Raw genomic sequence first — 54,945 nt, forward strand, 5'->3', positions numbered from 1 at the left:
ATGATCGTAAAGTTCACTTTATTCAATAACAATTTTTACTGAATAAACATCAATAATAACTTTATTGAAAATAGAATATATCTTTGTTTACAAACTATGAGTTTTAGGACATAAAACCCAACACATACTACGGTTTCTCTTGGCAACAATTCAACTATCCAAGTGATGGGGGAAAGGAACCGTAGATATCAAGACTAGAAATGGCTTTGTAGAGTCTATTTCTAATGTATTTTACATTTTTGATCGGAAGGCCAACTTACTTCGTATCGGTCAGTTACAAGAAAAGGGGTATGTGATCACATTCTAAAATGATAAATGTGAGATTTATGACTCCAAAAGAGGATCGATTGCTAAGATGAAGATGACCACCAACCGTCTATATCCGTTGACGTTAAATATCATTGCCAAAAGTTTGATGGTGAAGAACGAAGATACCACCTAGCTTTGGCATTTTAGGTATGGTCATCTACACTTCAAAGGATTCAAGACGTTGTCTTCAAAGAAGATGGTAACTGGGTTGCCAGATATTACTCCTCCAATAGAAATTTGCGAGAGCTGTGTAGTAGCAAAACATGAAAGAAATTCTTTTCCATCCGGAAAATCAAGAAGAGCTCAAGCAATTTTGGAGTTGATTCATTCAGACATATGTGGTCCCATCTCTCCAACATCAAATGGTGACAAGAAATATTTCATGACCCTCATCGATGATTTTAGTCGAAAAATATGGATTTATTTCTTGCACGCCAAATCAGAAGCCTTTGATTGTTTCAAAAAATTTTGTGCTCCTATGAAGACGGAAACTGGAAGAAGAGTCAAAGCTTTAAGAACTGACAGAGGTGGAGAGTTCTGCTCGAACGAGTTTATTAAATTTTGTGAAGAGAAGGGCATAAGGAGGCAGTTAACAACAACATATACACCACAACAAAATGGTGTGACCGAAAGAAAAAACAGGATCATTCTCAACATGGTTCGAAGTTTACTAAATAAGGAAGAAGTCCCAAAGGAATTTTGGCCAAAAGCTGTCGTGTGGTCTGTTCACATTCTCAATCGGAGCCTTACTTTTTCTGTTAGAGATATGACTCCACAAGAAGCATTGAGCGGAAGAAAACCTGCAGCAGACCACTTTAGAATCTTTGGGTGCATAGCATATGCACACATTCCTGATAAGAAAATGAAGAAACTTGAGGACAAGAGTTTAAAGTGTGTGTTCCTTGGAGTAAGCGAGACTTCTAAGACGTACAAGCTCTATGATCCTTTGACAAAGAAGGTGGTGGTAAGTTGTGATGTAATCTTTGACGAAAAGAAGACTTGGACATGGGAAGAAAAAATCACTGTGAATCAGCATATTCCTGTAGATCTTGAAGAAGAACAAACTGAAGCCCCCATTCAGCCTCACTATGAGCATGGAGAGAGTTCATCACAAGCTCAACAAGAAGAACCAGTAGAAGAAGATCATGATCATAATCAAAGAAATCCAAGAACAAGAAAGAGACCAAATTGGATGGTTGATTATGAGATGGACTATGAATCAAGTGATAGTACTTATTTTGCATTCTTTATGGATAGTGATCCAATTGTCTATGAAGAAGCGGTAAAGGAGAAGAAATGGAAGGAAGCTATGGACAGTGAAATCAAATCCATAGAGAAGAACAAGACTTAGGATCTCACTGATCTTCCTAGAGGGCAGAAAACAATCAGAGTAAAATGAATTTTCAAAACCAAGTTGAATGAAAACGGTGAGGTGGATAAGTACAAGGCGTGACTCGTTGCAAAAGGATACAAGCAGTAGTATGGAGTTGATTATAAGGAGGTATTTGCACCAGTGGCACGTCAAGACACTATCAGGCTTATAATTTCTATTGCTGCACAGAAATCTTGCCCTATTTATCAACTTGATGTGAAATCGACCTTCCTACATGGAGAGCTTCAAGAAGAGGTATATGTGGAGAAACCAGAAGGTTTTGTTCAAAAAGGTAAAGAGGAAAAAGTATATAAGTTGAAGAAAGCTTTGTACGGTTTGAAGCATCCGAAGGCATGGTACAGTCGCATTGATTCTCATTTTGAAAAGATGGGATTCACTAAATGCCCGTATGAACATACGTTGTATGTGAAAACTAAAAAGAGAGGTAACATTCTCATTATTTGCTTATATGTTGATGATTTAATATTTACTGGCAATAACGAAGAAATGTTTGAATTTTTTAAGAAGAGCATGATGAAGGAATTTGAAATGACAGATTTTGGTTTGATGAGATATTTTCTTGGAGTAGAAGTTACTCAAACTCCCGCATGTAACTTTATCTGTCAGAAGAAATATGCTCAAGAATTACTTGAAAGATTTAAATTGGATGAGTGCACATTTGGAACTCTATCAGAATTGGGTTTGAAGTTGCACAAGGATATTGAAGGGTGAGAGGTTGATAATAGGTACTTCAAACAAATTGTGGGAAGTTTGATGTACTTAACTTCAACAAGACCAAACATCATGTACGCGGTTAGTATGATAAGTCGTTACATGGAGTATCCAACGAAAAAACATCTCAATGCAGCAAGAAGGATACTTCGTTATGTGAGAGGAACTTTTGATTTGGGGGTATTCGACAAGAAAGGAGATGATCCAAAGATGGTTGGCTATACAGATAGCGACTATGCAGGTGATATAGATGATCGTAAAAGTACTTCAGGAAGTATTTTCATGATGAGTTCATGAGCTATTTGCTGGTCTTCAAAGAAGCAATCTATTGTAACACTCTCAACTATAGAAGCAGAACTTGTGGCAGCAGCAGGATGCTTGTGCCAAGCAATTTGGTTAAGAAAAATGCTTGAAATTCTTAATTAGAAGCAATCAGGTACAACGGTTATATATTGTGATAATATGTCAACTATTAAGTTGTCTAAAAATCCTGTGTTGCATGGAAGGAGTAAGCACATTGATGTTCGGTTTCATTTCTTGCATGATTTGTATAAATAAGGCATTATTGAACTCAATTTTTGCCGAAGTGATGAACAAATCGCAGACCTATTCACAAAACCCTTGAAACAATCATTGTTCGAGAAGCTTAGAAGAAAGATGGGGATGTGCAGAATCCAAGATGTATATTAAGAAGATGGAGTGAAGTCTTAAACTGATTTCTGCAAAATTTAGTTTAAGGGAAGGTGTTGAAGGGACACTAGTAGATACATTTCTAAAGATAGAAAAAGTAGTAATTTGTTTAACAAATTTAGTTACTCCGGAGAAGGAGGAAGTGAAAGCAATTTCATCTACAAAAATCCCAACCAATTCCGGGAAGCAATGAAATCCCGTCCTATAAATTGACCTCCCTTTCCAATCATTCAAATCACTCCTCCTCCCAATTTCACTTCAATTTTTGTTGTCACCAACATGATTATGGAGTTATTATCAGCCTTAACCACAAACTTGGACCTATTTCTCTTTCGTGGAGGTGACATATCTCCTCTCTACGTCATTGAAGTTTTGCTCGCATACACGAGGGGATGACCATCTATAAGAAGAACGTTTCTCGAAGGCATAATAAAATGCATCAATCTTTACTCCAAATGGTCAAGTCACGTCGGCAATTTTGAGCACCAAGCCCTCCATCTTTGCCCTCTTCAACTCGTCATAGGCATTTTGATACTAATCTAACTCATGCTATTATTTTTCTGTAACATGTACGTCAATGGTTCTGTCCTTTTTTAGAATCCTTCGATGAGTGCATGGTGTTTTAAATGCTTTTCGCTATACTAGGAAAGAGGACTGGAGGGTGTAATTTGTGCTCTGGGTGATGGATGGATGTCTCCCTATTGAGCTTGCATGAATGTTTAAATTATGGATTATGCGCTTAGATGATTGATAGAGTTATCTCCCAAATAAAACAGGTGAGCGAACTAGGTTAAGGTTATGATGTTAGAGCATGAGTTGTATCATGTTGACCTTTGTCGGTATATTTTTAGTAGACCGAGTACACTAGGATTATGAGCGACAATCAACAATCAAGATTGTAAAACCCGTAGCTTGCAAGACTGTAATCACCATCTATATTCCTTGTGTACCTTAGTAGCACTATCCAATGACCTAGGTTGCACTCAATAGTGCCTCTGCCAAGCAGTAGGTATCTCGAAATTTTTACCATTAAGCTTCACTAAAGTCAAAGAGGATGGTGAATCGTGGTTACTTGAGTTGTTATTATTATGTGTAGAAAATGGGTTGAGAACGATTCCATAAACTTGTCCTCGGAGGGGACAAGGGACTATATAAGTAGTTTAACTTATAATGAGTCACTATTGTGTCTGAAACTGAGTAGCTGACTAGCATGTGAGATCGCTCCCCCCAAATATTAACATTACATATAAGTGTTCAGTTAGAGATACCATATTGCCCTATGAAATAGGATGAGGTTGTGCCTCAACCTAGGATACCGGTTGTTCACTGTTGTGGCAGTGCAAGCTTACAAAGTATGAGTAGAAAAGTTAGTTCACTCTGGAGATGAGATATGTTGTCTAGTAAACATCTACCTCTAGAACCCGGTGAACAACTTTCAACACTGATTGTGTCAGTGATAAGTAAGAAAACCGCCTTGGAACTCTAAGGTCTTCTCACAAGCTCAGATAACTATAAAACTCAGGCTCAAACTTTTTAGAGCCTAAAGAAAATCTTTTGGTAACCTACAGGGAGTAGGATGTGACGAGAGCCTACAAGTAGGCTACTTACTAATTATTTTTATACTTTGAGTCATGGTGGAAGAGCATTCGAGAGCTGCATGTTCACTAAGGGTCGTTCTAGGGTGTCAATCATGTTTTTGTATTTTGGACCTTTTACGTGTTTGTGTATTTTGTCGAGTGGCTTATCCCAAGTATCAATCTCATGATAAATTCTCCTACGTGGAGTATGTTATTCCGTAAGCTTTCAGGCATAATCTCGTCATATTCCTCTGGGACATTTTTAATCTTTCAAAGGAACTATTTCTTTGTTATCTTTATCTTCTAGAATGAAGACGACCATAAATGTTGGTTTTTCATAATCAAGACCTTTTTACTTGGAGGGTCGATAACATCCGTATTCTATTTAGTTGCTTGATGTTTGCCAAAATAACCGAAGGAATTTCATCCTCAGTACCACATCAAAATTGTTCATCTTAACAATTACAAAACCAATGTGTCCACTCAAGTCCCTTAATTTTGATACGTTTCTCTATGTTATTCCTATAATGAGTACGGTTGTCAAGTTGCAGACTTTCATCTTTTTTGTGTCACTGTCTAAGTAGGTCCAGTTGTTTCACTGTGGTTTTGTTACGAAGTTGTGGATGACTTCAGAGTCGACCATAGTGAACTTTCAGAGAGATGGATTGATTATTTTTGTTACCTTCACTTGAGAAAGCTTGATTTTACCTCATATATTAAGAATGATCGTTAAGGAACTCAAACAAACGTCCTGCAGTTGCATAGGTAATAGAAATATCTAAACTAATTGCTCCTACAGTTTTGAGTTAGCCTACAATTACGAGACTTAAAAAACCTGATTAACTCAACCCAACCGAATTCATACCATTTGAGTTGAGTTTATCAGATTGGATTAAAAAACTTACGATATAATTATTGTTAAGTATATATAATTATTTTATTTTATAATTATTTTTTGATTATTTATTTTTCAATAATTAAAATAATTTTTAACTCTTTTCCGGTAACCTAAAATTAGATTGATTAAATCAAACGAACTCAAATTTATTGATATTATATTATATATTATTTTATAATTATTTATTTTCTAATAACTCTTTAAAATAATTTAAAACTATTTATAAGATAATTTTTTAAAATATATATGGAAGCTGATTTATAAATTTTATTAAATATTTGAAAATAAATAAATAGAGAATTACGTATCGACATTTTATTTTATTAAAAATAATACTTTGAATAAATGATCCAAACAACTCGAACCATTCCATCCCAAAAATTTTATGTTTGAGTACGGTCAAGTTTATTATTTAATAAGATTTGGGTAGATTGAGTTCGGATTATATCTAAAAGATATCTCAACCCGACCCAACCTGATTGACAGACATCTCTACCCAACCCTTCAAAAAAAAAAAAAAAAAAAAAAATCTTTAAATCTTAAAAATTGAAGTAAGTTTTTGTGAGAGGCCCAGAGTAAAACCAAGGCCCGTCGTATAGTCGTACACAGAAGAAGCCTTCTTCGGCAACAAGAAATCCCAGCTTTATAGAACCAGGGCTTGTCTCCGGCATTCTCCAAGAACTCCCATTTCAGAACCTCTTCTCGATTCCCCACTTCCTCTTTCCAAGACGACATGGGAGATAGCCAGTACTCCTTTTCTCTCACCACTTTCAGGTCTCTCACTCAACTCCCCATTTCTTCCTCTCTTTCTCGATTCCGCCTTCCTCTAATGCTGTGTTTTTGTCCTGTTTCTCAGTCCTTCGGGAAAGCTTGTGCAGATCGAGCACGCCTTGACAGCGGTTGGATCTGGTCAGACATCACTCGGTATCAAAGGTATCTTCACGCCGAATGATGTTTTGTTTTATTGATAATTGCCGCGCCATCGGACCTCAGTTCTCGACGCGGAATGATGTATAGTTTAATTCATCTCAACTTTGCATTTGCGTTTCTTTATCTTGTTTATCTGAATTTATCACATCATTGTTTTCCTATTGCATTCATAGTAACAGGACGATTCGAACTCTTCAGGTTTTGATTAAAAAAAGTTTTTCCTTCTCCATGTATAGTTTAATTGATCTCAACTTTGCGTTTGAGTTTCTTTATCTTGTTTACTGAATTTATCATAACATTGTTTTCCTATTGCATTCATAGTAACAGGACGATTCGAACTTTTCAGGCTTTGATTAAAAAAAGTTTTTCCTTCTCCATTTATGATCTTAGCACTAAGGTCTTAGGTTAATTGTAGAATCATTTGTCTTGGTATTTTTGGTATCGCTTGTTAATGTTTTTTATCACATCTTTGCGCCTTAGCTGCTCATGCTTAATTACACTCGGAGAGTTGCTTTTTTGGTTGGTGACTATAACTTTGGATGTTCGTGGTAAGGGTTTCGATTAATGCATTTTCTTCCTTGCAGCTGCCAATGGTGTTGTCATCGCAACTGAAAAGAAACTGCCTTCTATCTTGGTTGATGAAACGTCTGTACGTAACTCAATTGAATAATTATAACTTCTGACTTCTTTGAACCCTTTCTCATAGTTAGTATTATAATTGTTGACTCTTTATTTGTCTCAGGTTCAAAAGATCCAGTCTCTGACACCAAATATTGGAGTTGTTTACAGGTTTGATTTTCTCCACCTCATGGCAGAAGGGGACATTACTTCTGCCATGTTTCTCTCTCACTGCTAAATTTCTTTTGGAGTGGCCTCATGCTTTTGCTATTATGCGTTATGAATGTGTTTCCACATCCCACTTCAAACTTTTCAATTCCTCGAGGAACTCCTCTATTCCATTTCAATATCTTTGTGATTTACTCTGCTTTTTTTGATAACTTGTAAGTTTTCTAAACATTGTGTCTGAGTCCGTAAGTAAACTTCCTTATTGGCTAACATTTTGGAACAAGACTATAGAGTAGCCTTTGGGGAGATCTTCTTTCATTTAATCGAAGGAGCTAATTTACCTTGTGTCAATAAGAATTAGGATTTTACTTTTTTATTTGGTGCTGTTAATAAATCATGTATTCTTTGAGCTGTCTTGTTTTGCTTTCAAATATGCATTTCTATGGTCTTTAATATTAGAAGTTGGATAGGGCATGCATGTGAGTCATTCTATTGTAGCATTCATTCTTCCCCATGTAAAGCTTACCTTCAAATTCTATTATGATATTTTTTCCTACAGTGGCATGGGTCCCGATTTTAGAGTTCTGGTCAGAAAAAGTAGGAAGCAGGCAGAGCAATACCATAGACTGTACAAGGTACAATGAGGTTTCAACTCTTATGTCTATTTTCTTTATAACTACAACTCTCTTTAGTTTGTATAATCAGTTTACTGTAAGACAATTTGGTTCACTAGGTACCATGAGGCTTTCAATCTTATGTAATTTTCATTGTAACTGAAGTACTCTTTAGTTTGTGCAATCAGTTCAGTTTACTCCTTGGTACACTTTTTGCGCATTCAGCTTGAATATGGAAGAAGCTGTTGACTGATTGTCGAATTACGTACTTCTTATTTGTGCCCTTTTTTGTCTGTCTTTCATACTAGAAATTCATTAACTTCTAAAAAGAATGTGAATAATCTTAGTTTCATGTTGGGTTTCTTCAATATAGCTGTGCTTTCCAAATTCTTTCAATCTTTTGAAATGTGAACTAATTTTCCTTTTTGAAAGTGTGCCTGTAATTTTCATTTATGATAGAGTATGTTCATGAAAAAAAAAAAAAAAAAATTATAATTGAGTATGTGATTCCAGTGCTGATTGTTTGGCATTGTACCTATGGTTTTATTCTCATGGTTGTAACCTGTGTAAAATGTTTCATAGGAACCAATTCCAGTCACTCAACTTGTGAGGGAAACAGCAGCTGTAATGCAGGAGTTCACCCAATCTGGGTAAACACAATTCTTGCCCTGAAAGTTGTTTAAACTCTAGAATTTTAAATGAAAGATTGATACTTGACACCAACTGGTGTAGCCTAACGTGCAGAAAACTATTTTTAAAGTCTCTGAATGGACATAATGTGGATGTTATATTTTTTTTTTTACTTCTATTCTCTTTTTCCAACCCCATATCCCTATTTTTGCATATTCATCTTTTGTTTCAATGAAAATGGTTGCAGTGCTATGTAGCCCTTTCCAGTATATTTATTTTCACATTGCAACTTGGGTGCTGTTTGCCTGAATATATGTGTTTATGTGTACGTGTTTTATAAGGCATGGATATATTTTTTTCCACTTTCATCTATGAATTCTTATTTTTGGTTTTTTTCTTGTCTGTAGAGGTGTAAGGCCCTTTGGAGTATCTCTTTTGGTTGCAGGGTTTGATGACAATGGTCCTCAATTATACCAGGTAGAGTATTTCTCATGTCTCGTTAAATTAGTGATACAATGAATGCTGGTTTAAGTGGCTTTTAGCGTTATAATTCACAGCATTTTACATTCGTATCCAACTTATAGCTTCATGTAAGTTGGAAATGAAAATTTCAGGAATCCACTTTTTGAATATTATATAAGGTTTTTGAGACACTTGAATCTGTTTATATGCTCAGTGAATGCCTAAGAGCAGTCTAACCTTGGGGCTGCTTTCCTCCCTTTTGTATATTTCATCGCACCCAATAAAATAAGGAAAAACAGGAATGCCAATGAACATTGTGTACACGTGTTTGATTAGAGTAGTCTAAGAAATTCTGAGTGTACATACTGTTTTTCCGATCTAGTGTCTGAGCTACAAGATGGCTCCATTATATATATAGAAATTATTAATTTTTGTTAACATCATTGAAAAGTTATTTCTTAATTCACTTTACTTTTTGTATGGAATACTTTTCTCTAGGTGGACCCATCCGGTTCATATTTCTCTTGGAAGGCCTCTGCAATGGGGAAGAATGTTTCTAACGCCAAAACCTTTCTAGAAAAAAGGTATCCATTCTAGTTGTCTGTTGCCTGAGTTCTTTAGTCGAAGTACGTAGTTTCTGCATCAAGATCTTCTGTTAAGTTTTTCCTATTAAATAGAACCCAAAGCTGGCTTTGTGAACTCAAATTTGAGGATTCGAAACCTATCGATAGAATCTGATTTAAATGCTGCCAAGTATCATACCACAGATATTTTTGCTGGTTGCTTTGCTTCCTGGGGCCATTCATCCATTTTTCTTGACAATTTTGGTGGTCTTACCTTTCAATGTAGGTATACTGATGATATGGAGCTTGATGATGCTGTGCACACTGCTATCTTAACCTTGAAAGAGGGGTATGTATATTTTAACTAATCTTCTTCAATGTATGGACTTGGCTTCTGAGTCTCTCGCTCTCTCTCTCTACCTTAAAGAATTAAATTGAGAATTAGTTTATGTGAAGGAGATGCTACGAAGCAGCAGCATGTTGGGATGGAGATAAAAATAATACAGGAACAGAAGAGTTTCTGACGTTCTTTTATTCTCCATTATCCACATAAATCTAAGCATTTAATGGGAGCTTATTCAACTTGGGGATCAATTTCCTTAGGCAGCTTGGAAGTTCCCAAGAAATTGGAACTAATCTTATTTTCAGATACTCTAGAATGAGCTATATTGATAAGAAACCATTTCATTGTTGTATAAAATCTAAGGGGGAAAAAAGGAAAAGAAATAGGGCCCCAATCCAAGGGATTTACAAAAATCTTGTCCTATCAAAAGACCAAAAGTGACCTAAAAGCTTCTTAGGTTAGGCCTTAGTTTACATAGAAGACCATGTATATTAACAATATGTCAACTTTAAAACCATTTTGTGTTCCACAGGGCCGCTTGGTGATTGGCGAAAAGCTGATTATTATTCATTTTCTCTCACAAGTTCTAATCGATCTAAAATTAAAATCCACATTTTGTAAATCATTTATAATGCACAGCCGCATACTGCAGTACAATCTGCGTCCCAATATTGTTGTTTCTAATATTATGTGCTAGTCATCGGTAATGTTTTGGGTACTTTTGTAGATTTGAAGGACAGATCTCAGGCAAAAACATTGAAATTGGAATAATTGGCACGGATAAGAAATTCAGGTTGGTCACTCCTATTCTGTTTTCTTGGATTCTTTTTTTTTTTTTTTTTTTTTTTTTTGATAAGAAACAATTTCGTTGATAGTATGATGTTTTGTCGGAAATAAAAAACCCTATCCTTTGGGTTGAGCTTCAAAACCTTATGCATAGTTGAATTGTATGGCATGCCGTAGGTGTCAATGTGCTTCATTGTGAGTGTATTGTTCGAATTTTGTGGAGTTTTGTATTGAAACTTAGAAAGTTGCGTTTGAATGCTAAACACTTGAAACTGGAAAATTTTGATCTTACGCATATTTGCAAGTTTTTTTGGTGGTTCAACAATGTTATGTATATACGTAGAGTTGTTTGTTAACGAAGCTTGTGTGGGCAGTATTAGCATAATGTTTAGAACACACAGGCACAAATGTTGTTAGATAGAGAAGTAAAATGCACATTTTGTATCTCTCTGTCGTGTGTTTCTTCTTTGTTATCAGTTCGATAATAGAAATTGAAAAACTCAAACTTGAAGCTACATACTTACTTTCCGTTTACGCGTATGATTGTTTTGCAGAGTACTAACCCCTGCTGAGATTGATGATTATTTGGCTGAAGTAGAGTAAGCAATATGATGCTTGTGTGCAAAGTGAAGTTATTTTAAAGACAAATGTGAGTGTTTAATTTTGAAGTGAAGTGGCTGCCTGTAAAACTTGATGATAATGCCTGGAACTGCCATTCCATTCCCAAAATTATGAACAAAAACTGTTGGCTCCTTCTATGAACATGTTAGGTTACCCAATTCCCACACCATTATATGTTGGTTAAGGAATTATGTATTATTGGATATTTTAGATGCCGTGGGTTTTAAGTCAATTGTTGGAATTTCTGCAGTGATTTGTGTTTCTCCCTACTTCCTTTGGTCTCCTTTTGCCCGCTTGGATATATATATATATGTTTTCGATTAAGGTTTTTTAACACATCAAATGTTACATCAATTTATGTAAATGATGTTATATATGCTTTTTAGTTTTTATACATAAGTTTGTTTGCGTATTTATGAAACAAATGTTAAAGTTCAAAGATAAAGGTGAAGCCTTTAGAAGTTTAGTCTCTCGTGCTCGGATTATTCTTCTCCCTTTTGTTTAAATTAAGGTGTTTTCTCAATTCTTTATCTCTAAGTTTATACAATTTTATTCAGAGTTCAATACTATGCTCTCGAATAATTGGTTTATTGTTGTTCATTTCAAGATCATCCTCTTTATTGTTAAGAATTTGTTTTTGATTTTGACTTAACTAGCTCTTATAATAATGGATGCAGCTGCTGCTTCCTTATTTACTTATTTATTTATTTTCCTTTTACATGATATTGGTTTATGATAAATATATTACAACTATTATTTTGCTAAGTAATCTTTGTTTCTTTATTTAAAATTAATTAATTATTAATTTAAAGAAGCCACTAACTTGAGTTAAATAGTGTCATTTTGTTGGTAATTTATAATGATTAGGAATCGTCATTTTACCTTCCATAAATTTTAAAATTATTTTTTATTATACGTTTATGATCACGTTTTCTTGAAGGTTGAAAATAAGTATTTGGTGTAACTTTATTTAATAGATTTTTTTTTTTTATGAATTTGCCAATTTTTAAAAAATGAGGATTAAATTTAAGATTTATCGAATATTTGCTAGTAAAGTATTACAAAGTAGATGGTTAAATGATATATTATTATTAGCATTACTATTCAGTTTAACATGGTAGTGTAACGACTCAAGATTTTTACTTAGCTAAGGTCGCTATAATCATCCTAACATAATCATAAAACATTGTTATGGACTTATGTGATCGAAAACATTTTTAAAATGACACAATGAAATACAAAATTAAATAAACAAGCGTTAAAAAATAAAAACACCCTATTCTAATCTAAGTCTAAAAAAATAGGTACAACTACTTTATACATGTGTCATGGTCTCAAATTGCAATGTGGTCATGAGCTGGGATGTCTTGCCTTTACCTAAAAAATAAGAGTAGCACGTGCCTTGAGTATTTTAAGAAATACTCACTAAGCCTCCTATTGGAGTTAAATGCAAGCACATACAAATCATGATTGAAATCTATCCTATCAATCTAATGAATCAGACCTATCCTATCAATCTATTTTCCTTAGGTGACTATCCTAAATGGGCTAATTGGATGTGTATTTACTATTCTACACACGGTCAGCACGTGGGAGTGTAGATCCACCGGTTGGTTCGCACATCTCTTGACCTCCTCTCATCATGTTTTATTTAAAAGGATGAAGATTTATCCTAATACAAGCTACATTATCCAATCTCCCCATTTACTACATGTCTCTATTTGAAATGCCACAAAAGGTAGTTTCAGATATAGAAAATTGTTGAGAAAGTACCTGGGGAAAGATTGCCTACACCTTGTTCGGTGGAATATTATAAACCTCCCAATAGAAAAGGGAGGCATTCGTCTTCTCTTGATAAAGAAGAACAAAACTCTCATCACCAAATGGACATGGAGATATCTTCACGAAAAAAAAAAGGCCTTGTGGAGAAATCTTATAAAGGCTAAATGTACTCTTACATCAAACAAAAATCAACCTCCTCCGTCTTCTTCAAAAGGGCCTTGGAAGTACATAAAAAAATATCAAAACCTCATCACATGTTGAACTTTTTATAGGGTGGGTGATGGAGGAAGCACATCATTTTTTTACCGACCCATGGATTGAAAACATCATGCTCGCTCTGCGGTATCCACTATTGTACAAGCTCTCTCATAGTAAAAAAAGCCACGATATAAGAAACATTAAATGTTGTCAACAAATTCTAGGACCTGAAACTTGGAAAAAATTTAAAGGATAACGAAGCAACATAATGGACAAAATTAAGCCTTGACCTTACTCCAGTAGTATTGTCAAATGAAGCAGACTCACTGGCTTGGCTCCCTAGCGTTGACGGGTCTTCTCTATAAAATCCTTGATGGTGGACATGGAGAAAAAAAGTAGAAGCAATAAATCTTATGCTAGCATAGACAGTATGAAAAGGACATCACCCTAAAAAAAGGTGAAGTTCTTCCTTCGGGAAATAGCGAAATCTTAGAAAAAAAAAAAAAAAAAAGTCTTACATCACTCTCTCCAAATTGGTGTCCATTATGCCAGAAAGAAAATAAATCATAAAGCCATTTATTTATGCAATGCGTGTACTTAGATTTTCTAGACAACGATTCTCAATATATTTAGATGACATCTCACATTTCCTAGGAGGTAAAGGATCTATTGGACATGACTTTAACGTACCACCCTTTCAAGAATACAAAAACCCTACTATGGAAGAACCTTATCATGTCTTTCTTTTTGAATTCGTGGAAAGAAAGAAATCAAAGAATATACGCAGAAAAGACACAGATTTATACAAAACTCTTCGGCAATGTTGTTTACCAAGCTATGTCTTGGTGCAAACTGACTAATATTTTTACTTTCTATAGTTGTACCTCCTTCGTTGTAAACTGGGAAGGTTTTTCTGTAAACGCTATGGATATTACATTTTTTTGTAAATTTCAATTATCAATGAAATTGTCTCTTATATTAAAAAAAAAAAAAAAACATAACCCTCGTGTAATAGATCGGAATTCTGATTCGATAAACGATCTTGCCACCATATTTTGCTTTTTACTTTATGTTACCAAATTACCTTCAAGAAAAGTACAATACCTCATGGTAGATCTTTTTACCTCTATTAATCTAACATAGTCAACATCGGTGTAAGCACCCAAGGCACGATAATTGTTTCATTTGAACCAAATTTGTTTTCTTAATGTTTTTTTTAGGTAACATACACTTTTCTATGTTGCCTGATGTGGATCATGCATGAGTTGTGGCTAATTACACTCCTTGAGAATCCTATGTGAGCTAGATATAAGCCCACCACTAGCCTCGGGTAAATTTCTTTGTTCATCGCAAGTTCTTTTGACTCTCCCAATTTTTGATGTGGATCTATTGGCATTGGTGTATATTTACGTTCGGTTTTCCAGTTCCATCATTAAATCCATTACAAATTTATGTTGTGATATGAAAATGTCTTGAGCTGAGTATGCTACTTTAACGTCGATGAAGTACTTTAGCCTTCCAAGTTTTCTGATATCAAATTCTTTCAGTTTTGCTTCTTCATTATCTCCTATGACTATAACGTTATCTACATACACTAAAAACATTCTAACTCACCCCTTGATTGTAAATGAAAAAGAGTGTAATCTCCTTGATTTCACCCCTTGATTGTAAATGAAAAAGAGAGTGTAATCTCCTTGATTTTACTTGTACCTATCGTCTTTCGTTAAATTTATGAATCTTTCAAACCACGCCTTCGTGATTATTTAGTCTATACACGGCCCTTCTCAATTTGCATACTTTATCTCTTGAACTTTCAAATCTTACTGTGTTCATCTTCATACAGAGACAAATATCTCCTAGTAATATATACCGTAAGTTTGAGTGTATCCCTTAGCTACTAACCGTGCATCATACCTTTCTAACGTTCCATCATCCTTGTACTTTCTTGTGAATAGCCACCTACCCCCAATTATATTTTAGAGCATCCCAGTACATCTCATCACGTCACTATCGCATGCATCCCCTACACCACACCAGCCTCAAAGGCAATGCTATTGCTCAGTATAAAGTAGTGATTTGAGTTACTTTTTAAGGACGAATAATGCATAATCAGAGTTCTATCTATGATCATGATAGCGGAAGTTTAAGAAGCATTGAAACTAAACACGAGAATGCTCGTCTTTTGGGCGGCAAAGTGAAATTTGTTGAATGCTCATCTTCCAAGTAGATAAATAAGTTATATCTTTTAACTAGTTGAGCTATACTCAAAATATAACCTGAAAGCTTGAATATAGTTATGAAACAAAACTCAACATCAGTGACATCATTACTCTCGGTTTCAAGACAGCAACGCTTACATTATTCTCGAGTTAGGACAAATAATGATTTATTTACACGTAAACTTCGACATTAAATACTTGCAATGTGATGTACACATGCTTGTTTCAGGTATTCAGTAAAAGCTTTGGTAGGCATTTAAAGTAATAAATAGTTTAAATGGCATTTGCAACTTTTACTACCAACGGGCAACCTACTGAAACTTCAACGTAGGTGGTGCCTGCAAGATGATAAAAGACAAAGAAAGAAAAGCATTGCAATATGAGATTAAGTAACACTGAGGGAAATCAATCACTAGAAATAGATATCATGTATGAGATTGAGTGAAACAAACCTCAGAGTTTCTTTGGTTCCACGGCGAACTTTGCAGCGTATTGTAGGAAGTCTGAGGCATTGATGAGCCTCGTAACGATGACAACCAGAGAAACCTAGAAATCCATGGGAAGAAAATCTAGTTATCCAAAATGATAAACTGGACGAGCGTTGTGATATTAATATACCAATGTAGGCAATATTTACTTTCAATTGGAATCCGAATGAAAATCTTCTTTTTATGTTAAGAACCACGGGCCTCTACAATAATATGATATTTTCTACTTTCACCATAAGCTCTTATGACTTTGCTTTTGGTTTTTCCGGAAGACCTCAAACCAATGGAGAAGTATTTCTTACTTATAAATCTATGATCATCTTTCTTAATTAACGTGGGACTACTTCCAACAATCGCCCCCTCGAACAAACTACACCATAGAGCCTTCCCAGAAACCTATGGAGCCCTTGAATAGCCCTCCACAATGATATGATATTGTCCACTTTGAGCATAAGCTCTCGTGCCCTTACTTTTAGTTTCTCCAAAAGACTTCAAACCAATGGAGATGTATTTCTTACTTATAGACCTATGATCATCTTCCTTAATTAACCATAGTGGGACTCAATCCAACAATCCCTGACAATCTTCCATTCGAACAAACTACACCATAGAGCTTCTCTAGAAACCTATAGAGCCCTCGAATAACCTTCCACAATGATATAATATTGTCCACTTTCAGTATAAGTTCTCGTGGCTTTACTTTTAGTTTCTCCAAAAGACCTCATATCAATAGAGTTGTATTCCTTACTTATAAACACATGATTATCCCCTAAATTAACCAATATGGGACTCCTCCTAACAATGCTTGAACACTCAAAATGCTTTGAAAATAATCTTCGGTTGCTCAAACAGACATCAGTAAAGTAATGGCATATTTGGAAACAAAATCAGAATTGAATCTCCAATTACTACTGCACCAAAGCAAGCATGATCAAAAACAACAAAAAAAAAAAGAAGACAGAGTTACATCTCTTATTGGGGAATGAAACAATATCAGAAATGATATAAATATTAAGGATAAGCATACCGTAATAAACTCCATCAACTTCAAGTACATCAATCTGCATCCACAACAAGAGAGAATGAGTAACATGCTTATGCCATTCTGTAAAACCTTTAGGGCAAGTGCTGCCTACTGCAAGAAAACATCACCTACTTTCATCCCATAAATGTTTATTTGATATGACTACTAGTATCTTGATGACTAAAACAGGTATATTATCATATCATTCACAGGATCCTCCCGGGCATCCGATGCATTTAACATGGTGATATGAACCAAGACATCAATCCTACAATATAGACTTCAAGGAAGATGTGAAGAAAATGTTGTCAAAATTATCAAAAAAATGTGCCACATTGAAAAAGAATTAAGTTTCATTGTTATAAATTTTGGGTGGATCATAATTTTGAGTTATGGAGTTTATTTAACGTATTTTAAGACTTATTTAGATAGTAATTAATTATAGGCATAAAATATACCTAGTGGCTAATTATGGTCATGAAATATAGTTACCACTCTTGGAATGCCTTGGGAAGGTTAAGAGTTTTTATTTTGAGACTATATAAAGTCATGTATCTTATCCTCGTAAAACAGACTTGAAAAATATACTAAAAGAGCATTTGTGCTTTCCTTTAGCCAATGACTAAGTTTCTTTGTTCTTGCCTTGAAATATTCGATTAACAAGGTAACCTGAATCTTACACCTCTTATAGTGATTCCATATCACATGCGGCAAGGATCAAATTCTTGGGCAGCACAATCCTATTCACTCATCCAATAATTAAAATATCTATCAATATGTCGATGCGTTCGTAAATCAGAGGGTTAAACATTGAGATTAAGGATTAATCAACATCAATCTTTTATATAAATACTCATCCAACATAAAAGATATCATCAGTTAGTCAATCAATACGACTATAAAAACTAAAAATAAGATCTGTAACTCTTAAAATCATTCATCAACCAGTTCCTGACCCCACAATGGAAGTCTTAATGAATCTGAAACATGACATATCTTTCAATGACTTAAAAGTTGAAGAGTTTTGAACATAAACTCATCAAATGGTACATAATAACGTTTATTATCATTCTTCCAGTCAGATCACTCCAATAATTCCAACGCATTAACAGAATTCCAAGAACTTCAGCTATATTAATATCAATTGCTCGGCCTCAAATTCAGAACAGTAGAACACAGCAAGAGAAATCATGAACACCGAATAAAATAATCATTTCAAGCCATGAATCTTCTAGGGCACAGATTAGGAAGGTGTAAAATAAATACGAATTGAGGAGGAGAGAAATCTCACGGGTACTTGTAGCCCGATTTCTTGTATACTGTCCATTAGGTCTTTGACTTTATCGGGATCGTTAGCTCTGGTCCTCATTAATGGCCTCCGTATCTTCTCCAGAGGAAGCTCCAGGATCACTGGTCCACTGCCTGCCGATAACGGATGAGCGCCTATGATTGCATCGTAGAAATACCCAATTCATCGACTGTTTCGAGCGAGTAAGAGAGAAATTAATCGACGAAAACGAGGAAGAGAGAGTAACCATTGGATGAAGGTAAAGCAGAGACACGCCTCAAGCTGGAACTGCACGTTGGGAAATTGAGAACGAAAAGATTAGCCATCGTCGGCACTCCTTTGTCTCTGTAAATGGATATTGACAGATCCAATCTATAGGGGTACAGTAAATGAGCCCATTTCAGCACTCCATTTTCATCCCTATCATGCCAGTCTATTTTTCTACTAGGCTACCCTAACGGACAACTTAGATGTCTACTTAATTTCTCTACACACCGTCTACACGTGCGAGTATAAACCTGCTAGTCGATTCGCACACCTCTTGGGCCATTTTCTTTTCGGGCGAGCATTCTTTGGTAGTTGTTGATGTCGGACACCCGTTAGGAGTAGCAATCGTCACAGCAGCATTATGACAAACATAATGAACATTCCTCTGTCTAGTAGCGTACGTGTCTGAACTATCGTGAAGGAATAGGAGTATTCCCCATGCATGAGCACACAATAATGTATGAGATTCCAACATTTTTCCATTTTCGTTATCGTTTAATACAACCTCGCTAGCGTCTTCATCATATCATACCATTTTCATATTATTTCTCATAACGTTTATCATATCGTTTATCAATTCTTTCATGTGTATGTCGGGGTTGTATTTCATGTTAGTTTGTTGTTTTACATGTGAATCATAGCATATCATCCATGTCACATATCAGTCATACCATATCATTTTCATGCTTTCAAACATAACAGTCCATATCGTGATCATATCATATCATATGTCATAACAATCATATAATAATCTTGAGCATGTTGTCTAACACATTATATCATAACATAACATATCATAAGGCATATTGGTTCATCAAATAAAGCATAGAAATCGCATCTCATAACATTTACATATTATTTCACAGCAGTCTACCTACACGACTTATGACACGTGCGAAGCCATGGGCATGTGTCATCGTACAAAACACATTTATAACCAACGACAGTAGGACCATTTACTTAGTTGGCCTTAGCCGGCATTCTCCTTGATTCGACTACGTTAGCTCTCGTTCCTTAAAAGTGCTCCAAACTATCGCCCATTGTCGTTTCTTGTTGGGTCGTTCATTGCTTTTCGTTAGTAATTCACTATTCTAATATAAATTCAACTTAAATTTGCGAAATAAGGCAATATAACAACCTCAATTACTTTATTTAGGGCCAAAACCAAGTTCGGGAGGGTCAGAATGGAAAACAATTAGGTTGAAATTTGTTTACCGAGCCGAGGTGATTCCAGTTGGTGAAGTTGAGGGCTACTGACTGCAAGTGGTGACACGTGGCGCAATACGAGGCCAACGAGTGTGCAGGCGGCTTTGGGTCGAGGTGCGGGTCGAGCACGAGTGTACGGGCCGCGGATTGCGGGTCACAAGTCGCGATTGCAACAGACGTGATGTTGGGGCGAAGCGTGATGTTGAGTCTTTTTTAAATTAGTTTTTTCTCGATTCAAGATAATTTGAAAGGACTTCATTATTGGAGTGTTAAAATTTCTTATATTTACGATAAGATCTTACTAACGCGATATAATGACATCTACTTCGGTTACAAAAGTTTGGGTTTTTGCTACTCATTCTCTTCGGAACGCTCCCCAAATTTTGGAAGTAGAGTTATTCCTTTTTGCAGAAGAAGAATGTGTTGACAGCTTGATGATGCATCATAGTAGGTTTCTCCATATACCTACTCACCATTCTGACAACGTATGAAAGATTTTAATGATTGAGTCAAGTACCTTAGGTTTCTGATGATGCGCCTATGCTCGATGGGATTCACCAAGATTCTTTCAACGTCTTTTTCGAGTTGTAACTTTGTTTCTATGGGATACTTAGTTGGGTTGTACTCCGTCATCTTAAGTTGCTGCAATAGCTTATTAGCATAGGTCGACTACCTTAGTATGACGCAATCTTTCTCTGATCCACCACAATACCGAGGTAGTACGTGAGTAACTCAAGATCAATCATCTCAAACTCTTTCATCATTTGTTGTGTGAATCCTTTGATGTCTTCCACACTTGTATCGGTGACGATCAAGTTGTCAATGTAGATGCTAACGATGAATGCTTCAACTCCATGATTTCTTGTATATAATGCTTGCTCTTGCGAGTATTTTATCCAGTTTTAAGTTCAAGGATACATGTACTCGAATTACCTCAAAAGTAGTCTCAATGAGAAGGTCTAGAGACTCGTCCAACAAGGAGGTTGGACCATATTAGCAAGTGTCATGGATGCAAGAGGAAAAGAAAAGACTTTAGACATGGTACCTATAGTACATGAATTTTTAGATGTCTTTCTGGAAGACCTACCAGGAATACCTCCTTCCCGAGCTGTAGATTTTGCTATAGAACTCAAGCTAGGAACCGAACCTATCTCTAAAGCTCCTATCGCATGGCATCAGCAAAGTTGAAAGAATTTAAGGTGTAATTACAAGATCTACTGGATAAATGTTTAATCCACCCTAGCGTATTTTCTTGGGGTGCGCTAGTGTTATTTGTTAAGATGAGATAGCTCGATGCATCTGTGCATCGATTAAAGAGAACTGAATAAGAGAACAGTAAAGAATAAATGCACTCCCTTGTATAGAAGACTTGTTTGACCAACTCAAGGAATCGACAATATTTTTCAAGATCGATCTTCAGTCAGGGTATCACCAAATTAAGATCAAAGAAGGGGATGTGCCGAAGACAACATCCGGAATGAGGTTCGGCCACTATGAGTTTGTAGTGATGTCGTTTGGCCTCACCAATACCCCAACGGAATTCATGGAGTTAATGAACCGGGTATTCAAGGAATGTCTCGACACGTTAGTTATTGTGTTCATAGACGACATCCTAGTGTACTCAAAGATGGATCAAGAACACCAGGAACACCTTCGAAAAGTCTTAACCATCTTGAGATAGAACAAGTTGTACGCCAAGTTCTCCAAGTGCAAATTTTTTGCTACGATAAATCCCATTCCTGGGACATGCGGTATCGAAGGATGGAATCTCAATAGACCCCACCAAGATCGAAGCTATCACAAAGTGGGAATCCCTGACCACAGTTACGGAGGTGCGAAGTTTTCTAGGGTTAGCAGCGTACTATCGAAGATTTGTGCAAGACTTCACTCGAATAGCCTCACCCCTCACACAATTAACCAGGAAAGGCGTGCCATATGGAATGAGAATGACACATGTGAGACAAGTTTTCAAGACCTAAACAGAGATTAGTGTCAGCCCCAGTACTTAAAGTATCAGAAAGTTCAGTGGCGTGTGTAATATATAGTGATGCCTCTAATATGGGACTAGAATGTGTTTCGATGCAACACGATAAAGTTGTTGCGTATGCGTCCCATCAATTGAAGGACTATGAGAAGAACTATCCTACACATGACTAAGAGTTGGCCGCGGTAGTGTTCACACTCAAAATTTGACGATACTATTTGTATGGAGAAAAGACTCAAATTTATACCACCACAAGAGTTTAAAATATTTCTTCACCCAAAATGAACTTTAACATGACACAACAAAGGTGGTTAAAATTGGTGAAGATTACAACCTAAACAATTGTTGGACATACCTGCATCCAATTTCTTAGATAAACTAAGATTTGTAATGACCCTAAATTTATACTTACTTAAAGTCGCTACCATCATCATTATTTATGCTCATATGTGGAATTAAACATTTAAAATCTCATCATAAAACATAAATTTCATCTTAAGAACACGGTCATGGATTTACGTGTTCGAAAATATCTTTTATATGACACAACAAAAAACTATATAAAATAATATGATTAAAAATTAAAAAGACCTTATTCTAACCTAAGTCTAAGAAAACAAGTACAGCTACCCTATGCATGTTTCATGGTCTCGAATTGCAATGTCGTTGTCTACCCGTATAGGAACGTCTTGCCTTCATCTAAAAAAAGAAGTAGCACATGACTTGAGTATTTTAAGTAAGCGGCCCTATTATTGAGGTCAAGGAATGCAAACACATGCAACTCATGATTTAGGGACCTATCATTTAAAAATCATTATGGGGTGGCCTCCATCTCAGGGAAAAAAAAAATTAGATGTATAATACTTCCCTACACACGCCCCACACATGCGAATGTGGATCCCCAGACAGTTCGCACCCCCCTAAGCCTATCATAGTCGAGCTTGTTGTCCGTAGCGACACCTAAAGATCAGCAGGCCCTTGAATGTCATGCGAGACATGATGATGATCATCATCATTATAGTGTATGCGTCCGTACTCATCATCATAAATGAGAAAGTATCTTGATGTATATGTAGACAAAAAATGCATGAGATCCCTATAGTTTTCATCATTAAATCATTTTCGTGACAACCCTATACACTGTTCATATATTACTCTAAGCAACACGTAGGTGTTGGTCTTCATACACTCATCATCATTAACTTCAATTAGGGTTGTCTTTAGAAAAATGAATCATCGTCATAATGCATCACGACATTCAATACATGCACGTCATCTTGATATGGAATAACGTCATGCTAATTCATCTCATCATCATACAATCTTACATTATCATATTATCATACATCATCATTATTATGTCGTCATCATCATATCAACATCATATACATTATCGTAATATCATACATCATCCTTATTATGCCAGATCATCATTTCATCATCAAATAACGTCATTATAATATCATACATCATTATTATTATGTCGTCATCATCATATCATCATCATGTACGTCATCATAACATCATACATCATCCTTATTATGACATCGTCATCATGTCATCATCAAATAACGTCATTATAAAATCATACATCATCATTATTATGCGTCATCATCATAACATCATACACATCCTTATTATGACATCGTCATCATGTCATCATCAAGTAACGACATTATAATGTCATACATCATCATCATTATGTCATCGTCATCATATCATCATCAAATAACTCCATCTTAGTATCATACGTCATTATTATAATTTAGCCAATACATCACAACATATAAAGTATAAATGACATGTGTTAGCATCACTAGGCACATGTTGTCATACATAAGACAAGTCGTCCGACCGAGTCTATAGTAAGACCACTTACTTGCTTAGGTCATTGTCATCAATTTATCCTTCATCAAAGTTCGAGTTTTTCCTTTGTATCTAAGTCAACCCATAACATCAATTTCAAGTTCAATTAATGTATTTTAAAATTTTCAATTCTTCTTCCATGTTTATCCTATTGCCAATATTACTGGACGGCGTATATGACAAACAATGAAAAAACAATTTAATCATTTTCATATCTCCCATTTTTTTTCAATCTAATTTCCTCTAATTTTCTTTTAATTAGGTTTTCTTTTTTTTTTTTTTTTTTTTTTTTTTTTTTTTTTTTTTTTTTTTTTTTTGGTTTTAAATTTTTTTAAATACTATTCAATGATAATTAAAATCTAAATAATTGAAACGTATAAAAGAATAGGGAGATCTAAGTTACCAATAATCTATTTATGATAACTAGAAATAAAATAAAAGAAAAGGAAGATCTAACTTACATCTCCTAAGTAAATTTATTTCTTTCTTGGCAAGGATCTTGACATCTCTACTGAGTGAAATCTAAGAGAGATATTTGGAAAAAGGAGTTGGTTGAGATAGGTAGAGATGGAACAGTTGCCATTTGTTTATTTATTATACTGTTGTTACAAGATTGATCCAAATGCTCAATTTTTGGGAACCAGGAGCAACCATATCAATCTTCTCAGCAACCAAAAGAATCAAATCAAACCAAAATGACCAACCATCGTTGGTTTCACATGATTTTGTCTTGCGCCTCAATTGGCACCATGTTTTGCTTCAATAACTCAAAGTGGCCACCAAACTAGGCTAGCATGCATCCATTGAATGAGCGAACGAGTACGGCCTATGCAGTTTGGAATATGCAAAACAGCCTTCACCCGTTCACCCAAGAATCTCCTTTTAGCTACCAATATCACCACGCAAAAACATTGAGCAATAGAGAGTAAAAGTACTTTTAATCATAATCTATGGTACTTGTCAATAAACGAACAAGAACGAGAAGAAAGAGACCGATACCGATAGGGAAAGGACCGAAGTCTATTGAGCTTGTGAAAGAATAGTGATACTCGAGTTCGAAGTGAAATTTACCTAGCAAAAAAAACAACTTCCTCATTGGACATTTTTCTAACGCTCCACTGTCTATCTCAAGCCTAGAACTAAGGAAAATGAAGATTAACTAACAACTTGAGTCAAATCTGGAAGGATCAAACAGACCCTTATTCTGTACAATGCTCAAAAAATGTACAAAAATAATTACAAATACTACCAGATTTTGTATGCCTATGGTGAGTTCTACATGACCAACTCAACAGTAGAGTGTAGAGAAGTAATTGAATGGGCGTATAAATATGGCAACCTCCACTTACCTGGTTAGCAGAAGAGCCAGCTTAGCCAAGGAATGCGGGCATCTCAAATGTTGGAACTAGCAAGACATCGCAGCAGCTGGCGCGCCACTCATAGAACATCCTGGATTCTCCCAGAAATTCATAAATAACGAATTATAGTCTGGCCCTGATGCCAGTTTGGTTTGCACAGAGACAAGAACAGTCTGGTTTATCAACTTCTCTATGAATCACCCTCTTTTCACGATTAATCATTAGCTTAATGAGAGGTAACTTCTGTGAGACTTGACGCCATATTTCGTTCACTGTGCCATTTGAGTCTGTGTACTCGAAGTATCTCTTTACCTGAGTAACATACATCAAGTACAAAAAACTTTATTCATATGTTAGGAATCACGAATCTTCACAATAGTATGATATTGTCTACTTTAAGCATAAGCTCTCATGATTTTGCATTGGGCTTTCCCAGGGAGCCTCGTACGAATGCATGATCATTCCCTAAATTAGCCAACGTGGCAATCCTCACAATCCTCCCTCCCCTCGAACAAAGTACACTATAGAGCCTCTCCAGAGGCCTATAGAGCCCTCGAACAACCTCCCCTTAAGCGAGACTCGACTCCTTCTCTGGAGTCCTCAAACAAAGTACACCCTTTGTTCGACACTTGAGTCACTTTTGACTAAACTTTCGAAGCTCACAACTTCTTTGTTCGACATTTGAGGATTTTATTGACATGACTCTAATATTATGTTAGGAATCACATGTCTCTACAATGGTATGATATTGTCCAATTTGATCATAAGCTCTCATGGTTTTGCTTTGGGCTTCTCCAAAAGACCTCATATCAATGGAGATGTATTCCTCACTTATAAACCCATGATCATTCCCCAAATTAGGCAATGTAAGACTCCCTCCCAACAATCCTCAACATTACTTAACTATTTACTCGAACTAACAAATTCATTCGAACTTCTTCAGAGTGCTTAGATTAAAAAGAAAAGTTTATAAAACTTTATAATGAATTGAACCACAAAAGTTCATAAAAAGAAAAGGATTATTCACAATAATACTAACCTCTTTCATTTCTCTCTGATAGTCCAGAATCCTCTGTTTAGATATTTTCCTCAGCTTTGAAACTAAAAATCCAGGTTTCACTGCAGAAACCGAATCGAAAAACACCGCAATCTTGGAGTAATCTATAACATCTTCAAAAGGCAACTCAATTCTATCACTGACAATCACTGGTACACACAAGCTTACTACAGAGTCAAAGAGTCGACAAGCAGAGGGAGTGTCACCAGCAGGATTCAAGCAGAACTTAGATGTATGCATACCATGTGTAGCAGCACGCCTATTCTCTCTTGATTGTGTTCCATGTTTGATTATGACATTCCGTTCTTTCTCAAGTATATTGAAAAGCATATCACGAATTTTTCCTCCCTACACACACAATAGAATCACCAGCAACAAAATTCAGCTTGATCTCAACTTTTGCTCTTCTTTTAACGCTAAATTATTCACAGTAAATTGCAAAGACGTTTTGAAAGGGAATTCCAAAGAGAGGATTGCAACTATAATATCTAAAAACAACCATTTCTACATCAATACAATAACCATTATTAATTTCTAGGCATTTCATAAATTTACCTCTTTACGGTATCGATTGCCCATGAAGAACAGCAAAGTCTTGCGATTCTCAATTCCAATATCACCATTATATGTACTGATCCTATGGGAGTATGGTATGATCACGTCCTTCACTAGTGAAGCTTGGTCTGATCTCAACCGGCCGAAATCCGAAATGAGTAATATGCTGCTTTTAACCGTATCAATCACCTTGTACAATGCATTTGGGTCCTGCGCTATAATGACATGATCCCGCCCATTGTTCCGCTTCCAGTACTCCTGCTTCTCCAACCACTCCATCAAAGCCTTCTGCGTCTCCTCGTCACTGTAGGCAAGCTTCCGCTGCTGCTGATTCGACCCTGCCGCAGGTCGAATAGGGTTGACGATCAAGCTTAAGGACGAGAAGAACGGAACATAGAACAAATCCGCTTCCTCAGGATCCATCACCCTAACCACAGCAGACTCAACACGCTCCGACTCCGGTCGAAGCAGATCCGAGAACAAAAACCATTCCGCCATGTGCTGATGGCCTGGATACTTGAGCTCCGTGATTTTACCAATGGTCTTTCCTCCGCGCGCTATGCCGTGGTGCTCAATTACACCAAACGTAAACCTGGTCGGCACATCGTAGTGATAAATCTTCACAGGAAAAACCGATTTCCCTGAAGTATTGGGGAAATCAATTTCTTGAGAATCAAGCTCATCCGAAACCATGACGGAATTGGCAATGTCGAAGGGGAAGGAGCGGTCGAGTTTCAGAGTGGCGGTGGAGCTGATTAAAGTGTTGATGATGGCGTATAGGGCGAGAATAAAGCAGAGAGAAGCTAGGGTTTGCTTGAGAAGAGAATACTTTCGCGCCATTGTCGGAGAAAACAGAGCTGGGATTGAGAATTTGCAGAACAGCAGGGAAGGAGGAAACCGAGGAAGACGATACCTGGTTTTAATGGCGCGCGTGGAAAGCGCATTGAAAAGTCTCCGTGTGGGAAGGGAAACAATTAAGGAGTTCGTGATTCTTTCAGCTCCCTTAAAACGACGCCGTTTCGAAGTACCATATGTGAGAGAATATTTTGGTATTAATTCTTTTTGTTCAATTTGACGTCTCTATTGGAACCGTGATTGTATAGCACTTGTTCTATTACTCTAATCTAGTGAATCAATCAGCCACGTGAAAATCAAATTTTGTGATCAATCTAAATGTAAGGAGGAATCTCGAGTCACATTTTGAACATAAAATGTGAGAGAAAAAATAAGTTGAATACAGTTTGAAAAACAACACGGTAGACAAGAGAAATTGTATTGAAAAACATATAGACAAGAAAAATTACACTTTGTTAGGAAGGTGTGATGATTTCTTTGTCTCTCTGTTCGTAATCTAAATATGATGTTCCCATAGACACAAAAATTATAATGTTTGGGAGTAATTTTAAAATTATTAAAATCATATTTTTCTTATATTTAAAATCACTTCCATTAATACATTTTAATTTTCTAACAATCAAATTTTAAAAGAAAAAAGAAAAGAAAAAGTAAACGGGCTTTATTTGGTATGTAATAATATGCTTTTGTTTTTATATTCCTTGAATTAAATAATTTTAAAACTGATTTTGGATTTATCAACCTTGGTAGAATTTGAAATTGTAAAATACATATTGTTTTTTTTTTTTTTTTTTTTTTTTATATTATTATAACACATGCATGGGCCACGGGTATGTGTCATCATACATCATACAATTCTTCCAACATCAACCGTAAAGTCACTTATTTGTATAGCCTTGGCTTGGAGTCCATAACTATTTTATAGCTACTTCGAGATTGTTGTTTAACGTTCAATTTAACCTATACATACGTGTATCACATTCTTATGACATATTATTAAACATAGTTTAGCTAAACATATTGATTGACTTCTAATTTTAGCTCAAAAATATTTAGTTTAGGTGGATAAGAGCCTTACTGACCTCAAATGCCCTCCCTAATATCAAAAATAGCTTTGGGAGGGGAAAAAATGTAGGAAATGGTACCATAATTGAATATGGAGCCAAATAACCCATTCCGAAGCCGTCACAGACGAGCGAGTCTAGGAGTGCACCAACGAACAAGCTGAGACGAGTCGTGGCTAAGGTAGGAGCATACATCTGACATGTGCGTGGATAGGAGAACGATGCATTGGATCGGGCAAATATTTATGGAGCATAGACACATGAAATACGTTGTGCATTGCTGAGAGGGACGATGGTAGGGTTAATCTATATGTCACAAGTTCGATCCGATCTAAGATCTCAAAAGGTCCAATGAAGCATGAGCTCAACTTGCCTTTACGCCCAAACCTCAGGCCACATTTCATCGGGGCCATCTTCAAGAACATCATGTCGCCCACCTCAAATTCAAAGCTCCTACGCCTTATATCCGCATAACTCTTATGTTTATTCTAAGCAATGCACATTCTCGCCCTGATCTTTTGCACTACCTCATTGATAACGTGATTTTTTGAATTTCCTCATCATGTCTATAAGTTGAAAAAGACTCTTTATGTCTTAAAACAAGCTTCAAGAACTTGGTACGATCGACTTAGTAATTTTCTTATCGGGAATGATTTTAAAATGGGTAAACTCGACACTACACTCATTATTAAGATTAAAGAAAACGATATGCTATTAGTGCAAATATATGTGGATGATATCATATTTGGTTCTACTAATCCTTCTTTATGTGAAAATTTTCTAAATGTATGCGTAGTGAGTTTGAAATGAGTATGATGGGAGAACTTAGTTTCTTTCTTGGACTTCAAATCAAACAACTCAAGGATGGTATCTTCATCAATCAAGAGAAATACACTAAAGATTTGCTCAAAAGGTTCAAGTTCAATGGAGGTAAGATTGCAAAAACTCCCATGAGCACATCCACTAAGTTTGACAAGGATGAAAAAGGTAAAAGTGTAGATATTAAAGCTTATCGAGGTATGATTGGATTTTACTTTACTTGACCGCTAGTAGACCCGATATTATGTTTAGTGTATGTCTTTGTGCTAGGTTTCAATCTTGTCCTAAGGAATCTCATTTACATGCGGTTAAGAGAATATTTAAATATTTGCCTGGAACTATTGATTTAGGATTGTGGTATCCTATAAAGGTTGAATTGGTAGGATATTCTAATGCAGATTTTGCCGGAAGCTTTCTTGATCGTAAAAATACTAGTGGAACTTGTCAATTTCTTGGTAATTCCTTAGTTTCTTGGTTTAGTAAAAAGCAAAATTCAGTTGCCTTATCTACTACCGAAACGGAATATATTGCGGTTGCTAGTTGTTGTGCTCAAATTCTTTGGATGAAACAAACTCTTTGTGATTTTGGATTAAAGTTTGATAGTGTACCTATATTTTGTGATAATACAAGTGCTATTAATTTAACCAAAAATTCTATTCATCGTTCTAGAACTAAACATATTGACATTAGACATCATTTTATAAGAGAACATGTGCAAAATGGACATGTTATTCTTGATTTTGTAAACTCTAATAATCAACCGGCCGATATTTTCATCAAGCCATTGAATGAAGAAATTTTTTTGCAAAAATAGGCTTGAGCTTGGTATTATTCGTTGTGATATATCTTGAATTTTATAATCTTGTTTGTAACTTTTGAATGCATGTTCTCAGGGGGAGCCATTATGTCATTCTTAAATGTATTCCTTCTCCATTGTTCTTTTTTATGATTACAAAGGGGAGAAAATTAAGAAAAATATACTCTAAGTTTGTTGTTTTATAATTTATGAATCATTTACTTGTTGTGATGTTGCATAATTTCTTGAGGCATTAATATAGGAGGAGGATATGGTCCTGAGTGAAATTCATGATAATATATTAGCATGTATTGATATTATTACATGGATGGTGTATTAACTTGGTTTTTATGAATTTTTCTTGAAATTGTTTGTCATCATAAAAAAGGGGGAGATTGATGACTTTTTGGCCTTTTTGATGATAACAAACCTACTCTTAATTATTAACTATCAGTATTTTGAATTGTCCACAGTATAAGGTCGGAAATAACGATTTCAACGACTTTTCAATTATTCAAATCGAAGCTAAAACGAAGAAATTACAGTCGAGACAACATACGAGACGTGATGATGTGACAACAAAATCAAAATATATCAAACTATGACATTTATGGTGGAATTTTTCTTATTATTATATTTTTAAATAAAATTATTTTTACAAAATATAAATTTGAATTTAATGTACATTGATTTTTATTATTACTATATTATATTATTATATTTTAAAATTTTGATAGTCATATAGTTTTTATTATTATTGTATTATTATATTTATAATAAATTTTGAATTTTTCATTTGACACATAACTTTTTATTATTATTATATTATATTAAAAAAAATTAAATAAATAAATTTATAAACTTTTCTTATTTATTTACTTTTAATATCCACCTTCCATTATTCCTAACACAATCTAATGGTCAATATCAATTCCTACCTCTGACACACTCTTCTCCTCTGTATAAACTCATCTTCCCCACATTTTAAAATACTCAACTACTTGTATCGGCTTGATCCTGCGTCGTGGAAATGATTGAGTTTGCTCTTGAACTCGTAAAAAGAGTGGTGTAGTGGTTTGACTCTGATTCGTGGAAAGAGTCGAGAAAGTTCTTTATTCAAATTCCCAAGAGGCGCTTGGTGAGTGAAGTAGATCGAGTTTGACCGAACCACTGTAAAACTACGGTGTCATTTTCTCTCACTCTTTCCTATTTAATTTCAAAATTATTATTATGATTTATTGCATGTTCTACTTGATTATTGTTTTGATTTGAATTATTTTGTTATAGTAATTATCCTCCTCTATTTATTTGTTAAAAATTCCATCATTAGAAAAATTAATCATTGTTTAACACTTTTATCGTTAAAACCCTATTCACCCCCCTCTAGGATTGCCATACCGATCCAACACCTGCTCTGTCTTAGATTATACCAGAATATCGTTTATGAACACTATGACAAAAGTCATGCATGTGGTGACGCCCCTGATCTAGGTTAGAAAATTATGGGTGTTACAAGAATAATCATCTAATATGAGCTTAGAAGCATCAAGTTGAGCCTGAAACAATAAGTGAATGAAATGTCAAGAATATGCACATATGTCTCATATGAAGTTTATGTCACGATAAATATGGGAGTATGATGTCCATCATCTCGTTGTACCATAATTTTTAATGTATGACCTCATGCATATTATGTCATATGATCATGGATTACATTTTCAACATGTTATATACGAGTGTGTACACCACAATCTATTCGTGTTCCTTTTCTTTCCGTTAGTTTTAGGCAGTGTTATATTATATTATTATATACACCATAATATTATGCGCACTCCCTTTCCTATGTGGTATACCAGCAACGTGAGTGTATGTTAATTAAAGGCTAGGTTTAGAAAATACGTAAATGAACTCGTTAGGGGTCCTTTCCGGCGACCGAGTTTTTTTTTTTTTTTTTTGACCGGTCGTTACACATGACAAAAACTCTTAGAAATAATAAAATCATATGTTTAATATATCTAAAGTTAAAATTAATCATAAATATATTTAGTAAAATAAATAAATTTCTTAATAAATGCACCGTATATAGAAATAGGAAATTACAGAAAAAGGTATAATTCTTCATCATCCTTTCCTTAAGAAACCAAATAGACTATAAAACAAACATAATCACAATCCCAACCTTCGTTAATTCAATTCACTCTAGATTCTACAGCTTTTCTCATTCAATTTACAAACATCATTTCCCCACAACACAACATTTTATTTAACAGTAAAATGTACAGAGAGATATGAATCCTATGTACCTTGGAGATTTAGCTTTCAAGGTTGGTGATTGTCTCTCCGAACCTCGGGCAACGATGGAGAGGAAGGAGCACTGGCTTTGCTCGGCAACGGAGTGTTCCTTCTTGACTGCCGTTTTGTTGCTACCAACACACTCTCTGTTTCAAATTCTTCAATCGACGACGCTGCTTCATCATCTTCTTCTTCGCTTTCCTTGAAAACTGGATGGGCATATGCATTTTGCAAGTACCCTTTCAAGTTCAGGTTTGGTTCCCTTGCACGTTCCAGAGTGTCCTTCATCATTGCTTCCTATATTCACAAAACATTGTACAACTTTTACCTTTTTTCTTTTTTATGGTAAGAAACAGTAAACAAATTACAACCTAAGTATGATGGATATATCTACTAAATTTGAAGATCAAAATCGTTAGGAACTGTTCTAAAGAGCTAGGACTAAGGGTTAGGATCGCATAACAACGCACACACTCGATCTAGATGAACAAAAAAAAAAAAAAAAAAAAAAAAAAACTCAATCTAGATGAACACAAAAAAACAGGAGAGAGCACTTAATCTAGATGAACACAAAAAACAGGAGAGAGCACTCAATCTAGATCAACACAAAAAACAGGAGAGAACACTCTATCTTCAACACAAAAGACAGGAGAGAACACTCCATCTTCAACACAAAAGACAGGAAGAGAAAATGCAAAAGGAATATTGACTAATTCAGTAATGCAAAACTAATATTGGTTAAAGGTTTATTATGGATGACTTCAACTATGTACATAAAAGAATAGTTGTACGTAAAAGAATACAGAGGAGAGTACATGTTCTAATAACTAAACTAAGGGTTATCTACGGTTTCAGTTTACTATATAGCTTTAACAGATATAGCACCTATTATATATATATATATATATATATAATAACAATTGAATAAGCTATAAATAGATACCGGCTACATATGACACTATTCAAAGTAGAACATATATTTGTCTAGTAGAACATATATTTGTCTAGTGACTATTCTTATCTTACATTGGGGATTCTATTTTATCTAAATTTAGGTAACTTAAACCTCTTTCACCAAGTTAGATATCAGATAATAATATTATTATGTGTAACATGATAGCCTACTCTTGCAAAATGAGAATTTGCTTTCATCAATCTGAAGATAAAAGAGAAAATTCCACTTCCCCTGTTGCTATTTCTAAGCCAGAAACTATATTATATCGATAAATTTCAACAAACCTGTATGGGATATCGGACAAATGCCGATTCATAACGACCTTTGCAGTAGAGATGGAACGATATGGTGATTACTGGAAGTGCAATTAGAAATGGGGTTGATTGGGCAGCTTTCTTTGTACTTAGTAGTCCCATTAGAATCACCTGTGAGAAAATCAAAGCATAAATGATGCGCCCATGGACATCAGGCCAGAATGCTGCAGCGCTCTCATATTCCTGGTTGTAAACATTTATGATCTGCAATTTTTTACAAGGGTATTTATGAGTACACAAAATATAAAGAAAGAAACATTAAAAACTCATATTCAGCTTCTTAAGCTCATAAGAATTCATAACTTACCTGATGACGGAATACAACAAAGCCCAGGGCAAAGAAGACTATTATGAAAGGAAGCAGAAGAGGCGTCACTGTTGCATAGACGAGACCTAATAGAAAATATAGCTGTATTCGAGGTTCTCCTGTGTTGAAACCAAGACTTCCTGGATCCATTGCCTCTTCCCTATCCTTTTCAGTCTTCACTAAGAAAAAGTTCTTTAAGTGGAACATTATTAGAGGCTTCAACATCAAAATCTCCCCAGCAATGCCGGCCCATCCATCCACCATGATATAAGTAATGAAGAAAGTTGCTTTCATAGGTATCGCCACACCAATTGTCTTGGGAATTCTACAGAAAAGAATATAAGGGAAGGTTTTAAAGGAAGAACATTAATTCAGAAATTTATGCTCATGGAAATAGTTTTAGCTGAAAAATTAGAGATGATGCAACATGTCACAACCTAACTAAACCCTAAACCCTTAAGACTGGTCGTGAGCGTGTCAAGATCAAGATGCCACACGGTTGAAAAAGTAGAACTGTGACATGACACAACATATGAAGTTTGAAATAGAAAACATGATGATGCCAGGGTGCTAGGAAGCTTGAGATAAATACTTGTAACATAATAGGATACAGAAAAAACACAATTAAGCACACAAAACAACATAAATAGACAAAAGAGCTGAGCTGTTCTGCACACGACACAACGGCTAGAGTGTGATCACTATGAGAGTAACTTACTGATCTGCAGACTGCTTAATAAAAGAGCCTAGCTGTTCAAAAGCAGCTCCTGCAATTACACTGCCAAGGAATACATTCACAAAATTGAAAATGTAGTAACGAGCAGCTGCTCTCCTTTCTAGAGATGACAGAGATGTAAATCCCTCAAACTTAGCCATTATCATTAATATTGTAGGCAGAAAAATGAGAAAAATTTTCAACACAATTCCCGGAAGAAAACCTTGGACGAACGACTTAACAAAGTCCCTGCAAAAAAAGGGTAAATTAATTAAATTGAATATAATTTTTAATTTACATTAATTAAAAAACAAATGCAGGACTTGAACATACCTTTCAATAATGGGTTTTAGGAATGGTGCTATCTTCTCGATTCCCTCAATGCTCGCAAGAGATTGTACAAATGATATAGGAATCATGAAGAAGAAAGTAAGAAAGAAGAATGCAACGCCCATTAGTAGCTTTCTAACAGTAAGTGAAACATATGGAATCGCAAGATTTTCCCAGTATACATCACGTGGTTCTGGAGCCCATTCTGTCAACCAAATAGTTGGATTTCTAGATTGCTGAGTTTGTGCACAAACAGCTGCACCCCAACGGGACTTAAATGAAACAAATGCTGCTGGCATTATAGATTTGGGATCATTGGCAATCCTTTTTCTCTCTGCGGCAATCTGCACAGTACACAAAGTATCGGTTATCACAATAGTATATATTAAATATGCAAAAATTTCAAGGTATAATCTGGATGAGAATTGCATACTTCTGTGCGCAGCTTCGCAATCTCTGCTGTCTGAAATTCAATTGCGTCCACTTTTTCTCCCCAGAGTCCAAGAAAACCAGTCTAGTAGGCAATACAAATTTCAGTATATTCTTTTATAGAAAGAAAATCAACATAGGATGGGAAAGATGCTTCTTCAAGTAGTATGCCACTTAAATAGTTACCTTCATGAGAGGCTTGGCTGTAGAATCTCTTGTGTATTTGAGTTGGTAAAAGTCAAGCCAGTTTTGCGCTTTCTTCTTCTTCTTGACAAGTTTGGATAGCTTGTTTGCATCATATACCACCTGCATATATTTTCTTCCAATCAGAAGACGATTTAAACGAGTTCATTTTTAAAAATTTGGGCCTTTAGGTAATTCCAGAACAGTATCAATACATTTTTAAACGTTATCATTTTAAACTAAAAGAAAAAGATGTTTGGATGTTGGATTCGTCTGCCCCAATAATTCAAAATATTTCCATTTTCTTTGTCTTCTTTTAGATTGAGTGTCTTTAAGAGAGAGAGAGAGAGAGAGAGAGAGAGAGAGAGAGAAGAAAAAGAAAGACACCACTAGTCTGAGTAAAACTCAATAACCTGATGAGTGAGATAGTTATCTGGATGATTCACCAAGAAAAAGTGCTCAACAAGCTCACTAACTGATTCATCCGGATCTGGTGGGACGTTTCTTACAAGGACCTGCCAAAAATAAGATAAACGAGTCAAGTTCACATACGAGCATGACATTAGTGATTAAAGGCACACAAGTCACTTATCAAAAGTACACGTCACTATTATCTCACCGTAAACTGATCTGGACGGCGTTTTTCAGATGCAAGAAATTGTAGTCTCAGAAAAGCAACCTTTGCATACTCCTTCATCAGTACGTAGCATGTCCAGAAGGTAAATGCATAAGCCATCACTAGATGACTCCAAAACCTACATTTTAGAACAACAAATAAAAATGAAATAATGCTCAACATTAGAGAAAGAACAGGATCAAAATTGACAACCATTATTGGAAAGAGTCAAATAACAATGCAGTATTCTTTTCTTTTCTTTTCTTTTCTTTTTTTCTGTTTTTTTTTTTTTATAGGAAACCACACTTCTATTGAGAAAATTCAAAGGATTTTTAATTTCCTATAGATATATACTATGAGAAAAAACAAGCTTTCACTCAGAAACATAAAAGATTATATAAGGACATTAAAGAATGTATAACCAACATGATGAGCATATACTATCAAATGTCAAATGAATTCATATGGGTGTCCAAAACCACAGAACAAGCACCTATGGTCCACATAAGCTAATTAAGAAAAAGTTCAATTATAGCTCATGAAAGAAAGAAGCCAAAACCTTTGTGATCTAGCAGGGATGTTCGATACTGAAAGCTTATCAATATCACTAGCAGTCACATTTGCCGTCACTTGAGCAATAGACACATTATTATCAGTATAGTTAACTGGCACCAGTACAGCCCATGCAAGGAATGCTATAGGGACAAAGATCTTAAGCCTGTAATGAAAGATATGATAAATATTACAATCAACATTTCTAAGGAACTTATGACTAATAAATTTTAAAAAATGTAAGCGTAGATATTGAACAAAATTAACATTTGAGATTACAATCTTGAAAATCTAACAAAAGACCATGGTAGCCTAACCCAAAGGAAGTTTAAAAGCAATGCAGCTATCAACTTTAAGAGAAAGCAATAAAAGATGAGGAAGAAGTAGACAACATTTATGCTTTTAAGAGTGTAATAAGAAAAAGAAAATAACAAAAAAAGATAATAAGTTGACTATGTTGTGCCATAATGCCACAACCTTCAATGCTCTAATACCCAATTGTTGTAGCAGAAGCGGAAGCAAGATCGATCATACTCACATAAAGTATATGATAATTAAAAACTTTAAACAAGGGAAATTTACGGTTCAGAACAAAATATCTCTTAATTCACCCAATTCAACATGTAATCGGGGTCGCTATACAAATTTATGATTAACAAAGTGTATATGATAATTAAAATAAAAGGGATAACATAAAGTTCATGGCATACCCTATCAAGTATATCCTCAAGTAAACAGCAGAATCCAATCCTGCATGGTCAATGAGCTCAGGTTCAGGCATTCTGATGGCTTCGGGCATCCAATTCAAGAACTTTAAATATGACCTGAAGTCCAAGTTGACAAACCTACGAACAAAGGCACCTGCGTGTGTTGGACTGCTCCTTAAACCCTTCAAATACCACTTTGAAAAGTACACCCTATCATTGAAAGGCTGGAGCCTTAAAACGGCAAAAACCAAAAGGAATATGACTGCGCTGAGAATATTGATAGCTGCAGAAACCCCAATATCTTGCAAAGTAGCCATTTCTTATAGCTCCTCCGCAAGCGAATTTATCTTCCTGAAATAGAAATTGAAGCAGATTCCATCACCCAACTCATGGAAATAAATCGTCTGCCAAGTTTCATCTACACTAAAAGCAAACCGAACATCCAGCTTTTTCACCTAACCCATTAGCTAAATGAAATCGTCATCTAAAGTAAAAATTAAACAAGAAGTTAAAAATCTCGAAAATTGGAAAAGAGACCATCAATGATTTGAATAAACGACACGGAAATTCGACTAAATGAGTTCACATTAACTACGGATGCAGTAATTAAACGCTCCTGGGGGCCCCAATTCCATAATCAGTAAATTACAAGGTGGAATGAAAGGAAACAAAAGTAGGATGCAATTTCACCCTATGATTACACAGAAATAACAACAAATTTGACTGCCGTGGACTAATTCCATCTCACCAAACTCACTCAAAAGAGTACATAAAACAGAAACAAAAACGAGAAAAATAGAACTCCTTACTCGTAATTTTTCCCCAATCCCGACCTCCACAGTCTCCAGAACGCCAAAATCCAGTAGAATCAGAATTATGGAAGAAGAAGATGAAGAAGATCGCCTTCGGATTGCGTCAAAGATCAACCAACTTGCTATCCAACGTACAAGGAATTGCGTCTTGAAGTAACAAATTAGCACGTGAAACCTCCCACCAAAACAGCTGAATATCTCACTCTGTAAAGAAACAGAAACAGAAACGAAAACGAAAACCAAAAAGCGAAGCCATAGTCAGATTCAAGGAAAGCAAAACAAACGCAGAGAGAGCTAGAGAGAGAGAGAGAGAGAGAGAGAGAGAGAGGAAACCTTGTGGAGAGAGTGAAAATGAGATCCATGGAGGAGCGAGTGTGAGGCAGATATTATGGTGGGGGGGGATTTTGTGAAAGTGATTATCAACTGTTGAAGTCTAATTAGTGTTGTTAATTATTTTCTTAATTTTAATTAACCGGAAACTGGAAGAATCGGGAAACGGACTTTTCGTTGTCGGCAAATTTATAACGGCTATTTTTCCGTCTTTAATTCTTCTGTCTATTTCACTTTTAGAATGTAAAATTATTTATTTACTGTTTTTTTTCAAATCATTATTAAAATAATGCATAAATTAATACATAAAAAAACACTTAAATATCTGAATTTGTCTAAAAAAAAATATCCCTATATTTAAAAAGAAAAAAAAAATCTCAAAAATATTTTTAAACTTTAAAAAAATTCAAAAATATATTTATCATTAATTTTAAATGAAAATAATTCATGAGATATCGATAAACAATAAATAAAAATTTTAAATTTTCTTTTTATAAATGTAAAATGTATTTTATAAATGTAAAATGTATTAATATTTTTTTTTTCAATTTTAATATTTTTTAAACATTTTAGTAATGTGAAAGGATATTAATGAAATTTTTTAAAATTTAAAAATATTTTAAAAATAATATTAAAAGTTCAACCGTATTTATCTTACCTTTTATTATTTCAATTATTTTTATATTGTTATTAGATTTATAATTTATATTTAAATATTTATATCTAATTTTGTTTAATCTAAATTATTTGATTAAAAAATTCATTAATTTCAGGGTAAAATAAATTTTTAAAAAAATTGAGATTGAATTTAATAAGTTAAAATTGAGGAATAAGAAAAATATTAATTAAACACCCATCTTAGATTCCAATTAAAAAAATAAATAAATTAGATTTGTTTTTCTAATTATTTATTTATTTTGTTTTTTCATAATCAAATGAAATAAACTTTAATCTCACGCGATAGATACGCGCATGAGTACACGGACTAATCATTTCAAAGGAGAGAGAAAATCTTAATCTGTCGTAGAATAAACAATAGTAGATGGGCGGTGTGCAACACGCTCCTCTGTGCGACCCGCGTGGCAAGCGCGTTGGATAAGTTTGGATAGTTGTGGGCCAGTTGGACCCACGCGCCCGAACCTTGTAGCTTATCAACGACAAAAAACTATAATAAATAAAACTAATAAAAAAATCATTAGATAATGCCACCTTTACATCCTTGTTGACCGTTATGAAATAACAGCCCAATTATTATCCGCCACGTCACACGCCTTCCTGCTTAAAACTTAAGGTATCTAAGAATCGAAACAATTTAATCTTTATAATAATAATAATAAAATTATGGTAATTTTTTTATTATTTAAAGAATTAGTTTATTGATTAATTTTTTTAAAAAATTTTAATCTTAATTTTCACTATAGAAATTAAATTGTTATAGATTTAAAAATATATATATTAAGTTATTATTAAAGTTGACTAATTTGTTACCGATTAAAGTTAGATAATAAAAATAAAAATAAAAATTATTTTTAATTATAATTATTATATTTATATTAAGATACTCCTTTAAAGTTTTAAATATTCTAGTTTTGGCAATAAATTTTGCATATAATGTAATATTTTTTTAGCTGTTAATTTAATATAAATAATTTTAAATTTTGACTATTTATAATCTACCACGTATAAAAAATGTTATCTTAACGAATATTAATTATAATGGTTTATGGCTTTTTTTAATTTTTTTTTTTTCAGAAGTATAATTTAAATATAAAATTTTGCATAAAACAAAATTGAATTGAAATCATAATAATGGGGGAAGATAATGACATTTCCTATTCACAACACACATTTGTGTGTAATAATTCATGTCTTTGAAAATATCTCCAAATCCTTTAAAGCTCACAATTTTATCAAATTATTGCTAAAATGTTTATATCAATGGATTTTTTTTTTTTTTTTTAATTTTAATGACACATTCGAACGATCAGTTCACCTCTACATCAATGTAACACATGCATGCGAGTTGGATTGGGTTAGTTCAGAAAATCTTTTGGACCAATTCGAAGTTGTCAATTCTTCTAATTCGGGTTATATGCCATCAAAATCATTGTTGTTGCCTACTCGATTCTAACTTATAACAATACTTTTTTTTTTTAATTTTCTTCAACGTATTTTATCGCTCACGTACGTGACTCGAGGCTCAAGGATACATAAATATTGTCTACAAAGTCTAAATTTCATACGGCTGACTTGTTCGTTGAATTAGAACAAATGTTGAACAATCGCCGTCTATTGCCACAAGAGTGCAATACGATAGGTGCAATTTAAAATTTTGTGTTGATTGGGTTGGTAGCTTGAGCAGCTCAAATAGAGTTCACAACTCTTAAAAAATCATACTTATCCACGATACATGTTAGATTGATGCTAAAAATTCAAACATTCACGAGTCACTATACATCATTAACAACGGTTAAGAATGTCAAGTATTTTAATTTTCATAATAATTTCAAAATTAGAGTAGAGTATGACTAATTGTAACTCTTTTTTCTGACTGGTCGGAATCAACCCTAATTTTCAAATTTCGAAGAATTCAACCCAACTCTAACCTTGGTTAAAATTGGTCGAGTTTGAGTTGGGTAGTCTAGATTCTTTAATCATATGAACACCGCTAATCAACGTGGATTAATAAAAAAAAAATAAAATAAATGTGCATATTAGAACTAAAATGACCCTATATTATTAAAGAGAATTGTTTTTTGGCACAAAAAGCCAAGCAATTATGTGTAAGCCAGCTTTTAACCTAAAAAAGAACAAAACTCATTAGAGATTTGATAAAAACATGTGGCTTCTTTCTAAAGTCTCTCCTTTTCTTTATTAAAAAGCAAATCTTTATGGCAAAGCCTTCATTGCCAACAAAGATTTTAAAGAATGTATATGAAATTGTTCCCTCCTTTTTAAAAAAGTGAATGAAATTATTCTAAACTATTAAGACATTTGTATTGCTTGAATTCTAAGGAATGGTTGGAATTAATAAGCCTTCCCACCCTCTCCCTTGCTTTTCCGGTCGTGGTTCGTGTCTTCACCATAGGGATTTCACCCGTTCAACACGACCATCATCGGTGGAAGAGTTGTACACTTCGTGTCACGGTTCTACTTTTTCAACCGTGCAGTGTTGTGATCTTGACACGCGCACTATCAATCTTAAAGGGAATCAAGCCCCATATATATTGTTCGCCCTGGCTTTGTGGCTTCATCGGACTTTAGGCGAGGTTTGTCTTTGTTAATTAAACATTGCTTGTGCAAAATCCAAGCTTGTTCGACCACACATGTCGCCTGTGCGTGGATGTTCAATCGTCTGTGACACAACCGACTTACCTCTACACTAGGCTAAGTCATTTGGCTCGACCTTGCCTCTACTTGGAGCCAAGGTCTTTCAATGAAACATTGCATCTCATTCCTGCTTTCAAAACTTTTTTTTACAAATCTCTCTGCCCTGTTTTCTAAAATCTTATTTTCAAATCGGGGTCTGAGGCTTGAGTATACATTGCCCAACGGTATGCAACGCGATCCGAAGTTGGCTTGACTCACTTAGTGCTGAGAGTGAGTGTCACACAATCGCCAAATCCACTGCCAAGAAAAGGCGATTGTGACACTCCGCATTCACAGGCAAGGCTCGATCGGTTATGTTTAGTTCAATTAAATTCTCTTCAGTTTGTAGGTTTATTCTTATTAGAGCTACTTTTAGGTACAATTTTAGGACTTGACTGTAGTTTTTGTGAACGGTTAAAAGAAAGGAACTCGCCATTAGTACGTTACCTAAATTTTAGTGAGATAAGTAGTCAGTTGGAAAAATTTCTATACGCCTTAACCTATATACTAAATATGAATGAGATGTTATAAGTTCTATGTAATGTTAGTATAAACATGTTTAATTGTCAATGATATCAATTGTTGTTCCTACGTGCTATATTTATGTATGATTATATATGTATCTCTTCGTGTTATTGGTTATTCGATTGGAGCTAGTAAAGGATAGTCAATTAACCTCTAGTAGCAAGAAGTCAATAATAATTAGACCACATATACGTTTTAGTTAGTTCAAGTAACGACCCGTAGGCACAAGATCACTCCATGTTCATAGTTTTATACATATCTCTTCATGTTATCATATCTTAACATGTTGTTAAGAAGTTTATTACTAAAAATGTTGTTAAAGAAGTTTATTATAAAACGAGGACCACACATCAGATTCAAAATATACAGACAACAATTCCTAACACATAGAACTGATGCCCCAAGACGATCCTTCTCTGTTACAATGTAGCTTTTGTACACTTGCCCACCTCGACCAGTAGTCAGGAGTCACCTAGAAAAGAAAAGTTGAATCTAGTGAGTATAAATATACTAAGTAAACAACATATTTATACGCTCTAATCGCATCTTTAACCTATTAAGTTACCGCAGGTTCTTTTCTAGTCTCTAGAAAGTTTGAGTTTAGGGTCTACAACTATCTGTACTTTTGAAGAGCTCTCAAAGTTTCAAATATTTTACTTAATTGTCACAAACCCGGACAAATCTATAAGTTATTCATCATTTCTGGTATTGTGAATCTACTAGACGGTGTATTTGATCTCTGGGTGAACAAACTTTTTTGTTTCTTAGACTTAGCTAGCTTATTTTACTAAGAAAAATGAATCATTAGTACCTAAATCTAGAGGTGCAGCCTCGCCATAATCATATTATAGGACAATATGACATTATCTCTATGAACATCTTTGTGTAAGGTTGACTAGTGACTCTTCCACGAGAACCATAAAGTAAAAAAGTTTAGAGGAGCGACCCTATATGGCGACTAGCTACTGAGACTACCTGTGTAGTCACCTATCCCCTCTCAAGATGGGTTTACAAAATCGTGACCCTATTCATGAAACCCTTGACCCGTTTCCACACAATAGGGGCACCTGTGTTGCCTCAACACGCTATCCTATCTAACACTACTAATGAGGTACCGGAGAAAATAAGAAGTGGTCTAGATTTGGTGGATATCATTCACAACTATGATAGGTATGGTAAGCTTTATTAATCTTTTCTGGGTGCTGTGGAGGTTAACTAGATTCTTAGAACGTCTAGGTGGTTTAAATCTTAGGTTCTCATTTCTAGGACTCTCTAGACTGGCTTTTCGGGACTGATCTGGTTCTAGGAGCAACTAGGGTCTTGACCTCTGATGATATCTCATGATCTTAAGGTGCTCGGTCTACTAGAAGCATCCTTAGTTAGGTCATAGTAAAATTGTCACAACTCTAGCACATTATTCATTTGTCCTAAAATTGTGCTAGAGAGATAAATCAATCATTCAGAGTAGACTTCTCATTCTCAACTAGAGTATCTAGCCGTAGTGAACTTCATCTTATATAGCTTACCATTCCTTCTCAATTAGAGTATCCAGCGTAGGGCATTTCAGACATTCGTAGACATCATGCATGATATGTTTATCATTTTAACTCATTCCAATGCCCTAAACATGCATCTTTCAGCTATATAAGACAATTCATGATCACATTCTAGAATATCCTAACGACCTTTATAAGTACTGCTCAAAGGAATCCAAATGACTATTTACTTGGTCGTGCTTGTTTTAGCCTCTCTTGTTCTTACTCTCTCAATGCTTCGAGAAATGCCACTCACCGGTCATAATTCAAGTCACATTAAGCTTAGCATCAAAATTGGATTGAATAATAGTCAAACAGAAGTTGAACGGGTGAGAAAAGTACCTATCACACACTTTCACGTGTGGCACGTGCGACCCGAGGGCAATACATCCTCAGTTAGAATCCTAGTCAATGTAGGTTGTCCTAATTTTCTATTAGTTATCTTCGCACCTTGATTGCAGTTCAACACCCGCTTGAAGCAACTTCGATAAATTTTTTAGGCATTTTATAATAGCGTGATGCACATCGTCTTTAGGCGCGCATTTGATCCCTCCAAGACGCAACGGCAAGTGTGTCCTTCCCCACGCGAGCACACCTTCGAACCTTAGTCACGACATTTGAATTTGAATTTCATACGAATTTCTCAAAATTCTACATTCAACTTTTTGGTAACTTTTTCTAATTTCTTCCAATTTTCAAATCTTTTTCTATACACCGGATACAGCTCGGTTCTTTTATCAAAGTTGAAGAGTTTTAATCCAGCCATTCATCAAAATTAACTTCGTCCAATTTCGTCAATTATGGAAAGAAGATAATCTCATTAGAAAAGTGTTTCTTGAATTCTTATAGCTCTTAGACCTCAAATGAAAACCGATCTTTCAAGCAGCTTCTCAAAGCATAATAAATAACTTTTAAAAGCAAACAATCACCTAAACGCTCGAATCTAAAACAAAATTGGTTAATCTTGAAATAAAGGAAAAACTAGAAAAGCTCGTACCTTCGTAACCTCGTGATTGTTTTGTTTTATTTTGTTTTTTTTTTTAATATTAAAAAAGAGTTGACCTAGATCTAAAACTTGGAAGGGCATAATCGAAGACTTAAACAAATAAGGAACATGTTTAAACTTAAAAAGAATGCAAAGAAACATTGAACCAAATTGGTGGGAAGATCCACAATTTAAGGACATGTATTTTAACATTGAATCAATATCAAATCTTGAAATAGTTGACCTAAAACTTTCATACAATATATACAATGCATTAATTTCACCAAATTAAATATATTATAGTTTCATCTACATTTTTGTACCATATATTAAGATTATTCAAATGCACACTTTATTTAAATAAAAATATCATAACAAATTAAAGACTGTTTACATTAGTTGAGACACATTCAATTCAATCTACGTGAATATTATAGTTTTAATGTGATAGTCGATGACTATAAAAGTCGAGCTCCACTTGTCTCTGTTGTGTCGTAATGCCACAAGCTTCAATGCTCTAATACCACTTCTCGTACTCTAATGCCATAACCAAAATGTTTTGATATGCAATTGTTGTAGCGGAATGTCACAACAAAAAATGCTTTGATACCCAATTGTTGTAGTAGAAGCAAAAGTAAGATCGATCGCACTCATATACCCACAAACAAAAACTAGACAAAGAGACACAAAGATTTACGTGGTTCGGAGAGAAGAATTCCCCTACATCCACGGGTGGTAGCCAATCACTATAACAAAGTGTTTACCAGTGTATCTTTCACACTCTCACACTACAAAGTTCCTCCCAGTTGTCTCCAAACAAATACAAAATGACAATGGCTTCACACCTCAAAATAATGCTAGACAAACTTTTTTATGAACATAACAATATTAATTCTCATACATGAACCAAATAAATAAGAACATAGACCAAAATGATTATTAACTAAATGAGAGTTATGAACCAAGGTAGATGAGAATATGAATCAAAAGAGTTATGAACTAATTGAGAGTTAATAACCCAAATAAATGAGAGTATGAACCAAAAAGAATTATGAACTAAATAAGAGTTATGACAATACATCTTCTTGACAACGTACAACCATCTCAGCTCAAAAAAGTAGTTGCACCTCACCGTTTGTGTCACTAGCTTCTTGGCTCGTTCTTCTCCTTCATGTTGTGGATATGCATAGTCCCTCTCCATGCCATACAACTCACAACTGACACTAAAGCCTCGTTTTCGATCTTCGCCCGTTGTTCATCTCCATTTTTGTCCTCGTTGATTGTCCACTTAGTTATCGTTCTTCAATGTGGTTACTGGTTTTCCTTTGATCGTCGATCAACGCTATCCCTCATCGTAATGACACATCATACTGCAGATCGTCTCTCGATGCACAACATCATGTCTTTGGACGTCTCCATCTCTCTCTCTCTCTCTCACACTCTCCTTCAATTAAGTTTCATTGTGTGATATGGGAATCCTCATAGTAGAATTAGGGTTTTAGTGTGCATTAGTGCACTTGGATTCATGCAGGGTTCGAGTCTCCATTGTTGTTTAGGTCAAACAGGGTTGCCAATAAAGACGTTGCGAGACATCTCATGCATTAAGTGGTGAGTTTCGACGAGGTTCCATGTTCTTCTTCAAACACGACCATAGTTTTCCGTTAAAATATGCTTCCTTCAATCTCTCAAACCGCGATTTATGTCTCTCTTCTTTGGCTGCTATTCTAGCACCTAATATATGTGGGTTTTTTCTTTTGGCTCTTGGATTAGTTGGTTTGGTTCAACTCTGATTTGATTTTTCATTGATTTAGGTTGATTAAGCTATTTTCTACTTGTTTGGGTCTAATTTAGTGGGCTTTTCTCTAGTTTCTAGTTTGATTTGGTCGGTTCTTAAACGGGCCGGTTGATTTTTTTCTTTGAATCATGATTGATTTTGTAAGATTTCGTTAGTTGTGTTTGATTTAGGACTATTTTGGACGTTTTGAGTAAGATTCGTGTATGTTGGATTTGTTAGATTTATGTTACCACAAAAGGGAGAAACATACTTGTGAGGAGCTGTATTCCAGAGGTAAATGACTTCTTGACATGCATTCATATGTTTCTTTTACCTGATTGTGTGGCTTTCTCAGACCCTATGCGAGATTTGTTTTCGTCAACCGATTATAATTTGTACATAATCCAAGTGTGTTCAACCATACACGTCGTTTGTGCGTGCATTTTTAATAGTCTGCGACACAACCGCTTGTCTGTACACTAGGCCAAGTCATTTGGCTCAATCGTGCCTCTACTTGTGTCCAAGGTCTCTCAATGCAACACCGCATCTCATCTTATCATCTTGGTTCCCAACGACATGACCCATATGTCTTGACACCATTTGAAGTCTTGGGGTGTCGTTGACCATCGCAACTCACTCGTTCATGCCAACTACGTGTCGCTCATCTCATCGAGACATCCCGAACATCCATCCATCCAGGTTCTATCGAGGCATTGGCCCTCCCGTACCCATTTACGGATACTGTACCGGGTAGCTAGTGCATAATCTAACCTCCGATACGCGGGCTGGGGCGCAATACCGGCACACTTGTGTTGCTCAGTTCTGTCCTTGAAAACCCCATTTCAAAGGAAGTCACTCGAGACACTCGTCTCGGAATGTTCAGTCTCACTGTGACACACACATGTGCCACAAGGTAGCTCGCTTAAATCATAAGGTCCAAGCGTTGTGGAGAGCTGACACCATGTCTCCCTATAGTATATTTTGAGGCATTCTCAATACTCTTGGGGTAGACATCATTTTAACAAATAGTGAGGTATTGTGGAGCATCCGTCCGATATCCTATTGACACAAAATTTGTGAACATTCATATTTCATATGGACAAACTTAACTCCAGAACTGCATGCCCAAATCTCTTCTGGAACCTCGACTTTTGAGGTTACGGCTCGGGGCCCTACCTGGCCCTTCAACCAGCCTATCTCTAGTACTCTTGTCTGCTCGTTACCCTTATCTTGCTTATGCTCGATTTCTCTTCAATGCCCACTCTGTGTAGTGTGTTAAATGATGTACAGTCCTCCTTGATCGCATCATGACACTCTTCTAGGCCCTCGCGTGGTCGGATAGGCACCACTTGAGGGTCGCCGCTTCTCTTGTGGCAACGTGAGGGTCACAACCTACTCTCTTCATAGCTTGGTTGCAACATACTCCCCCACTTAAACAAGTCATCATCCTCGATGACTTACTCGAGGGCACAACCACTCCTTAGATTGTGACACTGGATACGTGGAGTAGATGCAAGTCACGTGTTTAGCGATGCTTCCTAGGCCATGGGTTAGGTATGCTGAAGCCATGTTGGACTTGCATTTAGAGTGGGTTCGAATCCAACCCGAGTTTTGATCGGCGGATCTCTTCTTCTCTACCCGATTGCTCGAAAACACTTTCCTCTCTCTTTTCTAAAGGTAGTCCACACAAAATCCGATCGCCAAATGGTTCTAGTTACCTCCTTCCCCCACCCATGACAATGTGGTTCCTGTATAACATCAAAATTGTGAACAAAACCCACATTTTTCTTCTCTAAAACTCCAAACCAACGACACACATAAAAGGAAAAATGGATGATCTCAAATTACCAACATAATATTATTTTCATATAAACAATAATAAAAAGTTTTAACCATCTCATAATCTTCTCAATAATTAAAAAAAATGTTTAACCATCCTCAAATCTTTTTTGTTTGGTATATATTTTTTCTTTTCTAATTAAGTTAACAGGTAATATTAATGGAGGTTTACTTTCAAATTTTTTATTTTGTCTCTATATTTATTTATTTTTTTAATTTTGTTTACAACACAAAATTTTTCTCTCAAGTTTTAGGAGTATTTCTCTTTTAAGGCAATCTCACGTTCCCCTAAATCTTCGGTCTTTAGATTTGCAGTGAGATAAAGAGAGTTCAATCCTTCATATGATTCCAAATTGCCACTTATCACGGAGAGAATCGCTTTGTATCCTTGAGTTAGATTGTGCAAAACATGAGTTAATAGGCTTGCACGATTCAAAAGCAAGCAATGAGATAAAACAAAAAAAAATGTTATGAGTTTTCATATTTTTTTTTAGAGGTTAATTCGGTTTCTTTGTTTTTTTATACCATTTTGTTTTGTTTCATATATATATATAGCCAAATCAGCCGAATCAGCCAAATCAGATTGGTATACAAGGAAGATTCACAAGTTGTACAATTTAAATCTCCTCAATTTTTTAACTTTATTTATCTAAACATATAGAATACATGTAATAATTAATAATGTCTATTATATAGAAGGAGTTGTTGTTGAGTCACTTTTAGATTATTTCAATAAAAACATATTCTCTAGGTTTAGAATAGGTCAATTTCCGTTTTTTCTACGGTTATATGTATTTTCTATAAAAAGGCATTGGAACCCATGAAATACATATAACTGACATGTGGTTTGAGAGACTTGAATATGAGAGGAAACTGACATGTGGAGGTTAATTTGGTAGTCACATTTGTGGTATCAAGATGTGGTTTCTAAATTTAATCATCTCAACTGCTAAAAGGGCTTATACGACACTTCTAACTCCAAATTATTAATATAAGGATACGGTTAGGTTATGTATAGAAAATGATATGGTTATGATAGATGGAAAAAGCGATATGTATAGGTTATGTATAGAAAATGATATGATTAGGATAGATTGGTAAAACTATATGCTTAGGGTACGTTTGGAAAACAATATGAGTAAGGTATGCCCATAAAATGATACGAGTATGAGATGTATAAGGACAATAAGGTTATGACAAGATTAAAATTACGATACGACTAGGATATGCATATGGAAACAATATGCCTATGAAATGTTTACGAAATGATACGATTATGACATGACATGTGAATGACGAATATACCAGACATGTAATAATTAATAAAGTCTATTATATATAAGAAGTTGTTGCAGCTAAGTTAAAAGATTTTATATTTAGATGAGAATTTGAATCGGATTAAACCTAACCTATAGTGGTCGTGTTGTTGGTGTTGCTGATAATGACTAATGCAAAAGTAAACAATACAAACACATAATAATTCATTCTTTAATCAACCTCTTTGGCGGGTGACATAATCTAGAATTTGAACACTCTTTTATTTTTGTAAAATGAAAGATTTTGATCTAGTTTATGTTGAGGACATAATTTAAATTATGCAATGGTTTCTTAAGTACTGTGATCTAAATCAAAATATTGAAGTTTTTATGAGATTTTCAACTTTGGAACATTTGTTGAACATATATTAGTGGGTGGGATTTAAACAAGAGAGTTGTTTTTAATCATATTATATTACAAATAAAGGAAAACAAACTTATCACGATCGTTATATTCTCTGTCCCCATCTCCGCCCAATTCTTCGACCTTTTATATCCCCGTCCAGTTTGAAAGAGAGACTTTTTAAGTTTCATTTCCAAATCTCATGATTCAAAGAGGAAGAAAACTTTCTGTATCCCATTCCAAGTTCCAATAGATTTTTTGAAGTTCCAATGGGATAAATGTCTTGATTTTATTTGTTTGATTTGTGGAGTAACCTATGTTGGATTAGTTTTTGGGCTAATTAGATTAATTTATCTGTCATTTGGGTTATTTTGTGTGTTAATTAGAAAAACATCCAAGAATTCATTCGCTATTGGTACCACATCCAAGGTCTTTTCTTACCCTTCGTTATCTACTGCACTAGCCAATATGGCCCAACCTCCTTATTGGATCAATTTCATAGCTTTTATCATTGAGACCACCTTAGAGGCAACTCCAGTGCAGGTGCTCTTGAATATAAAGTTAGATCCAGATGCTCTTGAATATAAAGTTAGATCCAGATGGCGGTGAGAATACCACTTCCCTTTTATGACAATCTATGGTAGCGTGGTTCTCAACCAACTAATTCATTCCTAGTATTATGTCGAAATTTGTCATGCTAACAACTATCCGGTCTACGTCTAAGGTCTATCCTGCGACTATTACTTGTCAACATTTTACTCTACTCTTATCGACTAGGTCTTCCCCCACTTGGGTACTGACAGTGAATACATGCAATAAGGGTTCTAACCCTAATGCTTGACTAACAAATCGTACAAATATAAATGAATGTGTAGAGCCTGAATCAAATAAAGTGAAAGTATAGTGTCCTAGGATAGATAAAGTACCTATCACCACTGTGTCACATTTCTTGGTTTCTCTACCAGTCGAAGTAGATGCTCTTGCCTAAGAGCGAGTCTGCATGAGTTTCTCTATACCACCTAAGTCCCTTGGCGGGTTAACCGAGTTTTCCATTCTCCTTATAATGAAATTCTAAGCAACATTGCCTTCTCGGCCACACCAGAAACAAGCTTTAGATTTGATCGTACACCTACCTCAATGCTTCTGTCCACATGCATTGCATTGTGATTTCTCGTTTCCTCTTGCCCTCTCTTGTACCTGGCGATATCTATTGTTTGTTGCTGCCTACATGCCAATGGTAGACCATTTAGCTCCCTCAATAATTGTCACAACCCAATATTTTACTACGGACCGTGACTAACGACACGACACAAATGCACAAGAGATTTAAATAAGAAATAAAGAAAATCATCAAATTCCAATAAAGTTTTTCGAACGACAAACACAGAACACAAGACCGTTTGGAAAATAAATTTCAAAAGAATGCAAATATAAAAATAAAGACTAAGACTAGACTGACGCCCCAGGACAACCCATTCCTTTGTGACACTTCCCTTCTGATCACGCCCACTCTTGACCGACGCCTCGCGCTCCTAAAAAAAAGGACAACATAGCAAGGGTGAGTATAAAAATTATACTCAGTAAGCCACCTACTTGTAGACTCTCTTCGCATCTTAATTTAACACGTTGCCACGGTTTCCTATTTCGGTTCTAGGACGTCTGACTCTAATCGGCTCGCGTTGTAGTTCGGCTCGGCTTGCAAGCGACACGTGTCGACGCTTCGCTGGAGCTGCGTTGCTCCAGCCAGTGGTCGACGTGTGTCCGGCGCCTGTCGCCGCCCTCTGCCGCTAGCCGGCCGTTTGTTTTTTTTTTTCCTTCTTCTTTCTCTCTTTCTTCTTTCTTCTCTGTCCTCTGAAAATCGAAACCCAGTCGATTTTTTTTCCGATTTTCATATCTTTCGATCCGTAGATCGGATTGATATGATTCCTTCGGCAAAGTTCTAGATCGTGTTACAGGCTACGTCCTAGTATTTTTTTTGTAATTTTTTCTTAACTATCGGAGGATTTAAGAATGTTGAAAGTTCGCTCACCGTTCTCGGACGACTCTCGGATCTCCACCTTTGGGTTGAGGTCTCGGCCAAACTTCTTCACAGACCGTGCGTGAGTTGTTCCTAGGTGAAGATTTCAGCATTTTAGGGTCGATTCACGTAGGGGAAAACTCAGATCTGAGCAATGTCGTTCAGAAACCTTACCTCGCGAAATGTTCTTAGGTTTTAATGGAGCGTCGGCCTTGCTAGCCTCTCAATCCTGGTACGAGTCTTGTCTGGAGATGGATTCCGGCGGTGGTCCGTTAATCTTCCCGGCTGACTCCTCACTAATTTCTCTTTAACACCTTCTTTCTTTTACAGGGAATCTGACGGGGTTTTACTACGGACCGTGACTAACGACACGACACAAATGCACAAGAGATTTAAATAAGAAATAAAGAAAATCATCAAATTCCAATAAAGTTTTTCGAACGACAAACACAGAACACAAGACCGTTTGGAAAATAAATTTCAAAAGAATGCAAATATAAAAAAAAAGACTAAGACTAGACTGACGCCCCAGGACAACCCATTCCTCTGTGACACTTCCCTTCTGATCATGCCCACTCTTGATCGACGCCTCGCGCTCCTGCAAAAAAAAAAAAGGAAAACATAGCAAGGGTGAGTATAAAAATTATACTCAGTAAGCCACCTACTTGTAGGCTCTCTTCGCATCTTAATTTAACAGGTTGCCACGGTTTTCTATTTCGGTTCCAGGACGTCTGGCTCTAATCTTGGTCCCTTTGAGCTTGCCCCTTGGGTTTCACCGGTTCTTCGTTCTTTCATTAAACGCCTAGAGGTTCTTTATGCCAAGCTAATATGGTCGGTATCTCTCTATGAGGTGCTACCTCTACATTGCTATCTAGGACTACATGGTACCTAGCCTTGGGGTGTGCTGAGTACCCCTACGCCCATCTAGTCCCCCTATGGGGGGCGCGACCCAACCCGTTCCCATGCAGCTAATGGGCTGTACGACGTAGGGACACATTTCCCATGCGAAATAGCTAAGAGCAGTAAGGACTGATCAGGGACCCCTTGGTCCTCCCACGAAGTTATAGATACCGATCACACGCTAGCAATCTATGAACCCTCTGTGGTACCTTCTTGCCGTGGTAAACCGCTAAGTTTCTAGGGAAAAATTAAGTCTGACTAGAGCGGTATATTGCTCATAACAGAAATTTCCTAATCTTATCATAGAAATGGGCCCTAGCAATTAACAGAGGGTGCACGCAATCTTCTTCTAACATCATGGTATGTCATTCACGCAAACTAGGCATACCGGCTCAACAGGGCGATGACCTCCATCAAGCACCTAGAGCACGAAGTTCGCGCTCAATGGGGTGAATTCGTCCATCAAGCACCCGAAACTCGGCATACACATACTAACATAAATTAACGCAGGCATACATATGGCGGAAGCTTAAAGCATACAGCAACACTCATGTAGTTTACCCAATCCAATCACAACAATTAATCTGACTAGTAAGTTACATGGAGAGCTAATCTGAAGCATAACTACTAGCATGCATGCAATCCGAGCGAATCCTACAAGTATTTCTTCCTAAATACCGGGTGGTGACTTACCTGGTTGACGCGTTCCCTTTTGGTAGCGTTTCTTTGCCCGTGAGGTGTCCAAAAATACTGATATCTCTAAATTAGGTCCCTATTCACGTAAAAACAGTATTAGAACTGGAACCGGGACAAAAATCGGGAAAGCAGAAAACAACCGGGCCAAATTGGCCGTTCCACGCGCGCTCACGCGCCAGCAGCACACTGGGAGTGTGTGGCCACGCGCGCGGGAATGCGCCAGTCACAGGCTGCACGCGCGCCCACTTTCGCACAGTTGCGGGTCGGCCGGCCCGGCCCGGCCCGGTTCGGTCGGCTCGGCTCGCGTTGCGGTTCGGCCCGGCTTGTAGGCGACACGTGTCGACGCCTCCCTGGAGCTGCGTTGCTCCAGCCAGTGGTCGACGTGTGTTCGGCGCCTGTCGCCGCCCTCTGCCGCTCGCCGGCCGTTTGTTTTTTTTCTTCTTCTCTCTCTTTCTTCTTTCTTCTCTGTCCTCTGAAAACCGAAACCCAGTCGGTTTTTTTTTTTGATTTTCATATCTTTCGATCCGTAGATCGGATCGATATGATTCCTTCGGTAAAGTTCTAGATCGTGTTACCAGCTACGTCCTAGTATTTTTTTTGTAATTTTTTCTTAACTATCGGAGGATTTAAGAACGCCGAAATTTCGCTCACCGTTCTTGGACGACTCTCAGATCTCCACCTTTGGGTTGAGGTCTCGGCCAAACTTCTTCACAAACCGTGCGTGAGTTGTTCCTAGGTGAAGATTTCAGCATTTTAGGGTCGATTCACGTAGAGAAAAACTCATATCTGAGCAATGTCGTTCAGAAACCTTACCTCACGAAATGTTCTTAGGTTTTGATGGAGCGTCAGCCATGCTAGCCTCTCAATTCTGGTACGAGTCTCGTCTGGAGATGGATTCCGGCGGTGGTCCCTGGAGGGGCAAAATGACATTTTTGCCCCTCAGTTGACTTAGCCCCCCCCCCCCT

General features: G+C 35.8%; 4 protein-coding genes across 7 annotated transcripts; 1 reads left to right on the forward strand and 3 right to left on the reverse strand.

Annotated features, from left to right (window-relative positions):
• Positions 1–6,171: 6,171 nt before the first annotated feature.
• Positions 6,172–11,566, forward strand: LOC111457241 (proteasome subunit alpha type-2-A-like). Its single transcript, XM_023099439.1, has 11 exons — positions 6,172–6,352; positions 6,435–6,511; positions 7,093–7,157; positions 7,251–7,297; positions 7,854–7,929; positions 8,491–8,558; positions 8,946–9,015; positions 9,499–9,584; positions 9,850–9,912; positions 10,634–10,699; positions 11,247–11,566. The coding sequence occupies exons 1-11, from the start codon at positions 6,312–6,314 to the stop codon at positions 11,293–11,295; spliced, it is 708 nt and encodes a 235-aa protein (XP_022955207.1). The 5' UTR covers positions 6,172–6,311; the 3' UTR covers positions 11,296–11,566.
• A 4,035-nt stretch (positions 11,567–15,601) lies between these two features.
• LOC111456749 (sulfiredoxin, chloroplastic/mitochondrial) lies at positions 15,602–18,719 on the reverse strand. 2 transcript variants are annotated; one of them, XM_023098733.1, is made up of 5 exons: positions 18,560–18,719; positions 18,316–18,446; positions 17,028–17,061; positions 15,965–16,058; positions 15,602–15,850 (listed from the first exon to the last, which is right to left on the reverse strand). In XM_023098733.1, the coding sequence occupies exons 1-5, from the start codon at positions 18,636–18,638 to the stop codon at positions 15,835–15,837; spliced, it is 354 nt and encodes a 117-aa protein (XP_022954501.1). In that variant the 5' UTR covers positions 18,639–18,719; the 3' UTR covers positions 15,602–15,834. The 2 variants fall into 2 exon arrangements, with proteins under 2 accessions (XP_022954501.1, XP_022954500.1); XM_023098732.1 differs by having other exon boundaries at positions 18,316–18,467; positions 18,560–18,716.
• Positions 18,720–24,200: 5,481 nt separating this feature from the next.
• Positions 24,201–27,565, reverse strand: LOC111456743 (probable arabinosyltransferase ARAD1). 3 transcript variants are annotated; one of them, XR_002712815.1, is made up of 4 exons: positions 26,606–27,565; positions 26,033–26,398; positions 24,796–25,305; positions 24,201–24,761 (listed from the first exon to the last, which is right to left on the reverse strand). XR_002712815.1 is itself a non-coding variant. In XM_023098724.1 (4 exons), the coding sequence occupies exons 1-4, from the start codon at positions 27,443–27,445 to the stop codon at positions 25,117–25,119; spliced, it is 1,197 nt and encodes a 398-aa protein (XP_022954492.1). In that variant the 5' UTR covers positions 27,446–27,565; the 3' UTR covers positions 24,201–25,116. The 3 variants fall into 3 exon arrangements, 2 of the variants coding, with proteins under 2 accessions (XP_022954492.1, XP_022954491.1); XM_023098724.1 differs by having other exon boundaries at positions 24,201–25,305; positions 26,033–26,094; positions 26,293–26,398; XM_023098723.1 differs by having other exon boundaries at positions 24,201–25,305.
• A 4,665-nt stretch (positions 27,566–32,230) lies between these two features.
• On the reverse strand, positions 32,231–38,791 carry LOC111457020 (calcium permeable stress-gated cation channel 1-like). The gene is made up of 13 exons (XM_023099128.1): positions 38,685–38,791; positions 38,349–38,555; positions 37,543–37,890; positions 36,840–36,998; positions 36,284–36,419; positions 36,078–36,179; positions 35,668–35,787; positions 35,486–35,566; positions 35,056–35,396; positions 34,726–34,971; positions 34,008–34,332; positions 33,671–33,904; positions 32,231–32,728 (listed from the first exon to the last, which is right to left on the reverse strand). The coding sequence occupies exons 3-13, from the start codon at positions 37,854–37,856 to the stop codon at positions 32,459–32,461; spliced, it is 2,328 nt and encodes a 775-aa protein (XP_022954896.1). The 5' UTR covers positions 37,857–37,890; positions 38,349–38,555; positions 38,685–38,791; the 3' UTR covers positions 32,231–32,458.
• Between the last annotated feature and the right edge of the window lie 16,154 nt (positions 38,792–54,945).

The sequence above is a fragment of the Cucurbita moschata genome, unplaced genomic scaffold (genome assembly GCF_002738365.1).
Source record: "Cucurbita moschata cultivar Rifu unplaced genomic scaffold, Cmos_1.0 Cmo_Scf00019, whole genome shotgun sequence".
Taxonomy (NCBI): Eukaryota; Viridiplantae; Streptophyta; class Magnoliopsida; order Cucurbitales; family Cucurbitaceae; genus Cucurbita; species Cucurbita moschata.

Bases quoted from the DNA above. Each gene is read 5' to 3' on its own strand.
- LOC111456749 (XM_023098732.1), bottom strand. From the start codon at position 18,638: ATGGCTAATCTTTTCGTTCTCAATTTCCCAACGTGCAGTTCCAGCTTG. The intron at 17,062-18,315 runs GTGAGATTTCTC...TTGTGGATGCAG, and splicing joins AAATCGGGCTACAAGTACCC to ATTGATGTACTTGAAGTTGA. The intron at 16,059-17,027 runs GTATGCTTATCC...ATGGATTTCTAG, and splicing joins AGTTGATGGAGTTTATTACG to GTTTCTCTGGTTGTCATCGT.
- LOC111456743 (XM_023098723.1), bottom strand. From the start codon at position 27,445: ATGGCGCGAAAGTATTCTCTTCTCAAGCAAACCCTAGCTTCTCTCTGC. The intron at 26,399-26,605 runs GTAAATTTATGA...TTGTGTGTGTAG, and splicing joins GCAATCGATACCGTAAAGAG to GGAGGAAAAATTCGTGATAT. The intron at 25,306-26,032 runs GTTAGTATTATT...TATGTTACTCAG, and splicing joins ATCAGAGAGAAATGAAAGAG to GTAAAGAGATACTTCGAGTA.
- LOC111457241 (XM_023099439.1), top strand. From the start codon at position 6,312: ATGGGAGATAGCCAGTACTCCTTTTCTCTCACCACTTTCAG. The intron at 7,158-7,250 runs GTACGTAACTCA...TATTTGTCTCAG, and splicing joins TCTTGGTTGATGAAACGTCT to GTTCAAAAGATCCAGTCTCT. The intron at 8,559-8,945 runs GTAAACACAATT...TCTTGTCTGTAG, and splicing joins CAGGAGTTCACCCAATCTGG to AGGTGTAAGGCCCTTTGGAG.
- LOC111457020 (XM_023099128.1), bottom strand. From the start codon at position 37,856: ATGGCTACTTTGCAAGATATTGGGGTTTCTGCAGCTATCAATATTCTC. The intron at 35,788-36,077 runs GTTATTGAGTTT...AAATATATGCAG, and splicing joins ATAACTATCTCACTCATCAG to GTGGTATATGATGCAAACAA. The intron at 35,397-35,485 runs GTATGCAATTCT...TGTACTGTGCAG, and splicing joins TTGCGAAGCTGCGCACAGAA to ATTGCCGCAGAGAGAAAAAG.